Source organism: Pyrus communis, chromosome 5 (assembly GCF_041283825.1).
Source record: "Pyrus communis isolate YQ-2024b chromosome 5, ASM4128382v1, whole genome shotgun sequence".
NCBI lineage: Eukaryota > Viridiplantae > Streptophyta > Magnoliopsida > Rosales > Rosaceae > Pyrus > Pyrus communis.
In genome coordinates, this window is record NC_142569.1 from 35,293,542 (window position 1) to 35,365,282 (window position 71,741).

Genomic DNA, 71,741 nt, shown 5'->3' on the forward strand with positions numbered 1-71,741 from the left:
GTTATTGCTAAGTTGGATTGCTATGAGAAGGTTGTCACTTTCCATCGGTTGGGCTTGCTTGTGGTCACTTTTGCTGGTCATCGTTGTGGATTAAGACAGGGCATTATCTCAGCCATGAGAGAGAAACAATTGTTGAGGAAAGAATGTCAGGGTTATCTAGCTCATGTGGTGCTAAATGAGGATACTTTTACTCGTATGGAGGATGTTCGGGTAGTCAGGCATTTTCCTAATGTTTTTCCTGATGATTTATCTGGACTACCACTAGATCGTGTGGTGGAATTCGCTATAAATTTAATTCCAGTACATATCCTATTTCTTTAACCCCTTATCGAATGGCTCCTACTGAGTTAAGAAAATTGAAAACCCAATTACAAGAGCTTGTTGATAAGGGTTTCATCCAGCCAAGTACTTCGCCATGGGTAGCTCCAATTTTGTTTTGTGAAAGAAAGACGAAACTCTGAGGCTATGTATTGACTTTTGATAGTTGAACTGGGTGACGATTAAAAACCGTTATCCGTTGCCTCGTATTGATGACTTTTTTTTACTAGCTTCAGGGTGCTTGTGTATTCTCAAAGATTGATTTAAGATCAGGGTACTATCAGTTAAAGATCAAGCATGATGATGTCCCGAAGATAGCATTTTGAACTCGTCATGGTCATTACGAGTTTCGGGTGATGCCATTCGGGTTAACTAATGGTCCAGCAGCCTTTATGGACCTGATAAATCGGGTATTTCATCCGTATCTTGACAGGTTCGTTATTGTCTTCATTGATGATAATTTGGTATATTCTAAACTAAGGCGAAGTATACTAGACATCTCACTCTAGTTCTGAAGAAGTTAAGGGAAAATCAGTTGTATGCAAAATTTCGTAAATGTCAATTTTGGCTGGATCAAGTGGTGTTCTTAGGACATGTGATATCAGCCCAGGGTATTCTTGTAGACCCTCAGAAGGTAGTTTCAATAGAGAATTGGGAACAACCCGTACTGTCACGGAAGTACGGAGTTTTCTTGGTCTAACCGGCTATTATCGACGTTTTATAAAAGATTTCTCAGCTATAGCTCTGCCATTGACGAGGTTAACCCGGAAAGGAGTTAAGTTTAAGTGGGATGATGATTGCAAGCAAAATTTTTAATCAGTTGAAGTATTGTCTCACTCATGCACCTGTGTTGGCACTTCCGGATGACAGTGGAAATTTCGAGATTTATAGTGATGCTTCTTTGAATGGTTTGGGTTGTGTACTAATGCAGCATGGTAGAGTGATCACGTATGCCTTGTAACAATTAAAGCCCCACGAAAGGAATTATCCCATTCATGATCTTGAGTTAGCCGTTATTATCTTTGCATTGAAAATCTGGAGGCATTATTTGTATGGGGAAACGTGTTGGATCTTCACCGACCATAAAAGTCTCAAATATATTTTTACTCAAAAAGATCTTAATCTTAGACAACAGAGACGGATTGAGTTGCTTAGTGATTATGACTGCATGATTGAGTATCATTCTAGTCGTGCAAACTCTGTGGTTGATGCTTTAAGCAGGAAATCAGGGTCGACTCAACACACTTTATGCACATAGTGTTCCATTCTTGACTAAATTGCAACTACTGGAGTCACATTAGGTGAAGATTACCAAAGAGCTCTACTTGCTAATTTTCAAGTTAGGCCAATTTTGCTAGATCGTGTACTCGAAGCTCAAGCAAATGATCTGGAATCTCAGGAGTTAATACAAGCAGTGTTTAGTGGGGAAAAGAAAGACCTCAAGGTCTGGAGACCTAATGGTATGTTTATGCAGGGTGATCAGATGTATGTACCAGACATAGCAGAATTAAAGAAAGAGATACTTGATGAGGCACATGTTTCAGCATATGCGATGCATCTTGGGAGTACCAAAATGTATCATACTATCTGACCTTTCTATTATTGGCCTAGTATGAAAAGAGAAATTGCTGAGTATGTGAGTCATTGTGCAATTTGTCAGCAAGTCAAGGCAGAGAGGAAAAAACCTTTTGGGTTATTACAGCCACTTCCCATACGTCAGTGGAAATGGGAAAATATTCCCATGGATTTCGTGTACAAGTTCCCTCGTACGTGGAATGGTTATGATGGTATTTGGGTGATAGTTGATCGACCCACCAAGTCAGCACACTTCATACCCGTTGGGGAAAATTACTTGTTGAGTTAGTTGGCAAAATGGTTCATTTCAGAAATTGTCAAATATCATGGTGTTCCGGTGAGAATCATTTCTAATCGGGATCCCAGGTTCACTTCTAAATTTTGGGTAGCTTTCCAGAAGCCCTCGATTCGAGATTGCTTTACAGCACGACTTATCATCCTCAGATGGATGGACAATTTGAGAGAACCATTCAGGCGCTAGAAGATATGCTGAGATCCTTAATGTTGCAATTTGGGGACGCTTGGCATAAGCATTTAGCTTTGATCGAGTTTGCTTATAATAACATCTATCATTCTAGCATTGGCATGTCACCATTTGAGGCGCTTTATGGTAAACCATGTCGTATCCCGTTATGTTGGTCTGAAGTTAGCGAAAGAGTGTTGGTGGGCCCGGAGATTGTGGATGAGACTACACAGAATATTCAGGTGATTAAAGCTAACCTAAAAGCGACCCAGGATCAACAGAAGAGTATCGTCGATAAACATACCACTGACAGAGTATATAAAGTTGGAGATTGGGTATTCCTAAAGTTATCTTTGTGGAAAGGCATGGTATGGGTTGGTAAGAAAGGTAAATTAAGTCCTCGGTATATTGGACCGTATCAGATCACCAAGTGAGTTGGTGCAGATGCTTACAGGCTTGAGCTACCTCTAGAGTTATCAAAGGTACATGATGTTTTCCATGTGTCTATGCTTTGTCACTATGTCTCTGATCTATCATATATAATTCCTCCTCAGCCATTAGAGATTAACCCAGACTTGACTTACACTGAGGAGCCGATGATGATTTTAGATTGGAAAGACAATGTTCTTCGGAACAAGACCGCTTTTTGGTGAAAGTTTTATGGAGGAACCATTCAGTCGAGGAGGTCACCTGGGAAACTGAAGAGCGTATGTGAGATCTGTATCCACGTTTGTTTTAAGGTTATTGATGCATTGTTGATGTGTAGGAATTTTGGGGATGAAATTTTCTTAAGAAGGGTAGACTGTGACGACCCGTCCCAAATTATTATATATATTTTCTCCCCTAGTGTGTAAAGGGACGGTATTGCCCTTTTGGCTTAGTGACGTGGATGTACATATGTAGTTTTAAATTAATTTCCTCATTATCGTAATTAGATTGTACTCGACGTCACGAGCGCATTGACGTGAGTTAAGGCCGAATTAGAGTCTTAACAAGGAAGTTACGAACGTATAGAACGTAAACCGACCAAAATAAGAAACCAATCACCATAATTCCTATTTCCTTGGACCTTAATTAGGTATTTGGGCTATTATCTCATATGGACCAATCAAAATTAGTCCTCTCTCTCTCTCACGGCAGCCTAATCAGGGCTTAATATTTTCTTCTTCTGTCAATCAGGAGGACACATACACATACACGCACACACGCACATACACACTCTCTCTCCCCTATTCTTGAGCCTTCTCTTTCCTTCTTCTCTCTACACCGTGACACCCACATACACCATCATCATCAAACTTTCACGGATCAAGTATTTGGAAACCACCATCATTCTCCTCTTGACCTCACGAGCTCAACCATACCCTTAGCTTATTGAACGAACGACAGGAATGTGAGAAAACATAAGCTCCGGCAAGGAGTCAAGTTTGCTCCAATGCGATCCCGGCGTGGTTTCAAGATTTTAAGGCTTGGAAAGGTATTCATCCAACTTTCCTAACCCTTTGAAGTAGTTTTGGAGTAAAGTGGACGTTGGTATATGCAAGTTTAGAAGGTTGTAGAGTTGGCCGGAAGTATCGAGGGAATTTCCGACCATAATCCGTTGGATTTTTGAACTTCTATTAGGTACAAATATGTTCTACTCTTCAAGAGCTTCAAATCCATATAAATTTCATGGATTTTGGTTGAGAAATGACAAAGTTATAAGCTTTAGAAATTTTTCCAAAAACCGGCGAGTGTAGACGGCGGCGGACAACGGAGATCGGTGGAGTGGTCGGAAAAGAAAGGGAATATTCCGTTAAAGTTAACGGAATATTCTAACGGTGTTAGGTACCATCAGTTACATCTAGCGGAATATTCCTAGCAGTGTCAGTCACACGGACGGCACGTGCCTGCGCGTGGCCGGCGCATGAAGGCAAGTCCGGTGTCCAAAATCTTTTCTAAAAATATGGGGGTGTTCGTGTTGTCTAGTATATCACGTTGGTATATTTAAACACCCCATTTGAGCAACGTATGAGGAATTAATCTTAGGCTTTGTTTATATGCTATCGAATTAACGTTAAACTAGTTATTTCGCATATAGGTGAAAGGTGAGACGTACCCTAAGGATGAGCGTAGACAAGTGAGGTTAGGGGGCTACGATCCTACTACTTATCAGTGAGTGGGCATTTGTTATATATATATATATATGCTTTACAATTCCAAAAAACATTTTTAAATGAATTTATGCCTTGTATGCCATGTCTATACCGTTTATTACTATATTGTTGCATTAGTGTGAATTGTGAATTAAACTATTTGATGTTGCAGAGGCTCAGTAAGCTTCAGGTGAGTTAACATGTGATTGGTCTTGTTGCATTGCATATTGCTATGTGATAGGGATTTTACCACCTAGAAAAGTAGGGATAAAAACATTTAAAAATACTTGCAAGAGAAAAAGGTAGTTGTAGTATAAACGACTCAAGTCAGGTCATTTTCCACATGAATTGAACGAATAATTTATGTAAATATCATATCTTAATTAATTATTTGAAAAAAAAAAGATTGGAAGAGGTTGGTTTTGAATTTTAAAATAATAAAAACGAATTTAATTAAAAAGGTTAAAGAAATTAGCAAAGTAAAGCAAACAAAGGAATACGTTTTGAAAACCAAATTGTAAAAGCCTAGGGTTCCGCCGTCCCCTTAACAATCCTACATAGTTCTTCTAATTCCTTATGAATTACACATGCATATTTTGAAGGTTAGTTTTCCTAAAGTATGCCCTACTTGGAACCCCCAACATAGAATGTATATCTAACATGCAACCAGTCCGTCGCGTCCAGATCGAATATGAACATGTAAGACTCATTAAGTTTTGTGAAAACTTTTGAAAAACCATGTACTCCTAAGACGTGTTGTCCATCCTAAGTAGTTACACATGTTAACCACAAGAAGCCTTAGTTAATTTTAGGGACAGCCCTCTGCCAAAATTGCATCCAATTACTTATCTAAACATCCTAATGGTAGCTAAGTATTAAGATATAGAGACAGTTTAAAGCACAATGATTAATAATTCAAAGTATGCATGTATAATATCATAAGCAATTAATTAAAAACTACATATTCATGTTAAGGCTCAAGGCATCGCCCTAGCAAACGAAACTAGTTACTAACTGTTTGGGCCCAAAATAATATTATTGGGCCAAGCGTAGGTTTGTGTTCGGCCCAAACCTTCTTCAAATGTATTATGGGTTGTTTGGTGGTCCTAAGCTGCTCAGTTAAGGCAGTTGAGTCCTACTACAAGAAGGAGTGATTTGGATAAGAGCAGATAGGTCGAAGTCCTAATACAATAAGGGGTCCTAATACAATGAGGATTCTTGGCCGGAAATGAATACAGCCTGAAAAAGGGGTGAGTTCAAAGTCCTAATAGGAGTAAGATTGGTCGAAATAAGGTTGGATCAGAATGAGAAGTCCTAGTTCGAATATGGTTTCAACTCAATCTTAAAGAGGATTTGTTGCTATAAATAGAGAGCAAAGTGCATCATTCAAAGTTTATCCAATTCAGCACACAACTGCCCTGCGCAAACCTCTCAAACATCTTGAGATTTTTTATTTTCTTTTTCCGCCGACACACCTTCAGTTTAGATAAACGGCACTATGAAGGCAACTGGCGAACATCTTCAGTTTGGATAAACAGCACTGTTGCCGTAGAATCAGTCGACCGATGAGCATCTTCAGTTTAGATAAACAGCACTGCATCGAGGCTGACTGGTTACTTATCCAAGTCTCGGTTGAGAAGGGTTTTCGAATCCTTATTGGCAGAGTTCATCTTATTAGCCTTCTCGGCGAGGTAAGGTGTTACAAGTTACAACATTCGACACATTGAATGCTGAGTGATTTTATGATTAGATACTCATAAGTGAGTTTCAGAGTTCGGCAGTCTAACGGCCGAACAACATTTACCATCAAGACATACATTTCCTTTAAGTACTTGTGTCCATATAGTCTGGTGTCGATTCGACGTGCTTATTCTTTTACGAATATAATCACTGTGACCGAATCCGGCCCCGACGATTCATGAACTTTGCAGAACTAGCAGCTTTGTCTTCAGGCTCGAGAACTTGAGGGCCAAGACTTGTTTCTTCCTCGGCCACAATCGCAAGATCAAGAAGTCAGCAACGTGCTCAACACAACATCAACAAATTGTACTCCTCAGCCAAGCTCGACCAACGAGTTGGTACACCTGCATCAATTGAAAGACGTAGTTAGCTCGTTAGTTACTCGGCCTGCACGCCATGTAGGCTTGGTAGTTTTTAGGGTCAACATTTTGGCACGCCCAGTAGGACAGAGTGCTAAAGCTTTGGAGTTCATGACCATTGAGACACGGTCGGTAAAAAAGAAAATAGTCATGGGAAAGTTAACAACCAACTTGCTAGCTCAGGGTCCTGGACAAGATTTGTCATAGCTACAAAATCCCCTCATTAATGTAACACCCGAGGTTGCAAGTGCGACACACCAAGAAAAGGAAGTTTGTCTCGGCGGCCAACCTCGCAACGCAGAAATTCCTAACAAAATTGCAGGCATTTTAATCGAAAGAATAGTGGAAGACTGCGACGAAGATGGTGGGGAAGGTTTTGATCCCTCGACTAGGTCGTTTCTTCGAAGACGACTTGATGAGCAATCTCAGCAGGTTGAACAGTCGGTTGGCCAAAAAATGAACTTGCTTGAAGTAATACAAAGTAATGGTGATACACATACTAGATTGCTTGAACTATTGGTCAGTAAAGCCTTCGAAGATGGACACGTCGGTTAACCTCGACCACTTCCATTTAAGAGTGTTCCACTGCAAGCCGAGACAGGATCCACTCGGCTCCAGCCAATTGACTTGGAAAAAAGAGGAAGATCAAGCAGTAGATTAGACGGACCTGACCAGGAAGGGGAAACAGCATCCGTCAATATGACCGAAGTCCAGAGCATGATTGAATCGGCCTTAAAAAAGGGGTCGAAGTTTCCAGAGTTCATCCATCCATACCCGGCTTATATGTAGAAGTTTGAATATCCTAAAAGCTTCAAGATCCCGGATTTCAGCCTTTTCGCTGGAAAATCGTCCTTATCTTCATTAGAACATGTAGCTCGGTTCACTGCGCAATGTGGAGACGTTAATAGCGACTTTCATAAAATGCGACTATTCAACTTCTCACTAACAGGTTTGGCATTCACTTGGTACATTAACTTCCCACCTAACTCCGTCCAGAGTTGGAAGAAACTGGTCGAAAAATTCCATGAATAATTCTACCGACTGGGAATGGAAATGTCAATTTCATCATTAGCAAGGATGGCTCAAGAATCAGACGAGTCGCCAATGGAATAATTAACAAGGTTCAAGTCGAGCAAAAATTGGTGCTGAGTACCTCTCCCTAAAGTTGAATTCGTTAGAATCACTCTAAATGACCTAGATGTGGAATACAAAAAGAAATTCCTGGGGGCAAATATTCGAGATATGTACGAACTGGCCCAGCACATTGAGTAGTACGAGTATTTGCTCCAAGAGGAAAAAATCTCAAAATCCTCATCCAGGGGAATGATATACAAGAATCCCACGATTAGTTACGCATTGGCCGAAAACGAGGATTCCCAATACGCCAGTGTAGATGCGGCTGAGATAGTAATAGATAAACCATACGTTTGCAAGGCATTAACTCAATATAAGTCCAAGGATGCCAAAACCCACTTGGCCTCTGAAGAGACGATTAAAACATCGAAAGTCTACAATTTCGATATCACCAAGGCTGATGCAATTTTCGACCAGTTGTTGTTAACAAAGATCATAAAACTTCAGCCCGAACATAACATTCCTAAGGCTGAAGAGTTGACAGGCAAAACATATTGCAAGTACCATAACTCTAACAAACGTACCACCAACAATTGCGTCGTGTTCCGTCATGCCATTCAAAGCTGGATTGATAAGAGCAAGCTAAAATTTGCTGAGAAATAGATGGCTATCGACGTTAATCCTTTTCCCTAGATGACAATTGGCATGGTGGATGCTCATCTGCCTAAAAACAAAGGAAAGGGGAAGGCCGAGTTCATCTCAATACAACATGTCCGTAAGCAAAACTCTCAGCCGCGACTCAAGATTGATTTATTTTCAAATGAACCACCCACAGAGTTTTTGGGACCGGCCATAGTCGAATCTATGTCAAGCTTCAGTACCAAAGAGGCTAATGGACTGATGGTTTTGTACGGCCGTTGTAAAACACACGTCGTCCTGACCAAACCTAAAGAGAAAGCACCTCAGGCTCCAACTTCATGGCAACCGTCCACGGCCGCAGCAACACCTCCAAAGGAACTCGGTATCGGCCAACGCCAGAAGGTGTTTGAGAGACTCAGCCCTCAAGTATGAACAAATGGTCCTCAGCCAGACGGCGTCTTGACTTTGACGCGCCATTTTATAATGAGGACTATTACTTGCGTAACTCCAGTAGTTCGAGTTCATCAATGAGTAAAAAAAACCTTCAAGCCACCTAAGCCCCGCAACCAATGTTGGTATAGTTACAATTCTCCTACTGGCATGTACACGGCATTATCCAAATCTCAAAAACTATGTCGCCAGCGGATAAACTGTATGGCTCGACGATAGGAAACACAAGCTAATTCGACTACCAGATGGCATCCAAAAGAAGCAGCAAGAAGCGGCGATGACCGACTAACCCCAACCATTATGGCCGAATTACTTCAAGAGAAAAAGGCAGTTGATCACGACTTTGAAACCACCATTGAAGAGTGTGAAAAGCGCATCAAACTCCTTCTTCGGCCTGGGGAGAGGAAAACTCGTCTCGAGCATTTTAGACAAAAAGCCAAATACAAGCTTCCCCCATTACCCTCGTAAGAACCATTAATTAAAGTTCGGCGGAATCTACATCCTCCATTCCTCGGTGAATCTTTAGAGTACATACGAGAATTTCACAAGAAACATTCCGCCAATGATTTATATGGCCTGCCGAAGGCATGTCAAGAAACCCTCGACCTGGCATTAACTTGTTCCGATGCTGAATAGATTATCCAGAAAACCACTGATCCAGTAATAAAAGCTAGGTTTCAGCATATATGTGAGGCTCAAGTCCTCGGCTTCGAGGTCGGCCCATACATAGACATAGACATCGTCGAGCTTCCTTTCTCCCTTGAAGATCTCCAACATTTGCGATATCATTTCGAAGTTTTCTCAGATGTATCCTATTCGGCCTTACGATCGATGAGAAGGACCTTGTGGTGCTTCTAGATGCATATCTAGACACAAGGAATGCCCGAATTGCCTATGACAAATAAGCCCATAAAATTTTGCAGGGACAAGATCAAACCTCAGCATCGAGCATGCTTGAAGACAACAACCATAATGAACCAGGCCCAAGTACCATTCCACAAGAGCAAGCATCCGATGAGGCAGAAGATGACCATGACAAGAATGATCAAAAGCATGATATTGCCCTCGATCACCCGGAGGAAGACGACTAGGACCCGATGGGTCCCTCAGTCCTTGAAAACATGGAAATCAGCATAGTTTATGTTTTACCCGCTGAATTTCGACCAACCACATACCAGCCAAATTGCTTGGATAGGGACGTGGTTGCCGAGGAAACAACACAAGTCAATTTCATCACCACCGAAGAAGATGGACAAACGAATAAGGACAACAAACTTAAAGCAGCCCTGGCCGAATTGTTTCCCCGCTCCTCTTCCGTTAATCTCCAACATCTAAAGTCGTTGTACCTTACGACTCATATTGAAGGATACCCAATTTCTAAGGTGTTTGTCGATTGTGGAACCACAGTCAACATCATGCCTATATCCATCATGAAGGCATTACACCACTCCAATGCCGAACTCATACTATCAGGAATAACAATGAGCAGCTTCGTCAACGACAAGTCCCAAACCAAAGGGGTGATTCCGTTAGATGTAAGTGTTGTATGTCGTAACCACATAACTGCATTCTTTATAATTGACTCAAAGACTGAATATAACGCATTGCTTGGTCGTGACTGGATCCATCAAACGAGCTGTATTCTTTTGTTGCTTTACCAGGTTCTCATATTTTGGGACGGCAAATCGGTTGTGGTCCACCTAGCCGATAATCAGTCGTTCGAAACCAACATGATCCAGGCCCGCTATTATAACGATCATGTCGGTTATATTACCCTACAGGGTTTTAACAAGGACGCATAGTCGACTCGGATCTCAGTCAAGAAAGCCATCAAGGTAGGCACCAAGACTATACACCAGGATTCGGCGAGGCTCGGCTTGGCAGACTTAATTACCAACACCGATGACTGACGCCAAACAAGAAAGGCGTCGGGCCGCAATTTCATCCACCATGGAACGTCTGCTGGCTCATTGGTATGCTATTTCCAAGCATCCACACTCAGGCATAAACTTAATCGAATTTTTGGCCAAGGGAGATAACGGCCCCGTATTATCGTTAGACAAAGTTCAGGCCACGCCGGCCGAACTCGAAGACAGTCGACCCCAAGTCAAAGATCCATTAGAAGAAATAAATGTTGGAACAACCAATGACCCTTGGTCACTATTTATTAGTGCATTGTTACCTAACTCCATGAAGATTGACCTTTGTAAATTGCTAAACGAGTTTAAAGATTGTTTTGCTTAGAGTTATCATGAAATGCCAGCCCTTGATCGGAATCTCGTTGAACATGAATTACGCATCAGAGCTAGTTGCAAGCCTTTCTGATAGCCCCATCGCCGATTCTTGACCAAATTACAGCTCGACATAAAAGATGAACTAGTTCGACTTTTAAAAGTTGGGTTTATTTAGAACGCTCGACACGCCGAGGGGCTAGCCAATATCATCCCGGTGCTAAAGAAAAATGGTGCCCTACGCATCTATATCAATTTCTGAAATTTGAATCTGGCCACTACTAAGGATGAATACCCGATGTCGATCTTAGATTTGTTAATCGATGCTACAACCAATCATGAAATATTGTCCATCATAGACGGCCGTGCTGGCTACAATCAGATCTTTATAGCCGAAGTTAAGATTCACAGAACCTCCTTTCGTTGCCCAGGGGCACTGACACATACGAATGGGTCGTCATGCCATTCGGCTTCAAGAACGCTGATGCCACATACCAACAAGCTATGAATACCATATTCCATGATTTGATCGGTACGGTCATAGAAGTATATATCGATGATGTGGTAGTGAAATTGAAGAGCCGCCGAACCCATCTGGATGATCTTTGGCAAGCATTCCTTTGTATGCGCCAACATAATCTCAAAATGAACCCGGCTAAGTGCGCCTTCGGTGTATTGGCTGGTAACTTCTTGGGTTTTCTTATGCATCATCGTGGCATCGAAGTAGACGAAAGTAAAGCTCGCGCAATCATTAGCATCTCACCCCCGACGACCAAGAAGGAACTCCTGTCGTTACTTAGGAAGATAAATTTTCTCCGTCGTTTCATAGCTGATTCGGTGGGTAAAATGAAAGTGTTATTTACGTTCTTAAAACTTAAGGACTCAGATAGATTTGAGTGGCAAGAAGAACATCATGCAGCTTTCACGCAACTCAAGTTCTTCCTTACAACACCACCAGTACTTGTACCACCTCGACACGATAGGCCTCTTAAACTATAATTTCGATGGCCGACGAGTCCATCGGTTGCCTCATCAACGATGCTGGGCGTGAACAAGCTATCTTTTATCTCAGCCGGAATCTGAATTCAATTGAGGTCAATTATTCACCTGTCGAGAAACTTTGCTTGGCTTTGTTTTTCGCCGCGTCAAAACTTCGACATTACATGCTCCCATCAGTTACACAGGTCATTGCCTAGATAAATGTTATTCGTTACATGCTTACTCGGCCTATAGTCAAAGGCTAAATTGGGAAATGGACAATGGCATTATTAGAGTTCAGTTTGCAATACGTGCCACAAAAAGCCATCAAAATTCAAGCCCTAGCCGATTTTTTGGCCCAACACCCTTCTCCTTATGGTTTCGGGGGCAACGAAGTTGACGTCGGATTAGTCGAAACACGAGACAACTACTAGACGATGCACTTTGATGGTTATAACACCTCAGACTCGACTGGTGTTGGCATCGTTATTCAATCTCTCGACCACTACCGTTGGTATCTCTCTCTCAAATTAGACTTCAATTGTACGAATAATGAGGCCGAATATGAAGCTCTTATCATCGACCTTCACGTCCTTCACGACTTAAGAGCAGCCTGTGTCCTCATCTTTGGTGATTCTGAACTGGTGATTAACTAACTAAACGACATTTTTCGTTGCATGAGTTGTACTTTGGCGCCCTATCACATGATTGCCACTTATTTGGCTGAGTCCTTTAAAGGAATTACATTTGAGCACATTTCGCGTGTTTGAAACACTAACGTAGATGAACTCACCCAAATAGCATCCGGAGCACAACTCTTAGGGGGCGAGCTAGGCCGAGCAACACCTATAGGACAACGATCTTACCTAGCCTTGGTTAATCAACAAGTTCTCCAGCGCAATCATGTGATATGTACACGAGTGATGTCTTTACCATCGTTGCTAGAAAGGAGATCCCGTAGAAGTATGTGATGTAGAGACGTTGCTAGACGATTGGAGAATGGCGATTATACGACACCTCGATAACCCCAGCGACAAACACGACCGGAGGACAAGAGTCCATGCCACAAACTACGTGTCATACCAGAATGAGTTATATCGAAAGGGTGAGGATGGTTTATTGTTATTGTGCCTCAACCCATAGGAGGCTGCCCGAGTAATCGTCGAAGTACACGAAGGGATTTGTGGGGCTCACCAATTTGAACTTAAAATGCGTTGGTTGCTTCGCCAACACAGCTACTTCTAGCCGAGTATATTAAAGGATTGCATTGAATATGCATGAGGATGCATACAGTGTCAAATTCACGGACCTATACAAAGAGTCCCGGTCAAATTACTTCACTCAGTTACCAAACCATGGCCGTTCAGAAGGTGGGCATTGGACGTGATCGACAAAATCACGCCATCTTCTGGAGCAGCAAAACACGCATGGATACTAGTGGCAATTGATTACTTCATTAAGTGGGTCGAAGTAAACTCATACGCCCAGTTAACAACCAAAGAAGTTTGCAATTTCGTAGAGGAAAATATTGTGACTAGATTCGGCATACTAGAAACGATCATAACTAACAATGACACAATCTTTACAGCCAACAAGTTTAAAGAGTACACGGCAAGTCTAAATATTCGACTTAAGCAATATACACTATATTATCCATAGGCGGATAGGCAGGCCAAAGCAAGTAATAAGGTTTTGATCGGCATTCTTGAAAAAATGGTAAGAGAGAAACCTGGTATATGGCATTTAAAGCTAAATGAAGCATTATGGGACTATCGAACTTCACCCTGATCAGCCACCAGAACGACTCCATATGCATTAACCTATGGACATGATGCTATGTTACCAGTCGAGCTGAGTATAAATTCATTGCGAGTGATCGAACAAAGTAGTTTGTTCAGTGCCGAATACAGTTAAGCCATGAGACAAGAGTTAGAAGACTTAGAAGAAATTCGGCTTGACACTTATAACTTATTAATGGCACAGAAAAAGATTTCCGAGCGAGCTTATAATCGGCGTGTCATACAAAAAATGTTAGGCGAAAGAGAGTTGGCATGGCAAACCATGCTACCAGTTGGAATTAAAGACCCTAGGTTCGAAAAATGGTCATCGGATTGGGAGGGACCATTCGTCATTCACAAAATTCTCAGCAAGGGGGCATACTACCTTAAGGATCAGACTGGATTAGTTCACAAGTTGCCAATCAATAGGAAATTTTTAAAGAAATACTACCTAGTCACTTGGGAGATGCAAGAATAAATATCATTTCATTAAATTTATAAAAGGACGTACAAGTACATTTATAAAAGGTTCTTAAAATTCTAGAGGGTCAAAGGAAAAAAGGTTTCAAGAGCAGCTTTCAACTCCAGCCATCTTACTTTGCTCAGTATGATTTCGGCCTACCTCATCTTCTTGTTAAGTTGAAGCTGCTGTATCTACTTTATGCCAGCCGCGAAATCCATCAGTCGAGCCTTATTCATCTCAACATCCCTTTCGAGTTCTGAAGCAACAGCCGACCTTTGTTGTTGAAGCTCGGCAATTTGACGTTGAAGCTAAGAAATTTGGCGATCAAAGCCGATCAGCTGCGCCTTCTTTGCTTTTATAGCCTCAACCTCCGACCAGCTAGCCTCATGAGCAATCTTTGCTGCCTTTAGGTCATCCTCGGCCCGGAGAGCTTGTTCAAAAGTGATAAAATGCTACCGGGTCTACTCTAAAATATCAGACAAATAGATGACATTTTCGGTGCTTAAAAAACTGCCGTATGCAAAGTCGTTCATGCACTTTCCTATGACGCAGAGAGGGATATGATTTCTTGCAGCTTGGCTAAAGCATAGGATTCGACCACGGTCTCCACAGGCTCGGCCAACGCAGCAGAAGAACCAGCTGCCCCATAAGTGCTCAAGAGTAGAGTGTCAAGCTCGACCTCCCATAAAGGCTGCACAGGAAAAGATTTTAAGCAGAAGGAAAAATTATAAGAAACATAGCAGAGGGAACTTGTTTTAAACCTACCGAGATGAGACTTCGGCCATGTCCCCTGGTTCATTACTCGAACCCAGAGAGCTCAATGGCCGAGCCCAGTGTTTAAGATTGCTCCTTAATTCACACGGTCAATGGAGGTTATCCACGTTCGACGGCCACTAAGGTGGCCAGGAAATATAGATAACACCGTTCGGCGCATAGAATTGTCGATGAAATGAATAGTCAGGCACCTGGTATTTAATATTTTCTCGATTCAAATTTGTTATAGTAGAACTAACAAGAGAAAGGGATCGAGCCTTACAAAAGCCGAAGTGACTCATTGAGGAGGAACGCCAAGGTTCTGATCCTACAGATGGACCGGCGTTTCCGCTGTCACTTCAGGCTCGTCAAGAGACCTCTTCCCGCAGTCTGCAACAGAAGGGTTGACTTGGTCAGCCGCCTCAACCACACGAGGGGGATTAGTGGTAGGGGTTTTGGTTGGTTAAGGGTGACTAGCCAACATGATCTGGTCGTTTTCGTCATCCTAAAAGAAAAAGATGTTAATACTTGTGAATTTGATGAGACGAAGAGAGTTACCAACAACATAATCATACCTCTTCCAAGATGATCATTGGTTGTTTTTTTAGATTTGTCTCGACGGATGGGGTCACCTCTTCCAAGACAGGCGCAACGGTTGGCTCCGAAGCTGCAGACGGAGCAACAACTGGTTCAGCCATGACCTTAGGGAATTTGGGCCGCTTGGCTAGTTGGTGTCGGCCGTTTCTCCGTCGAGGCTTGAGTGACAAGAACAGAAGGAGAGACACTAGGATCGGTCGTTCCTGTGGTCTGGCTAGAGATAACGTGAATCTCCTGTTCTCCCTTCTTCGCCAATTTCTTGACGGATTTTGGGGGTCGATGAGTATCACCTGTCATCTTGGATTCTCGGCGAGGTCGTTTACTTAGCGAGGCTTGCACGACGGCTTTGGTTTTCTTGGAAGAGGGGACCGAATTTTTTTTAGCCATGACTACGACAATTACATTTGTTTGTTTTAGCACTTGACCGCCTGAGAACGCCAAAGCAAGTCAGCAAAGTTGAGTAAGTGTTTGAAGATTGAAGGTAGACAGACAAATACCTTAAGTTGTTTCTTTGGGTGTCAAGGCGGAAGCCTTCTTCGAGCAGTTGCCAAATATTTTCTTGATAACGCTTTCAACTAGCGCGCCGAAAAAGTCTTAAGTATATGTAGCTTACCAGTCAACAAAGGTGGCAGTGTTGAGAGTTTCAGGGACGTTCGGCTGAAGGCGGAATTTCTTGCTCGGCCTCCCTGCATTCTCTTTCCGAAGAACCAGAAAGGCGTCCTCAGCTCAGGAGAGAACAAGAGGTTAGTAGAGGCAGTGAGCAGGCTTGAAGGTAACCAAGTTGCCGCACGATGAAATGGGGTTCGTAGATTTCCCAACTTACACCAGGCTGAGGATTGGAGCTTGATAGAAGGGGGTATTCTTGATGACGGCAGATTAAAAACTCGTTATCAGAATGGTCTTATAGGCCGAAAAAGTATTTAAAGACTTCTTCAGCCGAATGAGGAGAAGGGGGTCTATAGCCTAATTGAATACTCAATGCTTCAGTGGGTATGAAGTTGGGGGTTTCTAGCCTGAGGGTGGCGAAATAAACTTGCAACCAGAGTTGAAGAACCCAAAGTAGGCCAGTTTGGTGTGGGTCAATCTTGTTAACCGTCGCTTCAACCAGACAACGCGTAAGCTAGGCAAGGACAGCCAAGTTGAAAGTCAAGATATGACCATTAACTAATGCTTCAACGACCGGCATGTTCTCGACTAAACATTTATTTGATTTGGTACAACAAATGAATTTGTTGTACGAATAAAAAAGGAAGGCTTCGTGTTCTCCAAATCACTGAGGTTTTCCTCGCCTCGGCCAATGAAATGTTGAATAAGGGTGTTGTAGTTAAAGAAGTTCTTGTGCAATTTCTGGACTTCTTCTTTTAGGGGCTTTTGATTTTTCTTCCTCAGTGATTCGACAACACGTTCGTCGAAGAGCATCTTGCGGTCGAGGTTGGATGGACACCTAGGGAAGGAGACGTCAATCGGGAGACCCGAAAGGGAGGTCTCGAGAATGGCTGAGATATCAAGAATGGTGGGACTAATGGGGCCGAGCAGAAGGACCATAATATTGGTGGTCGAGCACCAAAAGCTTAGAGCTGCCATGGGAAGCTCTTTGTCCATGACAAGCTCGATGGTCAAGAGCTTAATGGCATCATAAATACCGAGAACCCTCCACTCTTTATTGAAGAACTTCTCCATCCTTTCAATTCCTACTTCAACCAATCAAACCTTGAAGCACGGGTTCTAGGCAATGATCTTTGAGGAGGTTGGTAATGGACGTCGGGACGTTGTCTTTAAAGAGTGGTCCCAAGATCTGATGGGAAGCGCTTGAGTCACCTTCAAATCACAAGTTTTTTACGGCGCTCCAATCAATAAAGTCCCTGTACTTGGTACATTCGTCGGAGAGCTTGGAAATAAAGGTGTTGGAAGCCATTATGGAGAGCTCGAAGAATTTCTGGGTTTTCTAGGATTTTGAAGACAAAATGGCAAGAGGATTTTCAAGGTTTCTGGAAGCGTAAAATGCAAATAGAAGGGATTCAGGTATTTATAGGCGTTTCGAGAGGAAGCTCAAACGTTTGATTTTCAAAAGCATTGATTTTCAAACTTTAGTGTGAAATCAACCAAGAAATCACTAATCATTATGGATATCTAGGGAATCTAGGGGATAAGATCGAGGTTTTTGTGGTTTAAGGACGCACGATTGCGTGTTGCGACAGATTTAATGCATTAATACGGAAGAGACGTTTCGGCTGACGCATGTTTCCGAGGGTCATGATTAAGGGCTACTAGGTTAACCAAAGGATTGACAAGCGGCAAGACGTGCAGGGGAATTAAGATCGTGCGATTGTGCTTCATAAATGGGCTCAATGGATGGGATGTTTGAGGCTTTTCATTATCCTGTAGTTATCTTGTAGGGTTTAATTTCACTTCTTCAAGGTCGAAAGTAGGTTTGTGTTTGGCCCAAAGCCTCTTCAAATGTACTATCGGCTGTCTGGTGGTCCTAAGCCGCTCAATTAGTGCAGTCGAGTCCTATTACAAGAAGGAGTGATTTGGATAAGAGTGGATGGGTCAAAGTCTGATGCGAGAATTATACGCACACAAATTAAACCCTCTTTTTATCAATTGTAGTGAAGAATGTAAGTAGGGATCGTTCTGGACCGGGGATTAGGAGGGATTATTAATCACTTGGATTTGACTCAAAAACGTAAAAACACAATATAAAACACTATACTAGACTCAAGGAATGCAAAACTAAACTTTAAATCACCAAAACAAACCAAAAGACTCAAAACAGCACCAAAACACTCAAAACTGCCTTAAAACACAATCTGGGCAGTTTTGAACACTAGACACAACTTTGGACGAAAATTGGTTTTAACTTGACCTAAGACACTTAAAAACACAAACTAAAGTGATTTCTAACTACTATGACTCAACAAAGTAAAGGGGGATTGGTTTTGGACGAATTTAAAAACAAAACAAACTTTTTAAATTAGAACAGATTGTAAAAACGAATTTGATGGAATTGAATGGATGGGAAGCTAGCTAAGGGGTTCATCTCCACACATGTTATACTTGCATATAAAACGATTTCCAATTGCTTTTCAATAACTCATGAATTCTCAACGCCCCAAGTTAATTAGGTTCGCTTAAATTAACCTTCAGATTTTCCTAACGTTATTGAATTGGATGATTGCATACGACAACCCAAAACATTCCCCACAAGTCCCCTACATGATTGCATAATAGAGATACAAGCAAGAATCATTAAGTTCTATGAAAACCATAAGCATTGACGAAGCACTTGTTACTATGATTGCATGAAACTTATGCCAAGAATTTACTTAACGCGATTGAGATCATCAACCTTTACTACTTGTGAATATAATTCCATAACGATTAGGTGAAATTTCCTTATATCCTAGCATCCAATTTATGCATGATAATTAAGCGTGCACTCTCAACCAACACACACAAATCAATGTAATTCACATAGATAAGTAAATTGAATTCACAACTTATGAAACGCAATTAGAAGTAATCAAATCATATCGCAAGCATAAACATGTATTTCGAATCCCCCCTAGCCAAGGGGGGGTTTAGTTCCTCATATCACAAAACAAAGAGAATTGAAATTAAACATTGAAATCAAAGGAAAAGAAACACCTAGAAATTCCAGCGACGCGAACTCGAATTGCATGAACTCTCGAGCTTCCTTCTCCTCCTCCTTGGTGCGGCAAGGGTCTAGGGACAGGTTTAGGGCCTTAGGTGTATGGATGCATGGTTATGGAGGGATGTAGTAGTGTTTAGGGGAAGGGGATGGTGTGGCAAAGCTTAAAACTAAGGAGAAAGGTGTTTGGTGGCTGCGGCAAGGGTGTGGAGAGGGTTGGACGAATTTCTGGAATTAATGAATGTGTATGAGGGGTGGTGATCTGATCTAGGGATTAATATGAGTATATATAGGCACTTAAAACCCTAGGGTAATCAGATATGGACTTGAATAACCCAAATCCACAAGGAAATAGGCTTAGAAATCAGAAATAGAAAGGGATAATGCTTCCTAGGTGCGGCAGGTAAGGAGATAAGGTGATAAGGCTTCTAGAATGCCTTGCAAGGCAAGGGAAATCAGCTTTCTAGAAGGGATAGGTGCGGCACTAAAGGATAGGGCATATTAGGGCTTTTAGAAACCCTCCAATGCAAGGAAAACTCATGGCAAGGATGGATAAGGGTTCTAGAACAAGGATAAGGTTTCTAGAACAAGGATAAGGTTTCCTCATTGCACATGGAAACTTTGCCTATTAGGATTAGGAAACCTTGTCTTTGTCATTCCTTCTTCATCTTGGACTCCTTTTCCTTCTTGGACTTGGAAAACTTCTTTATTGCTTCACTTGAGACCATTTGGATTTTGACTTTCCTTCATCAAGTAGGAAACCTTATTTGAGTAGGAAACTTTGTTCTTCTAGGAATCCTAATTCAACTAGGAAACCCATTTTAACTAGGAATCCTAATTCAACTAGGAAACCATCTTCCATCAGGGACTTTCCTACTTCAACTAGGAAACCTTGCTCAAGTAGGAATCATCATCTTCAAGTCTTCAATTTCGTCCATCCTCTTGGCTCCAAGCATATGATGTCCATTCCAAGCTCTAATTTGCTCCAAAAGGCTCCAAAATGCATCCTTTTGCATACTTTGCCCTTAAAACCTGAAAACACATAGAACTAGCTTAAAAGACTACTTTACTAAGGAAAAACACTATAAATGCACAAAAACAAGCTAAACTAAGGTGCGTAAATATGCTCCTATCAAAGTCCTAGTACGATAAGGGGTCATAATACAATGAGGATTCTTGGCCAGAAACGAATACAGCCTGAAAAGGGGGTGAGTTCAAAGTCCTAATAGGAGTAGGATTAGTCGAGATAAGGTTATATCAGAATGAGAAGTCCTAGTTTGAATATAGTTTCAACTCAATCTTAAGGAGGATTTGTTGCTATAAATAGAGAGCAAAGTGCATTATTCAAATCCCCTCAAATTCAGCACACAACTGCCTTGCGCAAACCTCTCAAACATCTTGAGATTTTTTATTTTCTTTTTCCACCGACACACCTTCAGTTAAGATAAACAGCACTGTGAAGGCAACCGGCGAACATCTTCAGTTTGGATAAACAACATTGTTGCCGTAGAATCAGCTGACCGATGAGCATCTTGACTTTGGATAAACAGCATTGTGTCGAGGCCAACTGGTTACCTATCCAAGTCTCGGTCGAGAAAGGTTTCCGAATCCTTATTGGTAGAGGTCATCTTATTAGCCTTCTCAGCGAGGTAAGGTGTTACAAGTTACGACATTCGGCACATTAAACGCCGAGTGATTTTATGATTGGATACTCACAAGTGAGTTTCAAAGTTTGACATTCTGACGGCCAAACCACATTTACCATTAAGACATACATCTCCTTTGAGTACTTGTGTCCATATAGTCTGGTGTCGATTTGACGTGCTTATACTCTTACGAATATAATCACTGTGACCGAATCCGGCACCGACGATTCGTGAACTTCGCAGAACTAGCAGCCTGGCCTTCAGGCTCGAGAACCTAAGGGCCAAGACTTGTTCCTTCCTCGGCCATAATCGTAAGATCAAGAAGTCAGCAACGTGCTCAACTCAACATCAACAAATTGTACTCCTCGGCCAAGCTCTGCCAACAAGTTGGCACGCCCCGCATCAACCAAAGGATGTAGTTAGCTCATTAGTTACTCGGCCTATGCGCCACGTAGGCTTGGTAGTTTTTAGGGTCAACAGTAACAACCATAAAACAGAATATTATTAAGAATATGGATAGAAAACACCTTGAAAATAAACTTGAATCGTTAAAAGCTCTCCAAAGGCAAAGTATTGCATTCTCCCCCCCCCTCTTTTCTTAACCTAATGGCTAAAAAGTCTTATTTATACTACTAGAAAATAAAATTCTTCCTATAAAAGGTCTTAGAATAAAACTAGGAAACATAATAAAATAATAAAACAGAAAATAAAAGGTTTCCTATTTGAACTAGAATTCGGAGTTCTTAGAAAATTAGTCTTTTGACTAACCAAATCAACTCCAATTTGGTCCAATAGGTCTCTTTCGAAAGTTGAAGTCGTCCCCTACAAATTCTTAGAAGGAATCTTCCTCACAATATGACATCTTGACCTCCAAAATACCCAAAACGTCGAGAAATGTCAATCTGGGAAAGCTACGCATTGGGCCTTCTTTTCATCGCCACAGTCAAATGGCTTGGTAGAAAAATCTAGAATTTTGATACAATCATCTTGAAAGGCACACGAACATCTTCCAATTAGAATCACTGCAAAATTCATCCGTTTGGTTACTTTTTTTGCTCCAGAGGAAGCCGAATGTCCTGTATTGAAAATATAAAGCAAAGTATCAAAATTCTACCAAAATAACCAATAAATTATAACTAAGATTAGGGTCAAATATATAGTATAAAATGGACTCATCACTATGCATTTATGCATTTAGAGCTTATTATGTTGCACCACGGTGTTAGTGCTCCCACTTGAGGCCAGGGCACAGCTTTCACATGATTATTCACCTCCTGCACCGCACGCTCACCTTGGATCCAAGTTTTGGTGCTAGCCTGTTGTACAGACCACAATAGGTGGTTCCGACTCGTAGGTGACCCGTGATCTATCGCACAGCTTTCACGTGATCGTAGCACTTGAATGTACTTATTTACACCCAGCCCGTCGTACAAGTCACATTAGTTGACTCCATCTCGTGTGCAGACATATGTTGATAAGCTACAGGTCCAGTCGTACAGGTCACGTTAGGTGACTCCAACTGGCATACTATTTTATATTAGTTTCACACCTGGCTTACACTTATTCTTGCTGAGATATTGTGACATGGCATACTTCAGTTTTCACTGCTCTTGTGAATTCATTTTTCCTACCTATGTAGTAGTATTTTCTGGAAATTATACAAGTTTTACGAAGAGGGGTTATTATGTTCATAAAGATAAATGTGTTTTCAAATGCTTTGTTTTTGCCCACTCATCCTCCTGTTTTGCACCCCTTTAGGTTCTAGGTAGCTGTTCGTCTTTGGTGGCTCACGAGGACTATATGGCGGTTCTAACGTTTCCATAAATAAAATTAGGGGTCTTCTCCCTATTTGTATAATTAGTACTTATTTAGTTCGACCGCACTTTCGTTTTACCTATGCTCTGATATGCGTGTATCTTATATTTGATCACTTTCACACACTCACATAGTATCTCTATTTAAATAAGTTTAGTTTAGTTTTTTAATTATTCACATTTCTTTTATTAGTATCACTTCTGTTGCGCACTTGGCTACGTCACTCTCACGTGACGGCCAACATGTCTCAACTCCGGTCGGGGTATGTCACTCAATGGTAATGATCCTTGAGGTAATTCTTGTTAATTTCATTTTCTTTATTCATGATGGAGTGATGTTCTTTGATCTAATTGTTAGAATCCCGAAAAATTTTGATTTAGTATGAACATCCTGATACTTGTGCAGAAATTAACTATTTTGTTTATTGTTGCTTCGATCTGGTTTGAAACGAAAACCATGAGTTATCTTTGGAGTTTCTATGTTTGCAACACTGTAGAATTGTTTAATCTATATATGCTTTTAGGTGTTATTGAAAAGTTTGTGTATATGATTAAATTGGTTTTTTACAGTAATGTCTCTAGTGAATGTAGATTGAATCAAGAACTTAGAGTTCTCTTTTGTGATTTCATTTACATGTCTGCAGTTCCCCTTAAAACCCTCAATCTGGCAACTGTTCCGATTCTCACTGGTGGAAGCAATTATAAGAGATGGAGGCGTGAAATTGGTCTATTGCTAACTCTAAATGAGTTTGATATTGCATTAAACACGCCTAAGCCATCACTATTGACAGATAAAAGTACCAAATCAGAAAAAGCTGATTTTGAAAGGTGGACAAGGGCCAACAAAATTGCTTTATCCATTCTTGAAAGTGGGATGGCAGACACGGTGAGAGGAGTAGTTAAGAAATAGGATCTTGCAGTTGATTATCTCAAGGCCATTGAAAGCAAGTTCAAGGAATCTGAGAAGGCTGAAATTAGTTAGTATATGTCTATGTTGACAACTTACAAGATTGAAGGGAATGCATCACTAAGAGATCGTATAATGAAGATGACAGATGCTGCATAAAAACTCAATTCTATGGAAGTGAATATTGGTGAGAAGCAATTGGTCTTTATGATACTTCAAGCTCTTCCAGCAAAATATAGTCAACTGAAAGTGTCATACAACACTCAAGACAAGACTTGGACTATGGATGAATTGATTGCTCAATGTGTGCAAGAGGAAACTCGGTAGAGGCAAGAGAAGGGTAAGGAGCTAGAATCTGTGAACTTCGTGCAAATTGGCCATAAAGAGACCATTGTGATTTCTGGTAAGGCATCTAAACCTTTGAATTATGTTGATAAGTCTAGTAAGTCTGCTAAATATTTCAAACCCTCTAAATCTAACAATCTTAGTGTCAAAATAAATGATGTGACTAAAATTAGATGTCATCATTGTAAGCTTAAAGGTCACTATAGAAAGGATTGTGAGCAATTCAAGGATTGGCTAAGGAGCAAAGGTAGAACTAATGCCTATGTTTGTATGGAGTCAAACTTGGTTAAAATTCCTGCAAATTCATGGTGGTTTGATTCTGGATGTTCAGTGCATTTAACAAACACATTGCATGGTTTTGAAAGATAAAAACAAATTGATAAGTTTTCTTATAATGTTTATGTTAGAGAAGGGTCAAAAGTAGCAGTTGAAGCCATTGGAATTGTAAAATTGAAAATGCAAACTGATTTTGTTCTTGCATTGAAAGATGTTTTATATGTCCCATCCATGAGAAGAAATTTGATTCCTGCATCCAAATTAGTGAAACAAGTTTTGGTTTTCTCTGTGATGATGACAACATTAAGTTTTTTAAAAGAAGTAAATGTGATTCACTTTTATGGACAACTACTTTATACGATGAGACTTATAAGAAAATCCAAACAATATAATACCTAAAAGAGTAATGTTATTCATATCATATTTTTGTACCATATTTTCATATCACCTTAAGTGGCATTTGATGTGGACAGCTACATTATTTGAATTAATCATATTTTTAAATTTAGTTCATTATTTAATAAACTAATAATTAAGAAAAACTAGTTAATTAAATGGTGATTGTTGTATACGATGAGTCTTTCTCATTTCTTTCCTTGGGCTTTGCAAAGTTTTCAAATAATGTGACTATCCATATCAAATGTCAGCTAAGGTACTATAAAAATGTGATATAAAAATATAGTATGAATAACATTACTCTACCTAAAATACTAATATTCCAACAAATATATCAACGTTAACACAGTTTTAGGCCCCGCTACATCGCACGGGCAGCTCGTTGGTTCTAAAAATAGCTAGCCAAACAGACAAGTGACAATTGAATGTCACGAATCTGCACAGTATGATAATTTGGCTTAGCCCCGAAGAAATATAATAGTTCTATCAACAACAACCAGCGTTGTAACGTGGGTGAAAAGATAGAGCAATTCCATTTAAGGATCAAGGTTAAAAGCCTTTAAAAGGACTCAATGTGATATACAATGCTTTTAATTTTGATTGGAGGAGAATAAAGAGGAAACTTAGAATTACAGGGTTGGAGCTCTTTCGATAGATCCACCAATGACAGTAAGCAAGTTGTTGCCGAAGGGATCGCTGAGATGCTTCGATAGGTTTTCGACAGGACCTTCTCCGGTGACATACGCTTGGAGGAAGAAACCGAGCATGGAAAACATGGCAAGTCTTCCGTTCTTAATCTCCTTCACCTTTAGCAATGCAGCCTGGTCTGGATCCTTAGCCAGCCCCAATGGGTCAAAAGGACCACCTGGGTGAAGCTTGTCCTCCAATTCCTACAACAGAGTCATGAGATTGTCGTCATCGGTTCTTCTTGCAAGTTTTAAATTAACACTAGGTGGTAATATATAAGTACGTACTCCGGTGTGAATTGCGATATGTTTAGTTTTATTGTACAAATAAAATAGTCGGACAAACTTTCAAAAGTCGTAATACCTTTTGTTAGTATTCGGAGTTGCCAGTTCGGATAATAACAGCAATGCTATAATTAACTAAAGTGAATTCTAGGTACGTACCAAACCGTTAGTGATTCTGTAGTATTCAGCTCCACCAAGAAGAACAACCTCAGCAACAACAGCGAAGATAAGATTAATCGGTATGTTCTTCCCAAAGTAATTCAGTGTGTTCCCATCAAGGAGTAGAGCTCCTGTCTGCATTCATGTCGTCACCATGTGTACAAAAAGCGTCAACAATATTTCAAACGTCATAACTCCAATTGGCAATTACTCAACTTGCAATAATATGTATGTATGTATGTAATGTATGTTTATAAAATTTCAAAGAAAATGAAATGCGAATGAATGACCTTGAACCAAACAGCCTCAGGGCCGCAGTTAGCTCCGAATTTGTTGAAGGCCTCTGGAATGATGAATCCGGCTGCACCAAGCATAGCCCACCGAGCGTGGATCAGCTCATATGCTTGGTATCTGCATTCACATTCATCAATTAATTAAATTGAATTAAGGAGAAATTAAGTAATAATTTCTCAAGAGAGACAGATGAGAGAGGATACTTGCTGAAGTTTTCTGGCTTCTTGCCAAGCCCAAAAGGATCATATCCATAACTGCATTAAAGGAATGGACAATCCAGGATTCGATTAGATTCTGGTAATTAATTATTAATTAAGTAGGCAGAGAGTGTTGTTGGGGGGGGGGGGGGGGGGGGGAGTGGGGAGGAGAGAGAGAGAGGGAGAGACTACTATCTTACTCTCCAGGAACTTCTCCAGTCAAGTACTCTGGGATCTCTGATCGGTCCAAGAGCCCCGACGGCAAGAAGATTCTTCTATCAGGACCTGAAATGCGAATACCACAATTATCATCAAAGTTCTAAGACGCTAGGCGTTAGTCGGACAGTGAACTGGGGTTTAGCGCTTAGGTTGGGGCTTAAGCAAACTTAAGTAAATTTATTATTATATATGATATAAATAAATGTATGTTTATACTTAAAAAAATGCATAATTATATTCGGATACATAAATTGAAAAATAGAATGACGTATAAATTAGAAAGCATTAGAATATATTGAAAACATGAGAAACAGGATATAATAAGTGTTCATCCAAGTATTCAACAAGTCTCTTATAATTTATTAAAAAACTAAAATGCAAAATAAAAGTTATCTATTATCTGTCTAAGTAACAGTCACGATCTAAGTGGGTGCTTAGGTGAGTCTAGGTAGGTTAGGCGGGCGCCTAAACATGTATGTGTGCCCTTTCTTAATTTTAACGTCTATGAATTAATTGAGGCAATGACAAACCACCTAGCACCAAAAAAGGCATAGGCGGTTCTAGGTTGCGATTTTTAGAACATTAATTAACATAATTATGAGCTATTGAATCAATCTACTTCTAATTAGCTAGGTAAATTACATTACATTTATTTATGTGTTAAAGTCCATATGATATATTACATAACTCATCGAGTGTGTGAGATATATGAATGATGAGCAAATATACTGTATACACTTCAATAATATAATTAGATGTGCACTTACCATACCACTTGGCGAGCTCTTCGTCAGCGGGAGCAACAGCCTTGGCCTTGGGAGGTGGTGCGGCCTTCTTCTTGGAGAAGAGTGCGACTGTCTTGAAGGTGGCTTGGGTGTTGGCTGAAGGGGCCGACCTCGCTGCCCCGGTGAAGTTGATCAGGCTGTTTCCGAGCAATTCAGACATGCCAAGGGAGGCGGCCGCTGTCGATGCTGCCAGAGAAGCCATTTGAATATCAGTCTCAACTACACGTACTGGCCACGTCCTTCCCGGCCAGGAGACTCTCTCCCTATCTCAGTACTGCGAAGTAATGGAAAACAATGGCTGAGAAGGGAATACTATAAGCTTGAGCTTGTGGATGTCGACCTGCCACGTTGGATTTTTGTTTGCTGGCCTTGATTGGCTAACCTTGAATCCGCGCAATCCATTCCTATGATTTCATAGGATGGATTTGCTGATTTGGCAGATGATGCTGCTGACGTGGGATGCTCTTGAAATTCCAGGGATAACATCTTGTATCCGAAAATGTTGATAATGAATTGATCTGCCTTTCTTTTTCTCTCTCTATCTCGGGTCTCAGCCGTGCATTCTTTTTTCATGTGCAAAATTTTACCACAAATAGCCAAGCCCAAGACAGACGCACAAGTGAAGTGAGTGCTTTGACAGTTTCGCGTCTCATTTTCCCTCCTTGTCTTTTCTATCAAGACGTTAATGTTTATTGTCATGCCCCTTCATCACATACTGCCAATGCAGTGGGAGCGCACACTCGAGTAAGATACCATTCACTGAGTCCATTTTAAATGCCAACTTACTTTTTTTAATGGAGGAGTTAGATTGTAGCAAATGGTTTAGAGAAAGGGAAGTAATTTACACTCCCTCTTTCACCTCCGGCGTTCCCCTCCTCAATTTTAGTTGTTGATTCTCCTCTAAATTATTCAATCTAACGGCTAAAAAAAAGAAGAGTATTGCTTTAGCTGAGATTCGAGGGCCATGACTAGGGCAAATTGGTAAAAGTTCCCGCCAATGAGATAAAGGGCATTTCCCTTCAGCACAAAGGCTAACCAATAAGGTCCTTACAAGAATCCAGGACCAAATAATTTGCAGGTCATATACACAATCAACCCAAAAAAGAATGTAATAAAAAGTATTAAGGCCTGAATACAGATTTAGTACTGTAGCGACAATTGCTGTCCTGCGTAAGTCCATTCATAAAGATTCAAACTTTCTTTACCCTAAGTTCAAAAGTTGTGTATCTTGCACAAATGACAATAGGCAAATCATGAAGGAAGACTTTTAGAGAAGTACAAACGACAAAGCTACATGGTGAAATCCTAAAGACAAGTAATGCGAGTCACAAGTGCTTTCTTCAATGGCATTGTACAGAATCATAAGCATTGGTATGCCTCGACAATGGAGATATACACTACATGTCTTAGTAATCCCCATTCCCAAACATGCATATTTTTATAACTTAGCTTTGTATATTATAAATCATAATCATTCCAAATATACACTGAGAATGAACTCATAAAAAACTCACAAAAGCAACCTCATCTTCTCCACTTGTCCATCTCTCTTGTAGTAGCTCTGACAAGTTTCTTCGTATTATCAACAAGATCCTCAACAAGTGCACCAATATCATCCCTAATAAGATCAAGGAATAATGAAAATACATTCATACACACATGCATTTCAATTACAAAATTATCACCTGAAAAAATTTAACAGCAGAAAAGTACCATACAAAATTTTTTTATTTTAGTTTAAACTATTTTGAATGTTCCGCTTCATTTGTTAACTTGATCCATAGTCCGGTAGATGAGGTCCTACTGGTCTCCGTCAACTAAGACATCAGATTCCCGTTGCTTTACATTTTTACTTTTCAAGGTTACATGAGTTTGTTGTAAAAGTTGCGATATCATATGCATCAAAGAAACAGCGGTGTTCCCAGTTTCAGTTGTTGCATTCCCTAATTAATTAGGGAACTGTTATTGGCACTCCAAAAATCTCATTCTACACTCCAAACTTTCTATATTTGGAAAGAAAAATACACTTGTGAGGAGTTAGAATGAAATTTTTGAAGTGCCAATTATACTTCCCATTAATTAATTTGATAGCTATTCAGCTTTGTTTTTCATTCTTTCTGTTTCGTTTCATATGGTTTATGTTCTACGTTTCTGAAAAGTAAGAAGGAATCATCAGAAAATGAGTGAAATTGAATTGATATATAGCAAAACACAGTATGCAGAAGTAAAGGAATGATGAATAAAACAAACTTACTGAGTAGCAGGAGAAACGCCGACATTTTCACCACGAAAAAGGTTGCCTACATTAGAGTATCTGCGATTGTCATCGTAGGCAATGCCCCTTCCGACACCGTAGCCGAATCCTAAGCCGACCCCGCATCCAGCACCAAGGCCAAAGCCAACTTGCAAGCCAGGAATCCCAGGACCAAATCCTGCGCCTGGACGATTGGAATTTTAAAAACCAATAACCAATACGGCATTAAGCATATACGTGATTTGCATAAACATAATGTAGCAACACCAGCGTAAGCACGAAATCGCCACTGAAGCTGCAGCAGCGGTGTCTGATTTAAGGAATGCTTAGCTTTTACTAATTAAATAAATTAAACTAATAAATAGACGGACCCAAATTGAATAGCTATAACCTGTAGTCTATAGAGCTAGCTCGCTACAACATAGTTAGTTAGGTGGTGTAGTTGGCAGGATATACAGCACTGAAAACTCAACTTAACGTCAGAGAGAGAGAGAGGGAGGGAGGGAGTACCGCCGAGGAGGCCGATGCCGAAACCTAAGCCGCAGCCAGCGCCGAGGCCAAAGGCAGGACCCACCTTCCCTAGTTGCTGGGTTCTGAGGATTGGAAGCTTCCACAACAAACCCTTCCCCGCTCCTCCATCATCTTCTCTGCTCCCCCTGCTGCCCATCATCCCAAATTCTCTCTCTCTCTTTCTCTCTCTGTCCCCTCTGATTCTGGTTCTGATTTCTTCCGAGTCTGACTGATCACCTCAAAGGAAGAAACGGTTTGTGCCTCTGCCCAAGGAAGGCCCACGGCCCATTTTATTTCTGTCTTTTATTTAGGTTTCGGCACAGCCCAAAACCAAAACCAAAACAAAAGAAAACAAAGGAAGAAAGATTGTTTACATATATTTATACCTGTTGCGTCCGCCACCTTCGGCCGTTGCCGCCACTCCATTCAGCCGGCAAGAATTAAGTAAGGACGGACGGCAGTAGCACAAGAAGGAAGAAGTAGCAGCATGAGTAATAGTAGTTTGTGGGCAACTGCAAACACAAACCCGGCGGCGGCGGTGAGAGTGAAGCGATTGAATTTGAACCAGAAGTACTACTACAGCAGCAGCATTTCGTATTCCTCCTCCTCATCCTCCTCCTCCTTCACGGCGTGTCCCCTGCGAATGAGAATGGGAAAGAGGGCGCATATGGCTACGGCTTCTAATTGCCTTCATCACGAGCAGGAGGACCATCTCCTCTCCTTGTTGCAGGTACCTAGGTCTCCCTCTCCCACTGACCTAATTCTCCTTTTTATTTAGTTATTAATTAATTAATTCAAGTTCGAATCTTTGTTTGCAGATTCTTCCGCGTGACTTGCATGACAATTTGCTCAATCAACCCCAACCCAAACGAGCTCAACTCTTAGAGGTCTCATCTCGTCTCATTTAATTACTCCTTCTGGTTTCTATTATTATATCATTGGATTAATTGCACTCTTCACTTGTATCAATCGCTTGACTTGTTTAAAATATTCTTCAAATTATAGAAACATAGAATAGAAACATAACAATTAACAAGGCAGGGCCCTGCTGCAAATGCAAATGGTTGATTATCTAATGTTGTTTCTGTGTACCATATATAGGTTATAATGGATTTGGGTCGACTGCCCGAAGCACGCTACCTTGATGATCTTGGCGCCCAATATTTGAGGACAACTGCGGTACTACCCCATACTTTTGAGCTTCTAAATTGTACACACACACTCCCTCCCCCCAACACCCACACTATTTTAAACAAGAAGCAAAAAAATAATACTGATGTGTTCAAAATATCCGTTACTCAGGTTTCATTGAAAGAGTTGGAGGATGCTCAAAATGCTGTTGGAGATTTTGGGGGGGACAATAGAGCTGGCATTGCGGGTACCTTGCACAGAATATCAGCAATCAGGAGTAGGAAGGGGATGATTGTTGGATTAACTTGCCGAGTTGGCAGGGCTGTATCTGGTCATATTGACATGGTTTACGATCTGCTTCAATACAGCAAGAGCATCTTGTTTATCGGAAGGTAAAGTTATCTGATTCTTTTTAAAGTGGTTTTTCTGGTGTAAAGATAGCTAGAACTGGATGTGATTTGTTTCTAAGGGTCTAAGTAGTTGAAAAACAGTATTAACAAATAATGAAACAAGAAGAGTGGATGTATTGCAAACATTGATGTTAAAAATGAACATCACTGTGACTCACTAAAGAATAACTTATTGATTGATACCAAATTTCCAAAAGGCACTTGTAGTTATTAACATATTTCTAAGCTATTTGATATATATAACTTCTTAGTGAAGATGCCCTTCAATTTGTAAAGGCCCGGGGTTGGTAAGACCACTGTTTTGCGAGAGATTGCTCGAGTCATGTCAGATGAATATCACAAAAGAGTGGTACGTGGAGTTTTTTTTTCCCTTTTTATGGTGCCAACTTCCTTCCTCCCTCCCCCTCTTTCTCTCTCTCATGTTATAAGTGTTTGCATCTGTATTTCATTACATGATTCAAAAGAACGCTAACACTACTGGGATAGGTAATTATTGATACAAGCAATGAAATAGGAGGGGATGGAAATATTCCACATGCAGCAATAGGACGGGCACGGAGAATGCAGGTAACAGAACCATCCATGCAGCACAAAGTTATGATTGAGGCAGTTGAAAACCACATGCCTGAAGTGATCATTGTTGATGAGATTGGCACGGAATCTGAAGCTCTTGCTTGTCGCTCGATTGCCGAGAGAGGGGTCATTCTTATTGCTACTGCTCATGGGCAGAAGCTTGAGAATATAATAAAGAATCCTACTCTAACTGATCTGGTTTGTTCTGGTCTCTATAAAAAGACACATGTAGAATTATTTTTGCTTGAGGTCCTCTTTACATTTGAGACATAATTTTTGAGTATGAACTGTCTTCTCGTTATTGCATATTGTATTGCCCTAGATAATATCAGATAAAGATCAAAATTCTTAAAGACATAATAAAGTAGGTTATTAAGGGGGAATCTGGATGGTTAATACACCAATTTTCCATGTTTGGTTATTGGTATGGAAATTTGTAGTAATTTGTAATTCAGAAGGCTAATATTTTTCTTTTATTTTTTTTCCAGGAAGCTCTGATTTGTTCCCGGATGCTAATATTAAAAAACTTGCACAAAAATAGCATCATATTGAAAATTATGTTTTGTGCATCAAGAACTTTTTTTTTCGTTGCTTATATTTGAGTTGTCCTTTCAAGTTCATAATCAATGATCTATCAAGAAGAAAGATGATCTCTTTGGGCATGGGAGAATGATAGGCAAGGGAAAACAATGAGGGAAGCCCATTAGGATTCACTGAATATATCGGATGGTTTTGAGGGACTTAATTTATGCTCCCTTTCTTGCTAATGTATTAGAAAAATCCACAACACTCATTGGACAAAAGAAAAAATTTCGAAGCGGTAATGGAACTTCTAATAGAAAAACTCTAGAGCTATCAACATGGCTTCATCATTTTACATTGATGCCCTGCAGGATTACTTATCCTATATATACAGTACAGTCCCCCATGGCAGACATGATAAAAACTCTACGATGCGATTGAACTTGGTGGTTGTTTCTCCTATTTGTCTAAAGTAGTGATTATAGCAGTGTTGGCTTTTAAGAGAACGTGGAATAAATAATTTGATGCATGACTCTTTGGTCAAATTGCACTTCCAATTCTTATTTTCTGTTTTCAGGTTGGAGGAGTAGAAACTGTTACTTTAGGAGATGGAGAAGCCAAATCTAGAAAATGTCAGAAAACCATTCTTGAAAGACAAGCATCCCCAACATTTGAGTTCTTAATTGAGATGAGACAGAGGGACTATTGGGTTACACATCAGGTGTGTAAATCAATTTCTATCGTCAGTTTAAAATTTAATCTCAGGCATTATTGTGCTTGAATATGGATTGCTGAAACTGTACACTCAAAGTTTAATTGCAAAAAGTTAATGTAGGGGAACTTTAGAACTATTTGTTTCAACCTCTCTATCCCTTTGAAAAGTACCAAGTATCATGCTTTTTATGTCTTTGTGTGATTATATGTTTGGATCAAGAAACTACCACAGTGTCTTCTTGAATGTAAACCTATCTGCTATAAAATTACTTGTTTCCTTTATAGACACATGCTACTGTTTACATTGGATGGAAATCTAAATCTAATTGTTAAAAGGTTAAAGGCTTAGAGCATGTAAATAAATGACATTTTCTCTGTTTATAATTGTTCAATTTTCACCATATTCTAAACCTTTGGATGGAAATCTAATGGTTCAAACAACTCTCTCTCTCTCTCTCTCTCTCACACACACACACACACAGTGCTCCTAGCTTTCTACAATAACTTGTTCACTTCATATTATATTTCTTTTTCCTTTTCATTCTCATCCGGCAGACAGAAAAGAGTGTAGACCTTTTGCTTCGTGGAAAAATCCCACAGGTCGAGGTAATTTTCTCATGTTGTATATTCTGACATCTAATGGATTTAATTAGAAGTTCCGTTTCGAATATGAAAATTTACTCTTTCCCCCAGGGTTTTACCGATTATAACTCTATAACATTGAAAATTTTATAGCAACCAAATTCAGATTAAATCAAGACGCATAATTATTTAAATTACTTATTTCTATCTTTGAGGTCTTACCTCAAAGATCATGTCTACCAAAAATCACGCAAGTCCGAAACCATATGACCATTGGATCAAATTTAGTGTTTCTTTGTAGAACTGTATTCGTCTGTTTTCTTCGATGCAAATGAATGTCTTAATGGTTTTGGATTTGTCTAATTTTTTGCAAGGATGATCTATGAATGATGTACTAAAATATAGAAGGTTGGATAGTTGAAATACATAGTGGGCCCCATAAAAACGAGTGTCAAACGCATGTCCCCTCAAAACAGCTTTGTCACTCCTTTCGGACATTACGAATGGAATGTAATGCCATTTGGATTAAAGATTGCACCCAATGAATTTTAAAACATTATGAACACAATATTTAATTCATAGTCATTTTTCCATAGTCTACATAGATGATGTCCTCATCTTCTCAAAATCAATCAATAACATTGGAAACACTTAAACATGTTTGTCAAAATAATTAAGTCAAAGGGATTAGGTGTTTCAGCAACAAATTAAAATTGTTCCAAACGAAAATAAAGATTCTTAGGATACAATATCCCCCAGTCAACTATCCAGCCCATAGACAGAGGAATAGTTCTCTTCTTTGTATGTTTTCTTTTAACTTAATGTCAACATTTAATGTTTTCCAATATATTTTAAACGGTTTATTAAAAACTAATAGTTGTTGGTTTACTCAAAATCAGTTGTTGGTGATGTTTGTTCTTCCTGAAGAGTTTTAGTTTGACTTGGGTTTTCGTAACAGGGATGAGTAACCTGAGAGTTTGTTTTAATTGATTTAAGCCTCATATTTACTAAATCATTAATTAGTTCTTGGTCACGACCTAACATGTCTGTTGAAGCGGATCCTGAAACAGAGTTTCTAACTGGTTCTTTAAACCTAGTGGATTGACTTAATTCGTGAAGTTGGACACTGGACTTGCTAGCTGGAGGGTTAAAATGGATTTTGGGCTTTTAATTATAGCTTGGAAAATCATTTTGGTGCCTATGCATGTGTAATGATCTCTGTATATTAGAGCTAGTGGTTGGACTCCTTCTAAGACTTGATAATAAGAGGTTTTTATGTTTAATGTGAGTCTGAAAGACTTACTGTGACATATGGGTAACAATCAAAATGGATTGGCCCATTGTATAAACTTGAGTCAATCATTCAAAGAATGCTATCACTAAAGTTAGTGAATCTGGCATCTCGGAGACATAACAAAATGGAGGTGTTGAGACCTCTTCTTGTTAATGGTTTTACTGTGATCTGTGGTAGACTAATATGAATATATTTATGACTGTCTTTTCTATGAGCATTTATTTGTTCTGAAGTGAATAACTGAGAGGTTTCATGTTCTTTACTAAGAGCATAAGCTTGCTAGATTGTTCTTACATGGTGTTCACTTTTAAATGAAGAGATTGACAATTTCTTTCTATGAATTTCTTTACTAGATATTTTGGGGATATTCCAATCACCAAAATCAACACTTTCAAATTCTCACGTTTGTTCTTCATTTACCATGTCTGGTGTCATATTTAGACTAGACCTAGAGCTAATACTGGCAGATGAATTAGTCCTAAATAGGCTTTTGATTTTTGTGGAGGGTAATAATAAACTAAATCCCTGAACGGGTACTTGAACCTCTCTCCTGACTAATTTTAACTAAATTTCTGAGTTTACAGGTATAAAATAAATTATCTAAGTATTGGAAATTTTGGACTTACATGATTTTCTCTCTCTCCGCTCATGCTGCTCCGCTCGGGCAACAAACTCAAAAATTATCGTTTGGATACAGTATCTTCTTGTTTGTTTGAGAGGGGAAAATTAGACAGATGAGAAACAAATAAACAGATTAGATATTGAATAACTGATGATACCAGCCACTTGGGCGCAATGAATAGACTTTAAATGACTAACCCAATTACCAACCACTTGGCTCTGATACCAGGCCACTCACCGAAGCAAGTAATCATGCCAGATATATGTAGTTTGCTCAAAAAAGCGAAGACCTATCCGACCTTAAAGCATACATCATTCTTAACTTCCCAGTTCTGCATTGAGGCTAAACTTTTTAGTATTTTTTCAGTTTGCCCCAATAATGATCCATCTTTGGTAAATATGCCAAATAGCCTTTGATCTGTTGATGACAACTTCATTTTCCTTTGTCAACCCAAACATGTTATATTCCATATGGTTTTTATATTAAAGTTTGTGATTTAATTGAACATACGGTTGATGCAAGTTATAATCCAAATCATAATTTGCTAGGATGAGGATGCAGCGTTTTCTTGTTCCCTTATTTCTGATTTTCTCTCAAGCTGTCCAGCTAAACCATTAAAGATTATTGTTTTGCAGGTCAGGACAAGGGATAAGGAGTTGAAGTTTGTAATAGAAAGATCAAAGGCATATGACCAGTGTGATGCGTAATATGTGCTTCATTTTCTCGAGATCGACGACTTATCTATCCGTTTAGCTTCTGTGTATCATTGTTGGCTAGGAACATAACACTTCAGTTGTCATTTTCTTAGTCAAAGTCCAAAAATAAAATTTCTTTGCATTGCTTTTTCATTAAGGCCGAAAGGGATTTCACCAACTGGTAAAAGAAAAATATGAAAAAAAAGGAAAAAAAGAACAGGCCAGAAGAGCCGTTTGCAGATGGTATATTTGCTTTTTGGCAAGCACTCCAGACGAGACACCGTGACACAACATGAAAACGTCATGTTTTGGATCACCATGATAAATAATCAGGTCGTTATCGGGTGATTCGTTAATAATGGGTATGCAGGAAGTCTATGGGTAATCTGTTTAGACCTGTTGAGAAAAAATTTATTTTGATAATTTTAAAGTTTACTAAAAAAACTTATTATATACAACAGCCATAGTGTATATGTTGTACATTAAATATGTATTATTGAATTATTATTCTATATAAGTTAAGAAAAATTAAGTTTTATTTATTTATTTATTTATTTTTATGAGAGTTTTTTTATTATCATTACTAGGATAAATTTTACTTGATCTTTTACTAAAATTAAATTAAATAGTATAGTATTAGCATAGGCAAAAAGATAGATCTACAAGTGAAAAATGTTAAAGAATATATAAACACTCGTGATTTCATCCTTTCACCATGAGTAGACAATGTTGCACTTATATTGTTGTTTACATTTTAAAAACCCTCCAAACCCTCATGAATAGTGTTTTGTATTTGAGTGCAAAATTAAGAAAATTTGTAATAATTATTGTAGAATGCAAAAAATATATACATAAATATATATACAGTCACTCATAATGTCAAGTTTTACAACTTTCGTGAAGAGGTCAACTTCGAATTTTGTTACCATATTCCATAAAACTTAGATTTCTATTTTAAAGTTTTTCAAATTTTCTTTTTTGAAAACATGATTCTCTAGCGGATGTAGAAAAATAAATAGTTCGGATCGTTGATACCACATTCCAATATTTATGATTAACTGAAGTTGACATAGTTTGTAGAGACTTTATAAACTCCGAGTAATATTTTCTCTACCACTAAAACTTTGAATATAGTATCAAAGATCTGAACAGCTCATCTTTCTACATCCTCTAATAGATTATGTTTTGAAAAAATAAAATCTAAAATAAAACAAAATTTGGTGAGAAAAATAAAGCGTAAATATAAATGATAATCAACGGTTTATGTGATTATAGTGGCGAATTTCGAAGTTGAGCCTTTCATGAAAGTTATAAAGTTTGCCATTACAAGTGTTAATATATATATATATATGTGACGACCCGTCCTGAATAATTATATATTTTATCCTCGAATGCGTGAAAATGACGATTATGCCCTCGAGGCTTACTGACGTGGATGTATGTATATAGTTTTAAATTATTTTTCCGCTAAGGTGATCAATTTTACTTGACGTCACGAGTGTGTTGATGCGAATTAGGGCCGAATTGGATCTGTAACGAAATCATTAAGGATGAATAAGTGAGATTGGATTGGTTTTAATTCTATTTGGACCAATTAGCTAGGCTCGAAATCTCACAACCCAATTAGGGCTTGAGGCCATTTTAAAGTGGCCAAACCGTGACCACACACGCACGCGCGCACACACACACACACAAACGTAACCCACCTTTACCATTTTTCTCAAATTTTCTTCTTTGTTCGTACAACCGAAGACATCACACTCAAACTGAACCAAAACCTCACAGATCGAACTTGTAAGGATGACCTTCGATTCCTTGCAAGCCTGCGAGTCTAACCATACCATTTGTTCATAGAAAGGACGTCGGAATCGTGAAGAACCATAAGCTCTAGCGAGGTACCTTGTTACTCCGACATGATCGTGGGCATTTCACAAGATTTTAAGGTTCAAAAAGGGTCCTAAACGATTCTATAAGGATCCTAGGCTAATTTTGGAGCAATTAGAACGTCAAAATACTCGAGTTTGTCGAGTTTCAAGTTTGGCCGGTTGTGTCGAGCTATTTTCCGACTGTTTCCCATTGGTTTTAGGACCTCTAAGAGGTAAGGATTTGTTCCCCTTGTTGAGAGCTTTAAATCCATATAAGACTTGTCAAGTTTGGTGTTGAAACGAAGTAGAAATTCAAGTTTTAAAATTTTCCAAAACCGGCAATGTAGCGGTGACTGGTGCCGAATTTCGGCAAAGCCACCAAAGAAGACAATGAATATTCCATCAACTTTGACAGAATATACTAATGGCGTTAGGTATATTTAATGGAAAATTCTATTATTTAACAGAATATTCCCTGACGGCTTTAAAGATTCCCTAAACGGTGTGTGAAGGCGCGTGGGACGTCAGAAAATTATTCTAAAAATATGGGGATGCTTTTGGTGTTGAGTAGGCCATGATGGTATATTCAAACACCCCAATTGAGCAACATATGAGAAATTATTACATGGTTTTGGTTATGTACTTAAAATTAACGTTAAAATAAGGGTTTCACATATAGGTGAGATGTTTCCGGAGGACGAGCGTAGTCAGGCAAGAATCGGGGGTTACGATCTAGGTACATACCAGTGAGTGGGCTTTTGATTTTCTATATCTACGTATATATGCTTGCATTTTCCCAGAAAGTTGTTTTAAATGGAGTTACGATTTTAAATGCCATGTCAATTGCATTATGCTTTAGTGTACACATTAGTATAGATATGCATATTGTTGCTTGATGTTGTGAACGCCCAGGTAAGCTTCAGGTGAGTATATATTGATGATAGTGGATGCATTGTTTGTGGTTATACGTAGATGCATTTAGAGCTCATTATCTTGCACCTCGGTGCTAGTGCTCCCGCCCGTGGTCAGGGCACAGTCCTTCACGTGATGTTCAACTCCCACACCGCATGCTCACCTTGGATCCAAGTTTGGTGCACAACCCTATCGTACAAACCACATTAGGTGGTTCCAAGTCGTAGGTGATCCGCGATTATTCGCACAGCCTTCACGTGATTGTAGCACTTGAGCGTATTTATTTGCACCTAGCCCTGTCATACAAACCACAATAGGTGGTTCCGACTCATGTGTAGGCATATCTGATGAGCTATAGGTTCAGCCGTACAAGTTGCGTTAGGTGACTCCGGTTGACATATCATTTTACATTGATTTATTTCACCTGGCTTACTCATTTCCATATTGGGACACTTGACATGGCATATATTTGATTTTTACTACTCTCAAGCATGATTTTTATATACGTATGTATTTTTATTTTATGGGAAACTATACGGGTTTTATGGTGAGGGGTTATTACTTTTGGAAAGAGAAATGGTTTTGAAAAACTTTGTTTTTGCCCACTCACGTTTTCTATTTTGCACCCCTCCAGGTTCTAGATAGAAGTGCATGTTGGTGGCTCACGAGGACTTTACGACGGTTCTGACAAATATCCATCAAAGTGGGGTTTCCTTTTATACCCTATATAATTAGTATTTAGCCTGCTGGACTGTACCTACGCTATGATTATGTGTATCTACACTCTAATACTTCTTCTTACACTTATTTACTTGTCTTGTGTGCATTAGTTAATTGGTTTTCGATTTCTCACATTTTCGTATTACTGTCACTTCTGCATTGCGCACATGGCTACGTCACCATCACGTGACGGCCAGCATGCCTCAATTTAGGTCGGGGTGTGTCATATATATATATATATATATATATATATATATTTTTTTTTTTCTCTTCCACACTTCTGCAATAATTAATATGAATTTTATTATTTTTGCACTAAAATAAAAACACTATTCATGAGGCGTCTGGGCTTTAAAAATCTAAAAAATGATGTAAGTGTAATCATTGTCTACTCTTGGAGGAAGGATGCAATCATGAGTGTTTATATATATTTTCACATTTTTTGTAAATCCTTTGAAAATTTGATATTTTGTAATGTACTAATGTTTTTTTTTCATTATGCTCTTATTTTGGGTATGCAATACTTGAAACACAAGCGTGTCTTTATGTTTTGAATGTGACAATGTAGTATATATATACTAATTTAATATTATGTTTTTCATTTGCTTATTTATTGGTTTAAAATATATTTTTCTTTAACAGGTAACAGATCAGGTTATTCTAGGTCGGGTCATATTACCTGTTTATTTTAATAAGTGTTACATGACACAACTCGTTAAGGTATCGAATATGACAAGAAAATGACACGAACACAAAAAATATGACACGAATGCCAAGTCTAATTTTTGGCCACTTCAATTTCTCATGGACAGGGTACTCTAACCACTCGAGAAACTATAAGTTGAGCTTCCGTGTCATGCTTGGAGATGTGTAATCATGCACGCATGTATACTGCATACATACATACATACATACATACATACATACATACATACATACATACATACATACATACATACATGTACAAACATACTTTACATATCCATCGTAGATAAAACACATTAGGCGACGTAGGAAACGGCCAGGCTTTGGACCCTTTGGTTGGCCGGCATGTCGTCGCACGCATATTTTCGGACATTTTTTAACTTTGAAATTGCATAGTTTATTGATTCATGCTTTGGTGCTATAAGTATGCGATTCTTTGTCTCTCCCCACTCCCTCTCCAACCTAATTTGTTTAACCCGTATTTACTCTCATGCAAACTAGTTTAGTTTTGTCACCTTTCCAATATGGCACTTTGAATAGGCAAGGGATAAACACTTTTTTTTTTTTTTTTTCTTTCACACACTTCTGTTTAATCTTGTGTGAAAGGTTAAAAAGAGTGAAAATCAGTTCCAGTAAAGAATATGGTGAGCAAGTGTTTTACTTGGCTCAACTTCCAAATTTTTAATCAATTGCCGGCCGCATGCACATTATCCTTACATTGATCTCTTCATCTGTTTGTCCTCAATGCATCACGTATTCTCATATATGTTTTTTTTTTTCCTCTTCTCCATTAAAATTAAAAATCCACCTTTTTTGTTTCTTTTGGCTCCATATACACATATATAGGAGCTTCAGAAATTGACTAAGGAACCGATCGAGGTAGTAGCTAAATATGGCAGAAAGCTACCGATCCATGATTGAACCCCCTATCTTGTTTATGATCATATGCCTTCTCGTTCCTTGTTTAGCTGAATTACCTGCTGACCAAATCACTTCTTGTTTGACTCTTGGTGACATTAACAACTTTACCACATTCCCTAAGAAGGAAAATGAGTCTGCAGCTTACTACAGGCTGCTCAATTTCTCCATCCAAAATCTTCGTTTCGCAGATCCCGCCATTCCTAAGCCGGTAGCCATTATACTTCCCGATAGCGTTGAGCAGCTAATAAACTCTGTATCATGCTCTCGACAAGGGTTGGTGGAAATAAGAGTGAGGAGTGGTGGACACAGCTACGAAGGGACATCATCCGTTGCTGCAGACGGAGCTCCATTTGTGATCATCGACATGATGAACTTGAATGGTGTGATGGTGGATTTGGAAACCGAAACTGCATGGGTAGAAGGAGGTGCAACGCTGGGTGAGACGTACCATGCAATTGCCCAAGCAAGCAATGTTCATGGGTTCTCAGCCGGGTCATGCCCAACTGTAGGAGCTGGAGGCCATATTGCCGGCGGTGGATTCGGACTCATGTCGAGGAAATACGGGGTTGCAGCCGATAACGTGGTGGATGCACTACTTGTTGATGCAAACGGACAATTGTTAGACCGACAAGGCATGGGAGAGGATGTGTTTTGGGCTATTAGAGGAGGTGGTGGGGGTGTTTTCGGGATTGTCTATGCTTGGAAAATCCAATTGTTGAAGGTGCCACAAGTCGTAACTGCTTTCGTAGTATCTAGAGCTGCTTCTGCTGCTGGAGGAGGCGGCCACAAAACCGCTAATGGTAATATTGCAAAGCTGGTAGACAAGTGGCAACACGTCGCACCTTACCTGGTAGACGATTTCTACATTTCGTGCTTTGTCGGCGCTGGGTTGCCGGAGGTCAAGACTACTGTTACTGCTACTCGGAGTACTAATATATCAGCTACGTTCAAAGGGTTTTATCTGGGTCCAAGAAGCAGCGCCATGTCCATACTAAACCAAGTTTTTCCCGACTTGGGTATTGTAGAAGAAGAGTGCACGGAAATGAGTTGGATTGAGTCCATAGTATTCTTCTCCGGCCTGAGTAAGGGAAGCTCAGTGTCCGACTTGAGAAGTCGATATCTGCAAGGAAAGGGATTTTTCAAAGCAAAATCGGATTACGTGAGGACACCAATTTCTTATAGGGGCATAAGGGCAGCCGTGAAAATACTTGAGGAGGAGCCGAAAGGGTACGTGATCTTAGACCCTTATGGTGGAGTTATGCATGATATAAGCAGCGAAGCCATTGCTTTTCCTCACAGAAAAGGCAACCTTTTTACGATTCAGTACCTGGTGGAATGGAAAGAAGAAGATAATCACAAAAGAAATGACTACATAGAATGGATAAGAAGATTCTACAATGCAATGACAGAGTATGTTTCATGGGGCCCAAGGGCTGCTTATATCAACTACGTTGACCTCGACCTTGGAGTGATGCAGCAGCAGCATCATTTTCCTTTAAACAATAATTTGGTTAAGGATGATGAATCGGATGCTGTGGAAATTTCCAGGGATTGGGGTGAAAAGTACTTCTTGAAAAACTACGACAGATTGGTTAGAGCAAAAACACTTATTGATCCAAGCAACGTTTTCAGAAATCAACAAGGGATTCCTCCAATGTCGCCTTCTTCCTCTTTGGTGGTGCTCGATGACTAGTGCACGTACGCACGCAACCCAGCTAGCTGAGTGGTACGTACGTTGTTCATGGTAGATATATGATCGTGCATGCCTGCGGAGTGCAAGTCATTCTTGCTAGAATTCTGTTTGTATAATTTTCAATGTGAGTTGATGATCTCAACTCTTACAGAATTGCAGTAAGAAAGTGGAAGAAGGAGGAATGTTTCAGAGAATAATTTTCTATATTATTGGATTCTACTCAGCACACAAAGTGTGAGAGTTCTGTTACCATTAGGAAGAGAGGGAAACACTCTCTCTCTTACATCATTACAAACAAATCTCACCATTCAAAACTAACTCATCTCATAAGGTGATTACACATCATGAGCTATTAAATCATGCTATACTTTGTAAAATCCAACCCAATTTAGCAAACACATTTACATCTCAACACTCTCTTCCAAATGTTTTGCTGATTTCACACCAAGACCCTTCCTGAGATACTCGAATCGATCTTTGGCTAATGTCTTAGTGAATATGTCTGCAACTTGTTCTTTTGTTTTGCAATACACCAAGTCAATTGTACCATCTTGCAATGCATCTCTAATGAAATGAAACCTCATGTTAATGTGTTTTGTCTTCTAGTGAAATGCTAGATTTTTAGTCACAACTATAGTTGCAGTATTCTCACATTACAATGGTGTAGCATCAACCTATTCTTCATCAAAATCAGCAAGAACAAACCTCAGCCAAATTGCTTGTGTTGTGGCTTCTGCAGCACTCACATGTTAAACTTCTGCAGCAAATAAGGCAATACTGTTTGTTTGACAGACGCCCATAAAAACATTCTTGAGCCAAAGCTAAAAGCATATCCAGAGGTGCTCTTCATGTCATCCTTACTCCCTGCCCAATCATTGTCATAATAGTGAATCAACACTGTTGATATTCAATTCCAAAATCTAGAGTTCCCTATATATATCTTAAGACCTTCTTGGTTTGTTCCCATGCTTTTCCTTGTTAGATTATGCATAAATCTAGCTAGTAATCATGATGCAAACATTACATCAAGTCTTGTAGCAGTTAAATACAACAAACTACCAACAATCTTCCTATATAAACCTACATTAGCATTCTCACTTCCATCAGATTTGCATAACTTTTCATTTGAGCAACATCTATGCATGCAATTAACAATTGAAAGGCGGAATCATGCTTGTATGCACTAAAAAGAAAAACTTCACCCATGAAATTCAAGGCCTAGTAATTGTGGTGAACCAAGACTCAACTCAAGAACAAAGTGAGTTGAAAAATATTATACATTTGTTGATTCCTCTTTGCATAAGCAAAGGCTAATCACCCAAGAGAGAGGGTCTTCATTCCTTACTTCTTAGCTCCATGGATTTCTTGGAGAAGGATGGATTAATGGATTCTCCAAGTTCCCAAGAAAGGGAACCTCTAAGTTTCCACACCAAGGAGGGACTTGAAGAAGAGATGAGTGACCTTGGAGGAGAATTCATACTAGTAAATCCCTCCAAGGGGGCCGGCCTTGTAGAGAGAAAAAGGGGAGCTTTTGTTCTCTCCAATTTCCTCAAGAGCGAACCCTAATGAATTTTGGCTGTAAAGTCCTTTATATAGTGACTTCACTTAAGTGACAAAAAGAACCAAAAACCTTTCATTCATGCTATGGCTGGCCTTCTAAAGGCTTTGGGTTGTTTGGACCCTTTTGAGTCTTTAGTCATTAAGTTGTCATACAACTTAAGTTAATGGGCTTAACGATTCTAAGCCCAATGGGCCTGGAGGTGCAATAATTATTCAAAAGCTAAAACGAACTTCTTTGTTTGGCAAGCACTCTAGACGAGACACGGTGACATGACATGAAAACATCACGTTTCGGATCAACATGATAAATAATTGGGTCGTTATCAGGTGATTCGTTAATAATGGGTATACATGCAGGAAGTCCGTGGGTAACCCGTTTTGATATGTTAAGAAAAAGTTTATTTTGATAATTTTAAAGTTTACTAAAAAAAACTTATTATATACAATAGCCATAGTGTATATGTTGTATCTTAAATATGTATTATTGAATTATTATTCTATATAAGGTAAGAAAAATTAAGTTTTATTTATTTATTTATTTTTATTATGAGAAGTTTTTATTATCATTACTAGGATAAATTTTACTTGATCTTTGACTAAAATTAAATTAACAAGTATAGTATTAGTATAGGTAAAAAGACAGACCTACAAGTGAAAAATGTGAAAGAATATATAAACACTCGTGATTGCATCATTCCTCTACGAGTAGACAATGTTGCATTTACATTGTTGTTTAGATTTTAAAAGCCCTCCAAACCCTCATGAATAGTGTTTTGTATTTGAGTGCAAAATTAAGAAAATTCCTAATAATTATTGTAGAATGCAACACACACGCACACACGTAATGTCAAGTTTTACAACTTTCGTGAAGTGGTCAACTCCGAATTCCGTTACCATATTCCATAAAACTTAGATTTCTATTTAACCATTACTTGTCCTTTACATTTTATTATTCTTACCAAATTTCGTTTTTCAAATTTTCTTTTTTGAAAACATAATCCTCTAGCAGATGTAGAAAAATAAATAGTTCAGATCATTGATACCACATTCCAATATTTACGATTAACTGAAATATGAGTTGATGTGATATAGTTTGTAGAGACTTTATAAACTCCGAGTAATATTTTCACTAATAGTATCAATGATCTGAACAACTCATCTTTCTACATCATGTGACGACATGTCCCAAATTATTATATATATTTTCTCCCCTAGTGTGTAAAGTGACAATATTGCCCTTGTTGGCTTAGCAACGTGGATGTACATATGCAATTCTAAATTAATTTCCTCACTATCGTAATTAGATTGTACTCGATGTCTCGAGTGCATTGACGTGAGTTAGAGCGGAATCGGAGTCATAACAAGGAAGTTACGAACGTATAGAGTGTAAACAGATCAAAATAAGAAACCAATCACCATAATTCCTATTTCCTTTGACCTAATTAGGTATTTCAGCTATTATCTCATCTGGACCAATCAAAATTAGTCCTCTCTCTCCCTCTTTTACAGTAGCCCAATCAAGGCTCAACATTTTCTTCTTCTAGCCAATCAGGAGGACACACACACACACACACACACACACACACACACACACACGTACACACTCTCTTTCCCCTCTCCTTGAGCCTTCTTTTTCCTTCTTCTCTCTGCATCGTGACACCCACATACGCCATCATCATCAAACTCTCATGGATCGAGTCTTTGGAAAACACCATCATTCTCCTCTTGACGTCACGAACTCAGCCATACCCTTAGCTCATCGAATGGACAACAGGAACGTGAGAAACCAAAAGCTCCGGCAAGGAATAAATGTGTTTATCTAAAGCTTTGTTTTTGCCCACTCATCCTTCTATTTTGCGCCCCTCTACGTTCTAGGTAGCTACTCGTCTTTGGTGGCCCACGAGGACTACACGGCGGTTCTGACATTTCGATAAATAAAAGTAGGGATCTTCTCCCTGTTTGTATAATTAGCACTTAGTTAGTTCGACTGCACTTTCATTTTACCTATACTCTAATATGTTGTATCTTATATTTGATCACTTTCACACATTTGCATAGTATCTCTAGTTAAATGAGTTTAGTTTTGGTTTTTAATTATTCACATTTCTTTTATTAGTATAACTTTTATTGCGCACTTGGCTATGTCACTCTCACGTGACTGCCAACACGTCTGGACTCCGGTCGGGGTGTGTCACATTCTCTAATAGATTATGTTTTCAAAAAATAAAATCTAAAAAAAACAAAATTTGGTGAGAAAAATGAAGTGTAAATATAAATGACAATCAACGGTTAAATTTTGCTCAATGGTTTATGTGATTATAGTGGCCAATTTCGAAGTCGAGCCCTTCATGAAAGTTATAAACATTGCCATTACAAGTGTTAATATATATATATATATATATATATATATTATTTTATATTTTTTATACTTCTGCAATAATTAACATGAATTTTTTTTAATTTTGCACTAAAAAAAAAACACACTATTCATGAGGGGTTGGGGCTTTAAAAATCTAAAAAATGATGTAAGTGTAACCATGGTCTACTCGTGGAGTGTTATATATTTTTTCACATTTTTTGTAAATCCTTTGAAAATTTGATATTTTGTAATGTACTAATGTTTTTTGTTTTCATTATGACCTTATTTTGGGTATGTAATACTTGAAACAAACGTGTTTTTATGTTTTGAATGTGAAAATGTAGTATATATATATATATATATATATATACTAATTTAACATTATGTTTTTCATTTGATTATTTATTAGTATATACTAATTTAACATTATGTTTTTCATTTGATTATTTATTAGTTTAAAATATATTTTTCTTTAACAGTTAATGGGTCGGGTTATTGCGGGTCGGGTCATATTATCTGTTTATTTTAACGGGTGTTACACGACACAACTCATTAAGATATCGAGTATGACACGAAATTGACACGAACATGGAAAACATGACACGAATGCCAGGTCTAATTTTTGGCACGTTAAATTTCTCATGGTTTAGGGTACTCTAACCACTCGAGAAAGTATAAGTTGAGCCTCCGTGTCCATGCTTGGAGATGTGTAACCATGTACGCATGTATACTGCATACATGTACATACATATATACACACATACATGTAAACGAACATACATACATACATGTACAAACGTACTTTACATATCCATCTTAGATAAAACACATTAGGCGACGTAGGAAATGGCCAGGCTTTGGACCCTTTGGTTGGCCGGCATGTCGTCGCACGCATATTTTCGGACATTTTTTAAACTTTTAAATTGCATAGTTTATTGATTCATGCTTTGGTGCTAGAAGTCTGCGATTCTTTGTCTCTCCCCACTCCCTCTCCAACCTAACTTGTTTAACCCGTATTTACTCTCATGCAAACTAGTTTAGTTTTGTCTCCTTTCCAATATGGCACTTTGAATAGGCAAAGGATAAATACTTCTTTTTTTCTTCCACACTTATGTTTAATCTTGGTTGCTGTTTTCATATTTGATTTATTTAATTGAACACTCATGAATAAAAAATGTGGTGTGAAAGGTTAAAAAGATTGAAAATCAGTTCCAGTAAAGAATATGGTGAGCAAGTGTTTTACTTGGCTCAACTTCCAAATTTTTAATCAACTGCCGGCCGCATACACATTATCCTTACGTTGATCTCTTCATCTGTTTGTCCTCAATGCATCACGTATTCTCATATATGTGTTTTTTTCCTCTTCTCCATTAAAATTTAAAATCCACCTTTTTTGCTTCTTTTGGCTCCGTATACACATATATAGCAGCTTCAGAAATTGACTAAGGAACCGATCGAGGTAGTAGCTAAATATGGCGGAAAGCAACCGATACATGATTGAACCCCCTATCTTGTTTATGATCATGTGCCTTCTCGTTCCTTGTTTAGCTGAATTACCTGCTGACCAAATCACTTCTTGTTTGACTCTTCGTGACATTAACAACTTTACCACATTCACTAACAAGGAAAATGAGTCTGCAGCTTACTACAAGCTGCTTAATTCTCCATCCAAAATCTTCGTTTCGCAGATCCCGCCATTCCTAAGCCGGTAGCCATTATACTTCCCGAGAGCGTTGAGCAGCTAATAAACTCTGTATCATGCTCTCGACAAGGGTTGGTGGAAATAAGGGTGAGGAGTGGTGGACACAGCTATGAAGGGATGTCATCCCTTGCTGTAGACGGAGCTCCATTTGTGATCATCGACATGATGAACTTGAACGGTGTGATGGTGGATTTGGAAACCGAAACTATTAGATGATATGGGGTGACTGATGCTGCCAAATTTTATGTTCTCTCTTTCCATGGGATTCTTTGTTAAGTCTAATCCCTTAATTTGAGGAAGATTGTCATCTAGATGACTTGTTGATAGTTGTGTGCTAGCTACTTGTTGCACTCCTTTAATTTAAGGAGTGAAAACTTTAGGGTTTACCGGGTTAGTAGGATTTGCCAAGGTAGGGTTGCTTATAACCTTCTACCTCATTATATACACCCCCCCCTTTGTACATTCAATCAATCTATCAAAAATACATTCAAACAAACTTAAAATTTCCACATGGTATCAGAGCAGTGTCGTCCTTGACCTGCCTCTGACCATTTTTTTTTTCCACTGTTATTCATCTTCAAGCGCCATTTATAGCTAAAGAAAGTTCAGTAAACCTTGGGGGAGAAAACTCACAAAGTTCTCCCTCTTTTGTTCTAGATACTGAGATAAATACGAATATGCATTTGTGCTCAGTTTTGTTGAATGAATTCAACTATCTCCCATGGTTTAGAGCAATGTCTCTTGCTCTCAGCGGAAGAGGAAAGCTAAGGTTCAGCAATGGAGGAGTTGAAGCATCTGAGCCTTCTACCCAAGCATATGAAGCATGGTTGTGCAAGGACCAACAAGTCATGTCAATGCTTCTCAACTCAATGGAGAAACATATTGCATAAATCTTCAGCTATTCCGAGTTCTCACACGATCTGTGGAAATCTGTGAAGGACATGTACTGGAATCAAAATAATTATGCACTCATGTGTCTTCTCAACTCAATGGTGAAACTACTCATGTGTCTTCTCAACCAAGAAACCTAGAGGATGGTACTGAGTCTACTCAAGATGAAAGTCACGAAGAGGCTCCCACTTTACCTCCTACAAGGTGTAATCCTGTGCGTGCTCGACAACCTCCAGCAAGGCTCCGAGACTATGACACCTTTGCTTCCAAACACCCAATCACTGAGGTGTTGAGTTATAGTCGTGTTCACCCCAATCATGCCACATTTCTAGTTGAAATCTCTCATCACATTGAACCACAAACCTTTTAAGAGGCTTAACTAATTCCTGAGTGGAGAAATGAGATGAAGGATGAACTTCATGCCTTGGAAAACAATCAAACATGGAGCATTGTGAAGTTACCCTTATGAAAGAAGGTTGTTGGGAGTAGATGGATCTATAAAACAAAGTTCAAGGCTGATGGATCACTTGAACGTCACAAGGCTGGATTGGTTGCACATGGTTTCACTGAAAGGTTTGGGTTAGACTATAAGGAGACATTTGCTCCAGTAGCCAAAATGAACTCCGTTAGGGTTCTTCTTTCAGTGGCTATGAATTGTGGTTAGCCATTGTATTAAATGGATGTAAAAAATGTGTTCCTTCATGGGGATTTACAAGAGGAAGTATATATGCAACTTCCACCAGGTTATTCTCAAGGTAAAAATGATATGGTGTGTTGATTGCACAAAGCAATCTATGGTTTGAAACAATCTCCACGTGCATGGTATGCCAAGTTGAGTTCATTGTTGGAAGTTGCTGGTTTTGTTCGAAGTAATGCGGACCCATCCTTGTTCACTCATAAAGGATCAACTGGTATATTGGTGGTTTTCATCTATGTGGGCGATCTTATCATCACAGGTGAAAATGAAGTTGAAATTGAAGCTCTCAAGAAATCTCTCAATCACACCTTTGCCATAAAGGACAAGGGGAGACTAAAATACTTCCTTGGCATTGAAATGGTAACATCTCAAAAGGGTTTGTTTTTAAATCAGCACAAGTATGTTATGGATCTTCTCACTGAGGCTAAATTACTTGATCGTAAGCCTGCTATCACTTCCCTTGATAGTAAGCTAAAGCTTGAGATGGAGGGAGAACCTTTCACTGATGTGAGTCACTATCAAAGGTTAGTTGGAAAGCTTATATACCTTACCATAACCAGACCGGATATCACTTATGTTGTGAACCTGGTTAGCTAATTCATGCATGCACCATCAGTGAAACATCTTCTCATTGTCAAAACAATTCTACGCTACCTCAAAGGTTTTATTGGTAGAGGTATTCTTATGAAGAACAACCAGTCCACTCAAATAAGTGGTTACACCAATGCAAATTGGGCCGAAAATGTAATTGATAGGAAGTCTACCACTGCCTATTGTACGTTTGTTGAAGGAAACATCGTCACATGGAAAAGCAAAAAACAATAGGTTATTGCACATTCTAGTGCGGATGTTGAATATCATGCAATGGCATCGACAACATGTGAGTTAATTTGGCTCAAGGGGTTACTTTTAGACTTGGGATTCTCTAGTTCTACTCCAATGTCACTCATGTGTGACAATCAAGTAGCCATGCATATCATTGCTAACCTCGTGTTCCATGAAAGGACCAAACATATTGAGGTGGACTATCACTACATTGGGGCACAAGTTCAATCCCAAGTTATTCAAACCATCTATACTCGCAGTCATGGTCAACTGGCATATGTATTCACAAAAGCACTTACCTCAGTTCCTTTTTAGCTCATTTCCTTGACAAGCTTGGCTCGATCAATCTCCTCGATCCAGCTTGAGGGGGAGTATTAGACGATATGGGGTGACTGATGCTGCATATGGATATTAGACGATATGACGTGACTGATGCTGCCAGATTTTATGTTCCTATTTCCATGGGATTCTCTGTTAAGTCTAATCCTTTAATTTAAGGAAGATTGACATCTAGATGACTTGTTGATAGTTGTGTGTTAGCTACTTGCCGCACTCCCTTAATTTCAGGAGTGACAACTTTAGGGTTTACTGGGTTAGTAAGATTTGCCAAGGTAGGGTTGCTTGTAACCTTTACCTCATTATATATCCCTCCTTGTACATTCAATCAATCTATGAAAAATACATTCAAACAAACTTAAAATTTCCACAGAAACTGCATGGGTAGGTGCAACGCTGGCTGAGACGTACCATGCAATTGCCCAAGTAAGCAATGTTCATGGGTTCTCAGCTGGGTCATGCCCAACTGTAGGAGCTGGAGGCCATATTGCCGACTGTGGATTCAGACTCATGTCGAGGAAATATGGGGTTGCAGCCGATAACTTGGTCGATGCACTACTTGTTGATGTAAACGGACAATTGTTAGACTGACAAGGCTTGGGAGAGAATGTGTTTTGGGCTATTAGATGAGGTGGTGGGGGTGTTTACAGGATTGTCTATGCTTGGAAAATCTAATTGTTGAAAGTACTATAAGTCATAACTGTTTTCGTAGTGTCTAGAGCTGCTTCTGCTGCTACAGGAGGAGGAGGCCGCAAAACCACTAGTGGTAATGTAGTAAAGCTTGTAAACAAGTGGCAACACGTCACACCTTACCTAGAAGACGATTTCTACATTTCGTGCTTTGTTGGCGCTAGGTTACCGGAGGTCAAGACTACTGTTACTACTATTAGGAGTACTAATATATCAGCTACATTCAAGAGGTTTTATCTGGGTCCAAGAAGCAGCACCATGTCCATCCTAAACCAAGTTCTTCCCGACTTGGGTATTGCAGAAGAAGAGTGCATGGAAATGAGTTGGATTGAGTCCACTGTATTCTTTTCCGGCCTAAGCAAGGGAAGCTCAATGTCTGACTTGAGAGGTCGATATCTGCAAGGAAAGGGATTTTTCAAAGAAAAATCGGATTACGTGAGGACACCAATTTCTTATAGGGGCATAAGGGCAGCCCTGAAAATACTTGAGGAGGAGTCGAAAGGGTATGTGATCTTAGACCCTTATGGTGGAGTTATGCATGATATAAGCATCGAAGCCATTGCTTTTCCTCACAGAAAAGGCAACCTTTTTACGATTTAGTACCTGGTACAATGGAAAGAAGAAGATAATCACAAAAGCAATGACTACATAGAATGGATAAGTAGATTCTACAATGCAATGACAAAGTATGTTTCATGGGCCTCAAGGGTTACTTATATCAACTACGCTGACCTCGACCTTGGAGTGATGTAGTAGCATCATTTTCCTTTAAACAATAATTTGGTTAAGGATGATCGATCGGATGTTGTGGAAATTTCCAAGGAATGGGGTGAAAAGTACTTCTTGAATAACTACGACAGATTGGTTAGAACAAAAACACTTTTTGATCCAAGCAATGTTTTCAGAAATCATCAAGGGATTCCTCCTATGTCGTCGTCTTCTTCTTTGGTGGTGCTCGATGACTAGTGCACGTATGCACGTAACCCAGCTAGCTGAGTGGTACGTACATTGTGTATGGTAGATATATGATCATGCATAGATGCGGACTACAAGTCATTTTTGTTAGAATTTTGTTTGTATAATTTTCAATGTGAGTTGATGATCTCAGCTCTTACATAATTGCAATAAAAAAGTGGAAGGAGGAATGTTTCAAAGAATAATTTTCTATTTTATTGAATTCTACTCAGCACACAAAGTGTGAGAGTTCTATAACCATTAGGAGGAGAGTGAAGCACTCTCTCTCTTACATCATTGCAAACAAATCTAACCATTCAAAATTATCTCATCTCATAAGGTGATTACACATCATGAGCTATGATTCATTGTAATCTAATCTAAATGAACACATAGACTATGATCTAGTGGCTTATATTAAATCCTGCTATACTTTGTAAAATCCAACCCAATTTAGCAAACACATTTACATTTCAACACTCTCTTCCAAATGTTTTGTTGATTTCACACCAAGAGCCTTCTTGAGATACTCAAATTGATTTTTGGCCAATGCCTTAGTGAATATGTCTGCAACTTGTTCTTCCGTCTTGCAATGCACCAAGTCAATTGTACCATCTTGCAATGCATCTCTAATGAAATGAAACCTCTTGTTAATGTGTCTTGTCCTCTGGTGAAATGCTAGAATTTTAGTCACACTTATAGTTGTAGTGTTCTCACATAACAATGATGTAGCATTAACCTATTCTTCACCAAAATCAACAAGAACAAACCTCAGCTAAATTGCCTGTGTTGTGGCTTTTGTAGTACTCACATATTAAACTTTTGCAGCAGATAAGGCAATACTGTTTTGGTTGACAGATGTCCATAAAAACACTCCTGAGCCAAACCTAAAAGCATATCCAGAGGTGCTCTTCATGTCATCCTTACTCCCTGCCCATTCATTGTCATAAATGTGAATCAACACTGTTGATTTGGCTTTCTCATATTTAATTCCGAAATCCAGAGTTCCCTGTATATATCTTAAGACCTTCTTGGTTTGTTCCTATGCTTTTCCTTGTTAGATTAGGCATAAATCTAACTAGTAAGCATGATGCAAACATTACATTATGTCTTGTAGTAGTTAAATACAACAAACTACCAACAATCTTCCTATATAAACCTACATTAGCATTCTCACTTCCATCAGATTTGCATAACTTTTCATTTACTGCAAGTAGTGTACCAACTGATTTGTAATCCTTTAGCCCAAACTTTTGTAATAGTTTCTTAGCTTACTTCTTTTGATGAATAAATATGCTATTCTTAGTTTGTATTACCCCCAAACCAAGAAAATGATGCAAAAGTCCTAAGTAGTCATCTCTCATAGTGTTTGATCAATGCAAAAGTTCTAAGTAGCTAGTCATCTCATAGTGTTTCTCCATTTTCATTTTGAACTTCATCATGACATTTGAGCTACCAGTGTAAATTATGTCATCCACAAATAGAGAGACAATGAGAATACATGCATAAGTGGACTTAATGTATAATGTAGCTTCACTTGGGCGCTTTTATGGAAACCAAATGTGTTGAAGTAGGCATTAGTCTTATCATAGCTTTACTTAACTTGTAAACCTTATCTTCTTGACCTTTGATCATCTCCCAAAGGTTGATCAACTACACATCTTCATGCAAAATACCATTCAGAAATGCAATCTTGACATCTAATTGGAACAATTTACATCCTTTTTGAGTTGCCAAGGCAATCGAAGTTCTAATGGTATCCAATCTTGCCAAATGTCTCATTGAAATCCACCTCAGGCTTTTGAGCATAGCTTTGCCACCAATCTTGCTTTATTCTTTTGTACATAACCATCCAGATTTAATTTAGTCTTACATACTCATTTGACACCAAGGACAAGTTTTTCAAATCATCTATCAACCAACTCCCAGATACAATACTTTTATATCATTTCAATCTCGGCACTCGTTACCTTTGGCCATAACTCATCTTTTAATGCTTCTTCAAAGCACTCAGGTTCAATTACACATAGATTGTACCTCTTATACACCCCACTCAAGCTTTTAAACTTGAGAGGAGTGTGATCATACTCATGTGGATCTGTGATAGCATTTTAAGTGCCATGACATGCAGAAAAAGTAAAGACTTGATTATTTTGATCATGTGACAGTTGGAGACTGTGTTCATGTAACAATCCGTCCTAATTTTTATTTACCAATTTTGGAATGAAAAGGTAGTTTGGTAATTTCGGTGGGGTTGATAGATATTTTAAATTGTTGCTTTTGGGTCTTGTTTAGTGTGCCTAAGTGAGGCCCACCCTTGGTTTTTTCCCCTGGCCTAAACACTTCATCTCTTTCTCTCTCCCTCTTCTCTCATTCACCTTCTCTCTTTCTCTTAACTCCCCCGAGCCATCTCTCTTAGCTCTCACCCCTCTCGGTGTACCGTTGCACCACCATCGACGTCTATCTCATTGGCGAGCCACACCACCATCATACTAGTTCATCCTACCTCTCTCCCCAAGACCTGAACTGGAACTAACCCTCGAACGTCTTTTGCATGCTCTCTCTACTCACTGAGAGGTCTGATGGCATTCGAGCTGATTTCTGGCCAACTCCAGCCACTACTAGGGAAACCAAAGGTATAGTCCTAATCTACACTTGGTTGTCTTCAATTTGGTGGGTAGATCGTATGTTAGGGTTAACAATCGAGGTTGATTGAAGCTTGAGAATTGAGGTTGACTGGAGCTTGGGAAGCTCCGACTTTCATCTTCGTGAGAACTTGTCTGAAAACGGGTTAAACCTGAACCGGCCCAACTCGTTAGGCCATGGAACTCGGCTCAATTGGCCAGTGCAACCCAATAAACTTGGAACCCAAAACCATGCTTTTGGGCGCGGAACCCTGCCCAAACTCTAGGCTCAGACCCATTTATCTTAGGCCCAACTTTGCGGCCCAAAACCCCAGAACCCAACCAGCGCGTGGGCATCTATCTTCGTCGGCGCATGGAGCACGCGTGCCTCTATTGAAAATACTATGATAGTGATGCCGGCAACCTAAATCGGCGCATGGTTGTCCGGGCTGCCGCCCCGTGGCAGCGCGTGTGGGTACCCAAGGTCCCCCTTTATGTTTTTTGACGTCTTAAATCCATTTATGATGTATGTTTCCTAAAATTCAATCGTTATGGTAGAGTTTTATTAATTGGACCCTTTATGTGCTTAAGTGCATTTATTGTGGCGTTTCCGTCTTCGCTAGTTTTCATGGCTTTTCAACGATGAAGTATCTATGAGTGGACCCCTTTCAAATTGCATGTTTTACTATTAAAAATGCATACATGAAAAACATGATTTGATGGCTACGTTTTATGAAATGTTTTTGAGTAAATTGGAGTTACACTTTATGATATATCATGCTTTATCGAATTTATGTTCTTTGTAGTAAATATGATTTATGATATGATGTTTGGGCTATTGAGCTCCGTTGAGATATATACATATACTTTGGAAAGATTATGTTCAATGATTTTTGTGCTTATCTAGTGGTCACTATATGCTTACAAGCAAATGATATCTATATATGGCTTCGGTCAGGTGCTATAGGAGCCTATGGGCGATTGATATTTATATATGACTTCAGTCGGGTGTTTGATATTTATATATGGCTTTGGTCAGGTGGTGTAGGAGCCTATGGGTGATTGATATTTATATATGGCTTCGGTCAGGTGCTGTAGGAGTCTACAAGCGAATGAAGGCCTTCAGGCGAATGAAGTGTTATATATGCCTTCGGACGATACTAATACCCCTATTTAGCACACTATATAGAATATATGTGAAGGAAATATTTATGAAAACTAGTTCATTTGAGCAACATCTATGGATGCAATTAACAATTGAAAGGCGGAATCATGCTTGTATGCACTCAAAAACAAAAGTTTAGCCATGAAAGTCAAGGCCTAGTAATTGTAGTGAACCAAGACTCAACTCAAGAACAAAGTGAGTTGAGAAATATTATACCTTTATTGATTCCTCTTTGCATAAGCAAAGGCTAATCACCCAAGAGAAAGGGCCTTCATTCCTTACTTCTTAGCTCTATGGATTTCTTGGAGGAGGATGGATGAATGGATTCTCCAAGTTCCCAAGAAAGGGAACCTCTAAGTTTCCACACCATGGAGGGACTTGAAGAAGAGACGAGTGACCTTGGAGGAGAATTCATATTAGTAAATCCCTCGAAGGGGTCTGGCCTCCTAGAGAGAAAAATGAGAGCTTTTGTTCTCTCCAACTTCACTTAAGTGACAAAAAGAACCAAAAACATTTCATTCATGCTATGGCCGGGCTTCTAAAGGCTTTGGGTTGTTTGGGCCCTTTTGAGTCTTTAGTCATTAAGTTGTCATACAACTTAAGTTAATGGGCTTGATGGTTCTAAGCCCAATGGACCTTGAGGTCCAATAATTACTCAAAAGATAAAACGAACTTATTCGTTTGATTAATTAATCATAGACATAAATAATTAAACCATTTAATTATCCTTACTCATCTCCATTGATATATCATGACGTGGCATATTTCTGGTTATATTGCTGTTGTATTATTGTTTACATACTTACGTAGTATGTTTTAAGGAAACTATACTTGTTTTACGGTGAGGGGTTAGTATATTCAAAAATAAAGGTTTCTTACGATCATTGTTTTGCTGACCCACTCAAGTTTGTTTTTCGCCCCTCCAGGACCTAGATAATTGCACTCTTTGTGGCATTCGAGGAACCTTCAGCAGTTCTGACATTATCCTTTTTTTAGACATATGAACTTATCCACTGTTGTGTAATAAGTGTACTTTGGCTACTTTGACTACTCTTTTGTAGTCGTACTATTTATTATGCTCTGAATAATTTAATTGTAGTGGGTTCTTCCCACGACTGTGCACTCTTTCATTGTTTAATTTTAATTAGTTCTAGTTTAGTTTTAATTTATTCATGTTTTCACATCACTTACCCTTATGGTTACATCATCTCACGGTGACGACAAACATGCTTTGACCTTCTTAGGTCAGGGTGTGTCAATGACAAAGTAGATTTCATCACTTATGCACTATTGTAGGCTCTCTTATTTTAATCTCATCCATTGGTTTGTTTCTATGAAATTAGACAAGTTAAGATTTCATTTCATAACAACTATTGGATTTGATTATCTTATCTCAAATCTCATCCGTTGGTTTATTTCTCTGATTGACACATTCTCCAAAATTAAACAAGATTTTCATTTCATAACAACCATTGGATTGGATGATCTTATAACAATTTAGATATGTTATTTGTTTATATTTTCAGCTTAGGTCTTTAAACTACCAATGTTAAATTTCATCACTTTTTTATGAATTTTTCAATCTAGAAAATTAAACACTAAGCACATCATTTTTATTTTTTTTAATCAATCACACAAAAAATAGTCGTTTGTATATATATGTTCTTAATCAAACAATTGGTTGAAAATAACCCCAAAAAATCCTAAAAGGTTGAAAAATAAACCCTTAAAATCATGTTTTGGAATAAAAAGAATGGGGCTCACCCATTTCTAAACTCTTAAAAAAAATTTAAAAAAAAAATAAAAAAAAGGCCAAGATTGGACCCTCAATTTGGTATGGGTCCCCTTACTTTTTGCTACCTAAGGATTGAAGTTGGTAGCCCATGTGGTGGACATAGGCCAATTTTCTAGCTTAATGGGGATGAAATTTTTCATTAGAACTACAAATGTGATAGCCTCAAGGGGGATAAAGCTCCCATTGCGGATGCTCTTACGTCGTGTGTTTCACTTATTTTCGACATAATGCATGCGGGGTTAGAGCTTTCCAATGGGAAAGGAAGTTTGATACTGCAGAGCGTCGACCGCTCTAGGCTTGATTTTGTGGCATTAGAAGGTCCAAAGTTAGTTCTTCCAAAGAACACATAATGGCATGCCTTTGCAGCTTTTGGTTAGTTTTCTATTATTGGGAAAGAGTTTGTGTGGTTAAATTATTTGAGGTTGAAGAAGAGTTTGATCTATTATTGTAGTTTGTTTGTAACTTAAAATGTTTGCCCACCAACTGTTTGTGTTTATGCATGTGAGAAGGTCTGGTGGGACTGAAAGGAATATTTTTTTTTTAAGAATTCCAAAGCCTAACAAACAAGTTTTTGATTGCAAGGGTTGTACTTAAGAAATCGTGTTTTATAAAACGATCACAAATTTTGAGTTAAAAGTTTAGAATAGAATACCAAATGAGCCCTAAATTTTTTGCTTACGATTTGCGTAGTTTTAGCAACATAAGTACTTTGATTGCCAATCACAAGATGTTTTACGGTATAATGATTGGAGATAGAATTGGTTAGCTAGGTACTTATGTGTTGTTTAGAGGAATGTGAGTGCTTTGTTGGTCACACGATGCCGATACTTTCATGGTAACGAAGCAAGTTGGGTATCTTTATTTGATTTTTGAAAATTAAGATGAAGAGGTCGTAATGAAACAAGTTGGTGCCTTTTACTCTTATAAATTTTGCCTCTTCCCCTGACAAGCCACTGTCTATAAGAGACATATTGAAAGAAAATATCAGCACACGTTTGTTACAATTCCAAAATATATACTTTTTTTTTGTCGTAATCAGGATATAGCATTATCCAAACAAAGATGCCAAAGAGATACAAGAAAGCCTACACCGAGGCAAACAGCTGAAGAAACTACTAGAAAAGAGTAGTATGAGGAGGTGACATTATAACCACGACACCGCATCTAATGCTAGAGCATCCCTCCTCACACTACAAAAAGTACTTATGGGGGGCAAGGGAGGCCATCATTGCACAAAACATAAACAAGGGTAGATGGGGGTCTATCGACCCAAAACTGATCACATACTTCCCTACAATGTCGCAACCCCAGAAGGTCCGCCCCTGAGTTGGCCAGTCTTGGAAACCAAGACCAGCGGCAATAAAAAAAAAAATACTTTCCCAATCTGCAACATTTCGCAAGAGTGGGGAAGGCATCCCAACTGCCTTTCTTTGCCATGTCCCTAAGGCAAGAAATTGATTCCAAGGAGTCTGATTCAACAATAATCAAATTCCAAACACTGTTCTTTCCCAACCTACACCCATGCAGGATAGCCAAAGCCTCCATCATAGCTGCACTTGTAGCCTACCCACTGAACCTACCAGCAGCTAAGAACATTCCATCCTCATCTCGAGCCACCACACCTATAAATCCCTGTCCATCACTTGGTCCCCAACTTACATCCACGTTAATTTTTACAAAGCCCGGACTTGATGGAGACCATCTACCACCGTCAATTGATTCCAACAATCTGGGCTTGGGCGAAATGGAATGCACAACTCTGACCGCATTGAAGGTGGTAGCCGACAGAGAACTAGCCATAATAACCTGTCTTGGGTGAATCTGCTGTTGGTTGAATTGAAAATTACATCTTGATTTCCATATATGCCAGCTTGTAAAGGCAATGTATGAAAATAGATTATTTCTCACCTCCTTAGAACCCTTGGCCGAATCATATATCTGAAGCAACCAATTTGCCCAAGTTATGATTTCCGTCCGATTGATTCTCATATTCAAGCTTCCCCCGAACCAAATCACTTCCACCCACAGGCATAGCAGAAATAAATGCTCAACTGTCTCATCGTGTGACTTACAAATAGGGCATAATGGAGAAGGGGAAGATTTCTTTGGTATAGATTTGCCATTGTTGCTAGCGCGACATGATGAGTTTTCCACATAAAGTATCTAATTTTCGGGGGAACCTCCAATTTCCACACACAATTCCACAAGTAGTCAGGAATGGAGCCCGACATTTGGTGGTTAAGGCTCCCAAGGGATTGATTTCGAGTAATTGCCCAATATTATCCAAAATATATACTTTTACATATCTAACCCAATATTATCTATTGATCAGTTAATTTGCACAAATGAATTTTAGTAATTAAACTAATTTGAATTTTGATTCTTAACAAATGTTTTTTGGTACAACAATATCTTATTTTTTTTAAAATTGAGAGTGTTGAATTAAGTCACTGAGCAACCCAATATAATAGATAAATATCAAACTCGCCGTCCATGCAAGTCAAATATAAGAATCACAATCTTTAATTTATAAGTAGGAAAGGTAGACGTAATGCTATTTTCTTTTATCTTTCAACAAAAAAATTGACATAAAGATTTAGAAAATTCAGTTTAGCTATGTTAATAAATAATTTCATGTTTTAGAATATGTTAAAAGGGAATTTTATTTGTTTAAAATAGGGTTCAAGTCCTCGTCCTATTCAACAGGAATCCTAACTTGTTCGGTAACCATCTTACATGGTTCACATAAGTCGCAATTGGTGCCTGAAAATTGAGATAAGGTCTGCGTGGATGAAGATTGCTGTAAAGAAAACAACAACACTTTGAAGACGTGGATACCAAGAAAAGTAAAAATAAAATACAAAAAGAAAGAAAACTGACCGTTCTTGCGGTACATCGTAAAATAATCCGTAGATAGAAAATCAGCAAAATAAAAAATAAAAATTCGGATGGATATAAATGCGAAGAAGATAACAATCCATGCCGCTTGAAGAAGTTTGGAGAGGAGGAGAGTCGTGTGGGTGATGGCGTCATTAAGTGTTAGTGGTGCTTTATTTAGCATCGAAAACAAACGCTACACATGTTATTGTCCAAGGAGCGAGTGGTGGAGGAGCAGCAGCAGCAGCTCCAGACGATATTCAGTTACGCCAATAATAAGGTGCTCAGCAGATACTGATAGTATGGCTACTCAAAAATTGGGTATCAAAGTCGACAGGAATCCTCCCGAGTCCAGGCTTACCCAACTGGGCGTCAGAAATTGGCCCAAGTATATCCTATTTTCTCTGGCTCTACACACACACACACACACTCTCTCTCTCTGTCTCTGTCTTTCTCTCTCTGTGGTGTCGCACCAGAAGAAAGTAAACCTTAAACTTCCTTCCATTCTATATATGTTTATTCATTTCTGATTATAGGAGAGGCAATTTATCCGGCCATTTGCATTTGGTGTAGTTGTGTTCACAATTTCAAGACGTCCGGCTAAAGGATGAAAAGTAACTGGACAACTCTAATGGCTCGTTTAATTTGCCGTAATTAAAATGAGATGAATTGAATTAATGAGAAATTGAAATGATAAGGAATTAGAATGACGAAGAATTTGAGTTCATATAAGTTGTTTACTAGTTCAGTTGATTTGAAATGAAAATGAATATAATTACTAAAATGTTCTTTGTTTTTTTTTTTTCATACAATATTTATATTTAATAACCTTTTAATTACTTTTTATTTGTTTTATTTCATGCCCTTATACCAAAAAATTTAAATTTGTATACAAATTTATTGAATTACCAATATTAAATATTAATTACACTTTAATAATGCCCTTTTTCAAACACATTTGGATAGAACACTCCTCACTTCTCTGCAAGTCTACGTACATTTTCTTCTCTGGCCCTCACCTCCATCTTCCCCACGCATACTACCCCATAGACACGACCTCTTCTGCGGTAGAAGAGGTGGAAAGTATTTCATGGATTTTTGGGTTTTTTGAGTGATTGCTTCCTCGGATTTGTGGGTTTGGGTCTGAATTTGAATTGTTTATTTTCTGAATTTGAATTTGAATTGTTTAATTCTGATTACGGGTGTATAAAGAGTCATGATTTGGATTTGGGGTATTTGCAAACTGTTAATTTTTTTTTTTTTCAAATTCAAAGATCATCATTATCAAAACTCATTCAAATTAGAAATCATTTATTCATTTACGTTTTTGTTATCATTGCACATAACTCAAAAGCCACCGGCGCTAGTGCTGGAAAATGTACTTGGCCAGCCACAGTCAATGGTTGTTTAGTGTAATCATTGGACCCCGATGATATATAGTGGACTACATCTAATAAAAACTACTCTTAATTGTTTCTTATGATTTTACTTGTTTAGCATTTGTGTTTTCTTGCTTAGAGGTTTACATATACTTGAATGCGAAATATACATGTTATAGCACATCTGCCCGACACTTTCAATTATATATGGTGGCGTTTTAACAGGTGGGGTTGCCCTCCAAGCAAGTTTCCATGGACATACAGTAACAAAGAGACTTGCTATCTGCTACAAGGCAAAGTGAAGGTTACCCCTGATGGATCCAATGAGTCGGTTGAGATTGGTGCTGGTGATTTGGTGGAATTTCCAAAGGGAATGAGCTGCACTTGGGATGTATCAGTGGCTGTAGACAAGCACTATAACTTCAGCTAGATAGATTTATAGCCATTGGCCCCCACTTTAAATGTGATAATTAAATCTATGGAACATATAAGCAGGTGTGTATACATACACACACACATATAAACAGGTATATATAGATGTTTACTATGAACTATGTAAACCTTGCTAGTCAATAAAGTTCCTGATGACGTAGTCTGTGTGCATGCTATAATTGTATGGGCGATGCCTCTGGTAGACACGTTAAAAACCCTAGTAGACAACACTGCCTGCCATGGCTAGCCCATTCCCCCTTCTCTCTATCCTATGCCTGACAGATCACAATCAATCGTGATCAACATGTTGTAGACGAAGAGAAATCTCTCCGTGCGACACCGGGACTTCTTCATGTTGAATTATAAGCTGTGATTTGATTAGTATTAATAGTAGTTATATTTGGGCAAAGATTTCTCTAGAGAATGCTCCTTGGACCTCAACACAGCTCCCCAAGGGATTGGCACTTTGGATGTATATGTTTGGTAGTCGGGCTCTTGCTTGTTGATGTGCTATAAGAAGAGGACAAAGTTAGTTCTGAAAAGTGCCTTTGTAGGGTCTTAGGAGTAGGCCTTGAGGCTCGCAATCAAAACTAACAAAGTGCTAGGCGTGCCACAACTATCTCAGTATAGTAGATGTAGAATAAGTGTGTTTTAAGTCGATTACTTATACCCCAAGTTACTTAGACTTCTTGTTATCAAAGGATTGTCGTAGATGGGTTAAGTCCACATTAAGTTCTTTTTCTTGCCTTGTAAACAAGGACTTATAGTTTATGGTCTTGTTTGTTCAAATAAAGGGAGTCCAGAGCCCCTTAAATCATTTGTTTAGTTCCAAATTGCTCTTAATGAAAACATATCCATTAAGTTAACCGGATCCATATATAAATGGGACTCTTAAAAGAGCAAAACAGGTGGAAATAACTTGAATACATATTGGAGAATGCATTTAGGCAATAGATCTACTAATTCAGAAAACAAACAAAGAGCTTCGAGCAATATTTCATCTTGTCTGGCAAGGCTGAACCTCTTGGAGTCACTTCTCATTTGAATTTGCAGGGGTTATATGCTAAGAGGGATAGATGGTAAAAAAGTTTACATGAGGGAATCGATACTACACCACTAAGGGAGATAGCAGAGCTTTTATACTAGACAAAAGATAGCTTTTCTAAAGAAACTATTGCTAAAAGGACTGAATCTGGGTTGGTTTTAGCTTTTGGATGCAAATCTAGTTTGAGAGTAGAGTTTGTAGGTTGGTTTGTTTGATTGGTTGAGTGTCCTTGTCTCTGGGGCATGTCTTCCCTTTTATAGGCGATCTGGCTTGGCTGCTATAGCTTTTGCTCTTGCCTGAAAGTACTGGGAGGGTAGTGAGTCATCAGCTTTTTACTTGTAATGCCACTGGAAAGTGTTCTTTGGCTGATACTAAGTTAGTCTCCATCACTTGTCACTTCAATTATAAACACATAGCTTGTATCTTGGCTGAAAAGACTTTAGTTTGCTTTTGAGCTCGATGTTGGACTTCAAGCAAGTCTCCCTTTTAATCGGCATCCTTGGGCTTCTTTTATTTAAGCCCAATATTCAAATATTAATCCAAACAAGTTAAGCCTTGTTAGTTAAATGTGAATTCACTTGAGCTAAATATGCTAAGTGTAAGCTCATATGGTGTTAGGTTGTAAATGACAGATGGCATAATCCTAGACTATTGGTGAATGAAAGGTTAAGATGCCTTCGGATGTAACTAACTTGAGGTGATGAGTGTATGTGCTCATTCACTGATTTTTATACACGAAAAATAGAAAGAGAACATTCTCTGTGATTTGCATAGAGTAGCAAGCACTCAAATGTTTTCTGCATTTTCATTTCCTTCATCTTTTTCGATTTCATTTACCTATTTCAAAAGCATTTTAATTACATCTGTTGGAATTTTTAAGTGGTATTTCAAAATAAAAAATCCCATCTTAAATTTCCTTTCTCAGTTATAATTATATTAACTATATTTGATTCTTAATTCGATTTAATTTTCTATCTTTGTTGACCATATCTTTAAAATTAACTTTCCTGATTGAACTTTTATACTACACATTGAATGGATTTGATATCAAATTAAGTTTTGATCCCAATCTTATTTCTTTGATCGTTTGACATATGGCATTTAATTGTTTCTACTGGCTATTGCTTTCAAATCGGTTGAAACAAAATTCTTTAGTTACATAGCATTGGTTTTAACGTATTGGTTAAACAATTAAAGTAATTGTATAGATGTTAAATTCTTTTGATTTAATTTGTTTCAATTGCCACGATCGTACAACGATTTTCTGGAGCTCAACCTCTACTATTTTATTGGTAGCCACGAGTGTTTTTGAGATATATGATCATTGTCTCTATTTTCTAATCAAGTGCTTACTCTCAAAATTATTGGTTTTCAAGTTCATTTTTCTTTTCAAGGGAAAGATTCAAGTTGTTCATTTGACCTGAGTATTGCGAGTGTATGCTTACAAAGGTCAATAGGTTGTTGTCTCTTGGAGGATAGGACGCCATAACCTGCTACACCGAGATTCTATCTCCAATGGGCGAAATCTATTCTTAAGGACAGTTACTTACACTCATCATCCTAATTTTTGTTCATGGTCAAAGAAGCATCAGCCGGATAGTCATCAACGACAAATTTCCCAACAATCTTAAGAATAGATCATGGACACTACCACTTCCGTTGTCGTTGCTACTACTTCCGTTGTTGTTACTACTGCCTCTGTTGCTGCTACTACCAAGCTTCCTGATGTTTCCAAGATCGACACTTTCAATGGAACGCATTTCAAACATTGGCAAGAAAGAATTTTCTTTGCACTTGACATTATCAACCTTGCTGGCTACCTTACCAAGCCCAAGCCAAAAGAAGGCACTGACAGGTATAAGAAGGATTGAGAAGAATGGGAGAAAGGTAACAAAATATGGAGGCACACAATTTTGAGCACACTTTCCAATGAGCTTTTTGATATCTATTGTTCTTACAAGACTGCAAGTGAGATTTGGGAAATTTTGAAAAAGAAGTATATAGTGAAGATGTTAGTACACAAAAATATATTGTTGGAAATTTTCTAAAATTCCAAATGGTAGAGGACAAAAATGTGTCACTACAAATTCATGAGTTCCACAAGCTCGCCAATGACTTGAAGAATGAGGATATAGATTTTCCCGAAGTGTTCTTGTGCAGAAGTCTCATTGGGCAGCTCCTTGAATCATGGAAAGACTACAAGAATAACATGATGCATAAGAAGAAACAGAAGATTTGATCGTGCACATTCGAATCGAAGAAAAGAACCGAAAGCAAGACCAAGCTAACAAAGTCAAAGAAATTTCATCCAAAGCAAATGTTGTTGAAGGTAAGTCTTTCAAGCATTTATACAAGTCCAAGTTTCCAAATCACAATTGTGGAAATAGGTTTCAATCCAAGTACGAGAGCAAACTGAGGTCAACCAAAACCAACTCCCAATTCAAGAAACATGGAAACTGCTATGTATGTGGAAAACCTGGGCATCATGCACATGAATGCAGCCATAGGAAGAGGAGTGATAACCCTGCTCGAGCAAATGTGATTGAAGCTGAAAACATTGGTGCTATGGTCGATTTCGATGTCAACATGGTGACAAGTGCGAAAGATTGGTTGGTAGACTTTGGGGCCACTAGACATATTTGTGGAAATCAAAGTGCATTCACTTCCTTCACACTAGTAGGGGATGTAGAAGAACATGTTTTTTATGGGTGACTCAAGAAGTTCATTAGTTGCTAGACAAGAAAAGGTTCTCCTCAAATTTACATCTGGAAAAACTTTGTCCCTTAATGATGTACATTTTGTGCCCAATATCCGTTACAATCTTATATTCGCTGCATTACTTGGAAAGGTAGGGGTAAAAATAGTTATTGAATTTGACAAGATAGTTTTGACTAAAAATGGGGTGTTTGTTGGAAAAGGATATTGCAACCAGGGTTTATTTTTACTGAATGTTTCTAAAGTTGTTAATGGAAATGCATCTACTTCTTCTGCTTACTTGGTTGACTCTATTGATTTATGGCATGGTAGACTTGGTCACGTGAATTTCAATTACATTAAGAAAATAAAAGATGTTGGCATGTTAACCTTGTCTGCTTGCATGAAAAATAAGAAATGTGATGTTTGTGTAGAATCAAAGGCAACTAAAAAGACTTGTAAGTTTACACAAAGGGAATCTGAATTACTTGGCTTATTACACGGTGACCTTGGAGATTTAAGACAAACCATGACTAGAGGAGGTAAAAGATATTACATAACTTTCATTGATGATTACTCTAAATATACAAAGGTTTATTTACTTCGTAACAAAGACGAGGCTGGAGAAATGTTTATAAAGTACAAAATTGAAGTGGACTCGTAGGTGACCCACGATTATTCGCACAGTCTTCACATGATCGTAGCACTTGAGCGTACTTATTTACACCCAGTCCTGTTGTATAGACCACTAGAGGTGATTCCGACTTGTGTGCAGGGATGTTTGATGAACTATAGATTAAGTCATACAGGTCACTATAATTGACTCCCGACTTATGTGTTAGCATCGATTGATGAGATATGGATAAGTCGTAGAGGTCACTACAGGTGACTCCCGACTTATGTGCTAGCATTGATTGATGAAATATGGATAAGTCGTACATGTCACTATAGGTGACTCCTGACTTATGTGCTAGCATTGATTGATGAGATATGGATAAGTTGTACAGGTCACTATAGGTGACTCCCGACTTATGTGCTAGCATTGATTGATGAGATATGGATAAGTCGTACAGGTCACTATAGGTAACTCTCGACTTATATGCTAGCATTGATTGATGAGATATGGATAAGCCGTACAGGTCATGTGAGGTGACTCTGGCTAGCATTTTGATGAGCTATTGGTTCAGCCGTACATGCCACAATAGGTGGATCCGGCTGACATACCATTTCATATTGATTTATTTCACATGGGTTACTTATTATTGTTAAGATATTTGACACGGCATAACTGTGAGATTGTTATTTTGGTTATGGTTTTGAGTTATAGTCACGCCTGTTATTTCTGGGAAATTATACAGGTGTTACGAAGAAGGGCTATTGCCTTTGGTAATTGAAATTGGTTTGAAAAGTTTTGTTTCACTCACTCACATTTTCTATTTTTGCACCCCTATAGGTTCTAGCAGCAGTATCGACGAGGATTCGTGGCACTTTTCAGTACAAATGTTTCTTATGGTGATATAATCATTATCTTACCTTACTGTACTATACCTATGCGTATGAAATGGGTCCAGACCCGCTCACCGCGCACTTGCGTACTTAAGCACTTTTAGATTTTAATTTATTCACATTTTATACATTATCACACTTTATGGCTTCGTCACCTTTCTAGTGTCGGCCAGCATGCCTCGATTCGGGGTCCTAGTGGACATTCCGAAAAGGGGTGTGTCATCACGTCATTATTTAACATTTAAATTGACAGAAAATTGAACGGAGGTCTGACATTGCAATGAATTCATAAGTTGAAATATGACATTACAATGTTTAAAACATGAGATATGAATTTGTGGTTTGACCCATAATTGAGGTAGTTTTGTATAAAATTTTAATTTTAGAGAGAATTTAAACTACAACTATTCCCCTCTATTGTTTCGACGGGCCATGAAAGTTTCACATTTGAATTAAAGTTTTTTTTTTTTTTTTAGCATTTTTATATAAGGAAAACTAATGAAAAGAGTTTGAAAACCTTGAGTTTTAATGATAAGGACAAAATGAAGGTAAAATGAATGGTATCAGAATTAACATTTTAGTGTAAAAATATGATTTTTCGTTGAAGTGAATAATACTATAAGTTTTTCGTTAAAATTCTTTTTTAATATAAGGTAATTATTTAGCGTTTTGCTTGGACGTTGCGCAGGAGAAAGAAAAGCCAAGATGTATAGTGTATTATTTTATCTTAAAAATGGTAAATGTAGAGTAGAAACTGGAAACTCTAGATGGAGCGTAAAAAAGGAAGAAGAGGTATACGCAAGAAAAAGATGGCAGACAATAGACATGGTTGGATGGTGGGCATGGATGGAGAACTGGATATAGATCATAGATAAGGGAAAACCGCAAACGTGGGGAGGTGGGTGGTAGGGGCTGATGGCTGATGATAAAAATTGTTGGCCGAAGGAAGCGGAGAAGAGGGGATTAGCCAGCCGATTAGGTGAGCACGTACATTACATGCGTCAGTCCAGTCGATGTACGCCAACGCAGTCGGTCCAACTTTCAAAGTTAGCCAATTGGTCTCCCTCCTCTCCTCCTTAACACATCCAAAAACAGAAATTAGGCCCTTGCTGTGTGCGTGTGGATTTCCAGGTTTTTCAGTTTTTTGTATTTCCTCCTTCCTACAATCACTCCCCCCCACCCCACCCCACCCCACCCCCACGTTTTCTTTCTTCTCTGTTTGCTCTCTCTCTAAGTTTGGATATAATTTTATATATATATATATATATATATATATATATATATATATATTGTTTGGATGGTTATATAGCTTAATATGATTATTATATAGCATTGGAGATCCCAATTCCACTTCCGATCCCAATTTCACTTCCAATCCCAATCCATATCTCTTTCATGTCTCGAACTCAAATACAAACTCTCACTCGCTCTCGCTTCGATTGATTGGATTCAGTTGTATTGAATTTTACAAGTATTATTTTTATTATTTATTATAATTTGAGTGAAATGTCTGGAATGTTGAGATTGAAGAAGGTTCAGCAAATAGCTCCACAGCTCCAGCAGCGCTTCTCTCAGACTCAGGTCTCCCCAATCTCCACGCACTTGAACCACCTCCACCTCACAACCCATCGCCGACGAGACTCCTTCATCGGACTGCAGGAGCGCTACAAATGGGACCACGGCGGCTCCGCCGATGTTCGTACCCGCAAAATCAGAGCCGAGGCCAATTGCCCCCGATGTTCTTTCAACCGCATGGACCTCCTCTTCTCCGATCGCCGCTTACCCAACTTATCTCCTTCTCCTCCTCCACCAGATGATTCCACCACCAAGGCCAAGGCCGCCTCCACCTCTGCAACATCTGCCTCTGGAAACTCCGACTCTGAGATTCGTCAGTATCAGGCCCTCAATCTCTGCCCCAATTGCAAAACAGCCTACTACTTCCGACCCCACCAGATTGCTCCCCTCCAGGGCACCTTCGTAGAGATTGGGAGGCTCACCAACACCACCACCACCTCCTCCTCCTCCTCTTCCAATCGCAGCGCCACCAAAACCAACAACTCTGACAACAACAAGAAGTCCCATTCTTCCCGAAATGGCAGCAATAACGGAGGAGCAGATTCCGAGTCCAATACTAATAACAACGGGCTGAGGGTGTCTTTCTGGGATAGTTTGAGGTCATATGCCAATGGGGCGGACCCACCTGAGAACTGGCCTCCGCCTCCGCCCCCAGGCAATGGACTGGCCGTGCATACTCCCCCGGGCCCTCCTTTTGCCCCTGGAGTTAATGTCATTCGGGCTTCTGTGCCCCCTGGGACTGGGGATGCTGGAGACAAGAATGCTTGGGGCGGTTCCAATTTGGGAAACAATTTGCCCACCCCTAAGGAGATCTGCAAGGGCCTTGACAAGTTCGTTATAGGCCAACAAAGAGCCAAAAAGGTAGCTTTATTCCCTTTTCTTTTCTTTGTTAGCATTTGGGTGGAGTGTGGATAGATAATTTTTGTATAAACGTTCTGTTGCAGGTGCTCTCTGTGGCCGTTTATAACCACTACAAAAGGATATATCACGCCTCCTTGAAGAAAGGGTTCGTTTTCATTTCTATTTTTCTTGATCAAATTCATGCTGCAATTACTCATGCCATTTCATTTTGTCTTTCAACCAACAATGCAACACATGTTCACTAGTCATGATCCAATCCCAATATATATTTGAGAACTCACTATCCGTATGTACTTCTAAACTCCTTAGCCGAAAGATCTTGGTCATAATAACAGTTTTGTAAGCAGTTGGACAATTCATACTATTGTTTCTGTGGATGTATTTAATACAACTGAACCAATGGATTTGTATGCTAGGTCAGGAGCAGAATCAGGAAT

At 38.8% G+C, this 71,741-nt stretch overlaps 6 protein-coding genes and 1 pseudogene across 6 annotated transcripts in view; 5 read left to right on the top strand and 2 right to left on the bottom strand.

The window, feature by feature from the left end:
- Positions 1-25,099: 25,099 nt before the first annotated feature.
- LOC137724485 (chlorophyll a-b binding protein CP26, chloroplastic) lies at positions 25,100-27,599 on the bottom strand. The gene is made up of 6 exons (XM_068463224.2): positions 27,197-27,599; positions 26,411-26,495; positions 26,217-26,267; positions 26,010-26,130; positions 25,720-25,854; positions 25,100-25,479 (listed from the first exon to the last, which is right to left on the bottom strand). Exons 1-6 carry the CDS (start codon positions 27,414-27,416, stop codon positions 25,219-25,221), a joined length of 873 nt encoding a protein of 290 aa, XP_068319325.1. The 5' UTR covers positions 27,417-27,599; the 3' UTR covers positions 25,100-25,218.
- An 866-nt stretch (positions 27,600-28,465) lies between these two features.
- On the bottom strand, positions 28,466-30,138 carry LOC137725874 (glycine-rich protein). Its single transcript, XM_068464700.2, has 3 exons — positions 29,979-30,138; positions 29,469-29,652; positions 28,466-28,832 (listed from the first exon to the last, which is right to left on the bottom strand). Exons 1-3 carry the CDS (start codon positions 30,136-30,138, stop codon positions 28,739-28,741), a joined length of 438 nt encoding a protein of 145 aa, XP_068320801.2. The 3' UTR covers positions 28,466-28,738.
- Positions 30,139-30,265: 127 nt separating this feature from the next.
- Positions 30,266-36,674, top strand: LOC137725873 (P-loop containing nucleoside triphosphate hydrolases superfamily protein). Its single transcript, XM_068464699.2, has 9 exons — positions 30,266-30,708; positions 30,797-30,865; positions 31,080-31,157; positions 31,281-31,501; positions 31,796-31,868; positions 32,006-32,290; positions 33,192-33,335; positions 33,884-33,934; positions 36,462-36,674. Exons 1-9 carry the CDS (start codon positions 30,466-30,468, stop codon positions 36,531-36,533), a joined length of 1,236 nt encoding a protein of 411 aa, XP_068320800.2. The 5' UTR covers positions 30,266-30,465; the 3' UTR covers positions 36,534-36,674.
- Positions 36,675-41,615: 4,941 nt separating this feature from the next.
- On the top strand, positions 41,616-43,337 carry LOC137725122 (berberine bridge enzyme-like D-2). Its single transcript, XM_068463711.2, has one exon. The coding sequence runs from the start codon at positions 41,616-41,618 to the stop codon at positions 43,335-43,337; it is 1,722 nt and encodes a 573-aa protein (XP_068319812.2).
- Positions 43,338-48,728: 5,391 nt separating this feature from the next.
- Positions 48,729-53,363, top strand: LOC137724481 (berberine bridge enzyme-like D-1 pseudogene; annotated as a pseudogene).
- An 8,476-nt stretch (positions 53,364-61,839) lies between these two features.
- LOC137726166 (uncharacterized) lies at positions 61,840-63,783 on the top strand. The gene is made up of 2 exons (XM_068465047.2): positions 61,840-62,200; positions 63,417-63,783. Exons 1-2 carry the CDS (start codon positions 61,959-61,961, stop codon positions 63,619-63,621), a joined length of 447 nt encoding a protein of 148 aa, XP_068321148.2. The 5' UTR covers positions 61,840-61,958; the 3' UTR covers positions 63,622-63,783.
- Positions 63,784-70,156: 6,373 nt separating this feature from the next.
- The window catches only part of LOC137726130 (CLP protease regulatory subunit CLPX3, mitochondrial-like), an 8,302-nt gene continuing 6,717 nt past the window's right edge, over positions 70,157-71,741 (top strand). The window contains exons 1-3 of the mRNA XM_068465005.2: positions 70,157-71,304; positions 71,388-71,449; positions 71,721-71,741. The exon at positions 71,721-71,741 is cut by the window's right edge and continues 77 nt beyond it. Of these exons, the coding sequence (XP_068321106.2) occupies positions 70,375-71,304; positions 71,388-71,449; positions 71,721-71,741 (1,013 nt within the window). The 5' untranslated portion in view covers positions 70,157-70,374. The remainder of the gene's footprint in view (positions 71,305-71,387; positions 71,450-71,720) is intronic.

Bases quoted from the DNA above. Each gene is read 5' to 3' on its own strand.
- LOC137725122 (XM_068463711.2), top strand. From the start codon at position 41,616: ATGGCAGAAAGCTACCGATCCATGATTGAACCCCCTATCTTGTTTATG.
- LOC137725873 (XM_068464699.2), top strand. From the start codon at position 30,466: ATGAGTAATAGTAGTTTGTGGGCAACTGCAAACACAAACCCGGCGGCG. The intron at 30,709-30,796 runs GTACCTAGGTCT...CTTTGTTTGCAG, and splicing joins ATCTCCTCTCCTTGTTGCAG to ATTCTTCCGCGTGACTTGCA. The intron at 31,869-32,005 runs GTACGTGGAGTT...CTACTGGGATAG, and splicing joins ATGAATATCACAAAAGAGTG to GTAATTATTGATACAAGCAA.
- LOC137726166 (XM_068465047.2), top strand. From the start codon at position 61,959: ATGGCGTCATTAAGTGTTAGTGGTGCTTTATTTAGCATCGAAAACAAA. The intron at 62,201-63,416 runs GTATATCCTATT...GCGTTTTAACAG, and splicing joins GGCGTCAGAAATTGGCCCAA to GTGGGGTTGCCCTCCAAGCA.
- LOC137725874 (XM_068464700.2), bottom strand. From the start codon at position 30,138: ATGATGGGCAGCAGGGGGAGCAGAGAAGATGATGGAGGAGCGGGGAAG. The intron at 29,653-29,978 runs GTACTCCCTCCC...CCAATCGTCCAG, and splicing joins CGGCATCGGCCTCCTCGGCG to GCGCAGGATTTGGTCCTGGG. The intron at 28,833-29,468 runs GTAAGTTTGTTT...TGATCTTATTAG, and splicing joins GGCGTTTCTCCTGCTACTCA to GGATGATATTGGTGCACTTG.
- LOC137724485 (XM_068463224.2), bottom strand. From the start codon at position 27,416: ATGGCTTCTCTGGCAGCATCGACAGCGGCCGCCTCCCTTGGCATGTCT. The intron at 26,268-26,410 runs GTAAGATAGTAG...CCTTTAATGCAG, and splicing joins ACTGGAGAAGTTCCTGGAGA to TTATGGATATGATCCTTTTG. The intron at 25,855-26,009 runs GTCATTCATTCG...ACATGAATGCAG, and splicing joins CTGAGGCTGTTTGGTTCAAG to ACAGGAGCTCTACTCCTTGA.